Source organism: Haliotis asinina, chromosome 8, assembly GCF_037392515.1.
Source record: "Haliotis asinina isolate JCU_RB_2024 chromosome 8, JCU_Hal_asi_v2, whole genome shotgun sequence".
Classification (NCBI taxonomy): Eukaryota; Metazoa; Mollusca; class Gastropoda; order Lepetellida; family Haliotidae; genus Haliotis; species Haliotis asinina.
The window spans coordinates 29,459,521-29,531,609 of NC_090287.1; the positions used below are offsets into that span (position 1 = coordinate 29,459,521).

The 72,089-nt window shown below is 36.9% G+C and overlaps 1 protein-coding gene across 1 annotated transcript; it reads right to left on the reverse strand.

Moving 5' to 3' along the window:
- Positions 1–13,957: 13,957 nt before the first annotated feature.
- Positions 13,958–34,206, reverse strand: LOC137295202 (leukocyte tyrosine kinase receptor-like). Its single transcript, XM_067826522.1, has 9 exons — positions 34,162–34,206; positions 32,058–32,122; positions 30,088–30,217; positions 29,549–29,646; positions 25,450–25,542; positions 17,442–17,543; positions 16,740–16,874; positions 15,178–15,268; positions 13,958–14,414 (listed from the first exon to the last, which is right to left on the reverse strand). Exons 1-9 carry the CDS (start codon positions 34,204–34,206, stop codon positions 14,010–14,012), a joined length of 1,164 nt encoding a protein of 387 aa, XP_067682623.1. The 3' UTR covers positions 13,958–14,009.
- Between the last annotated feature and the right edge of the window lie 37,883 nt (positions 34,207–72,089).

The following is a 72,089-nucleotide window of genomic DNA, read 5'->3' on the forward strand; positions in this document are numbered from 1 at the left end:
GTATTTACATGAACTGACACGGTCATTGAAAAATGCATTCGTAGGTAACTCAATAAAATAACACTTGAAAACAAATTACTAAAATCACAAATTAAGTCCTAGACAAAATCATTTCAGACAATTTCTTCATGAAACTTTTGACGTTCATATTAATAACCTCCTGTTCAACTAGTTTGAATAGTATTTAACACATGCAATGTTTCCAGCAAAGCATTTGTAAAATATCAGTCAAAATGAATACAAATGGCCTGTTCTTTGTCCCCCATAAGCCTAATTTATGATTAAAAATGGTCATATTATGTATGGCATGACATGATCGCACTTGTGGCCATGTGATGGGCACCCAGAGATAAATGAATACTGAAATGTCTTGGCCGCATGCGTGTTGTGTATACTTTTCGTTGGAATCGACCATATACGTTGGCTGGTAAAATCACACGCAGTCAACTCCGTGATGTCATAATACTGTATGATGTCATCAGTGGAATGCATTAGCACGTTCAAGATTGAAGGAATAACGTAAAATTGGTTTTAATCATTTAACCACCACTGTGGTAGAGTGAACGAATGTACATTAACCAATGTCTTTTCAGGTTTTCCAAATTTACCAGTTAGATGAAAACATCAACGACTAAAAGAAATCCCTTGTGTGCAAGTGGAAAACCTTTGAGTACAATGTTGTATATCTGTCAAGCTTCCTTGATACTGCCAGATCATACCAGGTCAGAACGGGCATTGGGTCATCAACAGCGCTTATGGTGGCGCACGAGTCGCAAGTGGTAGATGTATGTCATCGTATCTCAATTACGTAGATCGATACTCCTCAATCAATCACTTTCAGATCCGATTATTTACCACCTGGATGTTGCTGTTTAATGCATTATAAATCTTTAGATGCGCACGTAAAATATCTTGCTTGGCAGTATTGGAGCCTCATCTCATTCATTTTCACGGCTCTCTTGTCGCTAGTTATCTCCCCTCTGTGTGTCATGATCTGATTATTGTTGGCGTCGAGTATCAGATTTTATATGATTATATCCATGTCCGTCCCTGATCCCAATGACATTTCCTCACAAGCGTAGCTGATTTCACAATACCTTTATTACCGGCCCTAAGGGAAACTGATCTTTAACTTGAACCCGGCTGTCTAACTATGCCAATTAGAACTCAGCTGCCGAGACGATTTGCTGGCTAACGTACCTGACCATGACTGAGCTACAGTCTGAAAATCTTTGACAATGGTCTTTGAAGATTTCTATAGATCAAAGGACACGTGTTAATCAACGTCCTCAATCTACACGACCAAACAGAACAGCGGAAGCGCGCAAGATGCCTTCATATGGAAACAGCCCCGCCAGCTATAGGCTGATTTCAGTAGGTAACCTGGCGACACTAGTGAAAGAATGTTTTGATTTCTGATGCATACGTGATAAGAAACGTATTGTCGTTTAGTTAGTTTAATTTCTGTTGTTTCTTTATAGATTGGTATTTATCATCTCATGTAATGTTGTCATGCCATGTGACATTTAATACTAAAAACACAAATTTTATGTTTTTGGACCTAAAACCACAAGTTGACACTTCCATTTTTACAATTATTTACTTTACTAATACGTGACAATGTATTCCAGTCATATTTTGAAGAGGGTAACTACCCGTCAGTTTTTCGGGCATCTAAATTGCATGCAGCACTTATTACTTTCTAGCTGATTTCCTTGTGTAGTGCTATATACCAATACCTGCTGTCATTCACTTGATGCACAATTGCAATTTAATATAGGTATACTTAGCGGTAACCCCTTTCAATGGTAAGATCTTATGTGGTGCATGTTGTTGGTTGTTTAAGGACCCATTCAGTGTTGTTGGTTGTTTAAGGACCCACTCAGCAATATTCAAGATATATAACGGTGGTCATGTAGCATAAATCGAATCTGGTCCAGACAATCCAGTGATCAACAACATGAGCACCGATCAACACCACTGGAATACGATGACATGTGTCAACCAAGTCCGCGAGCCTGGCCACACGATCCCGACAGTCGATGTGGTGAATGCATTGGCAGTTAAGATGTAGGTGGAAGGGTGGTAAGAATAAAATTATTAGTTGAGTTCTTCAAAACACAGAGGATTAACAAATTACTCGCACAGCGCGTTAATTACTGTGGATGTGTCAATTATACTAAAGCAGACGGAACATACAGTGAAAGTCCTCTAAACCGGCTTTCGCTCGCAAAAAATGCCGGTACAGAGGGTGTGTCGGTTAAGAGAACTTACACCTTTTCAACCTGAGCATGATCTTCCGTGTGCCGTCAAACACTCATATGTATACTCATATCTGGGCATAAAGTACCTATGTGGAAACAACGTACTTGTTCGAGGGATATGTCAATAATATGTTGATTGATTGTTCATTGTTATAGTTAAATAATTTTCAAAGAACCATGAATCAATGAAAAACGTTACATGTGATAATTCTCAATTGACCAATAGCACGTTACACCGGTATGAGACACGTGAAACAAGCATACTTGACAAGTTTTGAACTGATCATTACATCACGGAATGCCAACATAGTTTACAGCATTAGATTCGTAGACGGCGTTTGACAGACCATCCATATACGGCTTGTTGTTCAAAATGTGGGCAATGACCGACACACTCCACAAGCAAGATTGCATCACGATATTATAAACATAACTCTTGTCGGTTTTAATGTGCGACATATCCATTTGGTAATTGTTAATGTGTTGCAGCATGGAAAAATGTTCTACTTCGTGTGCGTTCGGTATACAAGACAGAAACCACTCAGTCTAAACCTTTTACATGTACGTGTGTGTAAATCATTCAAACATTTGATAAAATTCCTAGATATTTTGGAAACTGACCCCAAACCCTATCCCTGAACCGAATAGCTAATGTTTAAGCAGTTTTTAAGTGCGTACAGCTACACAATAGTCTATTTATGCTAGGTAGAGTACTAAAAAATATGAAATTGTATATTGACTTCAAGAAACATTAATTGAAAAATAACAGAACCTCTAGGAGGTTATTAATTCCCTAAGTGGAAATTACTTGCTGTAACATATACACACGATTTGATTGATAAGCAAGAAATATATACACACGATTTGATTGATAAGCAGTTTTCAGGTGAAGTCAGCTGAGTTCCCGTTTAAGTCTCAACAGCATACACGCAAGTCTCAGTATACCAAGTTACCATCAAAGCTTTGTCCCTCATCGTACCGACGCGACAAGCAAATACGTTTTCAGTCCATTTTCATCCCACGACGAAACTGCATTTTTATCTTCGCTGATCAATGTGAATGTGCGGATACGCATTTGTGCTGTTAAATACGCTTGCGGTATTCGTGGGATATCATCAGTGTATGTTAGTCGAAACACGCATGATCAAAAGCAGCAACCATTTCCTGCAAATTGTCGGGGATCAGTGCCCTTTAAACTGCTAAACCATCTCCCACGTTATGTTCGCCTCTCACGACAAGCACGGTGAACTAGAGATCTATTGTTTCCTTGTGTACACAATCCTGAAATAACATCTTTTTGTTCTTTATTACAGCACTGGGGGAGCTGTACAACAACTCATGTGAAATAAGTGCCACTAGTACTGTGTGGGATGATTCTTGAAATAGCAAATTGCTTCTGGTGAGCACTACGCCTTACAACAGGCTTTCAAAATAGGCATGTTTCACCATCTGGAATCTACTATAGACAGAAAAGGACAGGGTCTTGCCTGAACGCTGCTTTATAAAGTATTTACTCATGCTATGGAAGAGAAGTGCGGCGCCTCTTACCACTACACGTGGTAATTGTAAGAGAATGTGAAATTGGACACAAACTTTAACATAACGTTTGTCTTCCCCAAAACAATTAATGAACAAAAACCTTTTCCATAAAAAGTCAAAGCTTCATCTGGGGATTGAGTGTTGTCGCAAGGACACAGTTCCTTCTCCACGCAGTGATCTCTACATCTTCAAAGCAAAGCTCAATAAATCTGTTAATGCCTTATGTCTGAGCTTAGGTATCGTACTGTGAAGCGTGATGGGAAAGCCCCATAAATATGTTCACGATGGTGATAAAGAAATGAAAAGAACAGTTGTAAGATAACGATGACGTAGTAAGGATTTATTGGAGTGTGTTTGGTGTAACTCGTGCCAGGGTGCACGCTCAGCATTTTTGAGACATGATAATTGTTAAACAAAGGAAACCTATTAATAAATTAATAATTAGCATTACTTTGTGTATGGTAGAACCTCACACTAATAAACTACCACCGAAAGCAACAATCCCAGAATTTTCAAAAGGCGTGCACAACATCTTTTGATCAAAACTATCAGTGCTTGATGTGAGACAACTATGTTCATACGTGCTTTTTTTTTTAAATAATAACTGTTCTTCGTGAAATGTAAAACAGACACATTTGGTTTAAGAACCTACTTGTAAAGGATTTCATCTTTTCCATAACTTATGCCCCTTTGAAGAAAACAATCACACCAAAAAAACCACTAAGGGATGATCCTTAAAACGTGTTTAAATACCCAAGTGTTTTGTCGTCTACACTGAAAAACATATTTCACCAAAATGTGTTTTTCAGTCGACTTCACACATCCGGCATATACCTCCATGTTACTACCAGAGCGTGGATCTGAAAAAAATCTTGATAACTGAGTATTTATTGCACCATTAAGGTTGTTGCCTCTGGAGGTTGCAGGGTAATAGACACGCATGGATATGGCAGTGGTTCGATAGCACACTGACAGCAATGGACGGAATAAGTCTCTTTGAAGGAGACAAGATGATAGAGAACTTTTTCCATTTCATGCTGTTTTTAATTCCATAATTTGTTCATGTCCTGAAGGTCTTAAAAATGACGAATCACCTTTTAGTTCCTTCATGTCATCATGTGCCTAAATATGTCCAGTGATGTCTACATGTTGAATAACACCTACCTATATATATATATATATATATATACTCGTTATTGCATATATGCTCAATGATGCATGTGGTCAAGCTCGCTGACGTGGCTGGCACATGTCACCAGTTCCCAATTGCGCAGATCGATGTTCATGCTGTTAATCACTGGATTGTTGTTAGTTGTCAGTTGTCAGATTTATACTGCGGCGACAGAATGAGTGTGGGTTCAAACCCTGATAATACTCGACCCCAAACAGCTGTCATGAGTTGGCTTGCTGATTAGATATTGTTATTACAAAGACCGCCGTAAAACTAAACTCATTCACTCACTGTAAGCTCAATGTATTTAATGATGCCTGTATGCTCAGCATTGCCTACATGCACAGTGTTACGAATATGTTCAGTGTCTCGTTATTGCCGATATAATCATTGATGCCTATAGATATGTTCAATCAGTGTATGAAATAAGGCCCCTCCAACCGACCGAGAGGGGATTTCTGACGGATTTACAGCTAGCCAAACCGATGGTCTGGTACAATTCTTAGATGTTCCATTCCATAAAATTCGAATTTTGCTCGATTTTGTTCGAATTTTTTTTAGAATTTGCACGAATTTTGTTAGAATTTGCTAGATTTTGCTCGAAGTTGTTTTTAGAATTTTGCTCGAATTTTGTTAGAATTTGCTCGAAGTTTTTTTTAGAATTTGCTCGAAGTTTGCTAAACTTATGCTTAAATGCTGGACTGGCCCAGAACCCCCACCACCTATACCACTTGGTGTTTGGTCTGGCACAATGTTTTTTGGACTGGTAACATTGAAGTTACCAGCCCTCGTGTCAGGCATATCCCTACATGGGCGATGGTGTCTATGCGTTCAGCGCTGGTAATAATGCTTGATGTTGCCTTATGCTTCTGCTGATGGCAACTCGATACAAACAAGATTGATGCTGAAATGTTTTTCACAGTTTTATTTCACTGTCAAAATATGTTCAACATGAAAATGAGAGCAGGAAACATTCAACTGTCCATGAATAATGTGAATAGCAAAATACTGAAAAAAACATGACTCATTTTCTAAATAACATACTTTGTTCACAGCACCCTTCCTAAAATTTTTGTTCCTTTCAGGATTTCTATCATGGACGATATCAGAAAGGGAATAGATCGGAGTCTGTAGAAATACTGTTTGTTTACATCTTGACTTCTCAGTAAATAAAAAATATCAACAACTGGTTAGCAGGTGCTGCGTTCTGTTTCTCCGACAACAGGGATCCAACAAAGCCACAGGTACTTGCTGTCTTCCTGTTCTTAATAACGAGTTGGCTTTACCGTACTTATGTAAAGTCTTTGACATGCCCATTAAAATTTCAAATAGTCTTTACTGTACAATATGAAAACCGGAATAAGGAATACGATGAAAATGTGTACAGCATCACTTACTTCAATGACAGCGACATATCTGGGATGGCATGTGTCAGAGGGCATGAAAATCCTCAAGAAGAGTTGATTACAGACATGGCAGGACTTCCTTGAGGCATTGTTTCATAACAATTGTCATTTTGCTGTTATTTTGCTGACATGAATGAATTTTTCTGACCTCCACCAAGGAAGCTTTTCTATTTAAATTGGTCCGGGTAAAAACATGCCTTGTGATTTTGATAGCAGAAAATGGAGGTAATTTGAAATAACTGTATGCTATTCTGAATTACCATTGAAGTCAATAGTAAAATTCTTTCATATTTTGGGATAATAGTAGTGAGTGAATGGGTTAAGTTCTACGCCACTTTTAGCGATATGCAAACAATGACAAGGCGGGGGACACCAGAAATGGGTTTCAAACATTGCACCCATGTGGGGAATCGAACCTGGGTCTTTAGTGTGATGAGCAAATGCTTTAACCACTTGGCTACCCCACCGTCCCTAGGGTAATAGTAACACAGTTGGCATCAAGCCTTAGCAAAGTTAGAGATTCACAGGCACTGAGGAACAACATCAAGGGTCCAAGACAGCTGAGGCTTCACTGATAAATTTTGTACACAGGTGCGCTTATGGAAGAAAAGGGAATTTACAACATCAAAAGAGGAATGAAATCTCCTATTAGGCAATGTTTTATCTACACACACTACTCTTTAATTTACAATGACTAGAGGTACATTGATATATATTATTTTAGGAATACAAGAAAACCCTCTTAATCTGTAATCCCTTGCATTCTGGAAAATGTTATGGATGACATTAATGTTCAAGGAACAGTGCCATGTCCATTTGATTGGTTAAGCTGGTCATTTTCACGGTGAAACTGCATTGTCTTGATCACTGGAGTTTCACTGCGAAACTGCAATGTCTGGATTACAGAGGTTTCATTGTGAAACACTATTGTCTGATTTACTGGAGTTTCACTGCCAACTGTATTGTCTTGATTATGGGGGTTTCATTGTGAAACAGTATTGTCTTTATTACAAGGGTTACAGCTGTAATGTTAACAACTGTAAAGACCCAGGCCATTTGTAAGTTCAGGCCTACTAAACACACTTTACTGGGGTTTGAATTGCTGGCGTTTCACTGTAAAGCATACTGTCTTGATGACTGGGGTTACACTGTGAAACAGTACTGTATGGTTTAGAGGGGTTTCATTGTGAAACTGTCATATCTACATTACTAGGTTTCACTGTGAAACTTTAGAGACCAGATTATAAGGGTTTCAGTGTATCTCCACTATTAACAACTTTACAAACCCGTTTTGTAATATATGTTGAGGCCTACTAAAGAAATTGTGTGTATTGATCACAAATGACTGGAATTACCATGAAATATATTCCTTCATCAAAAAGTAACTATTACACAATTTTTCAGAAAGTTTCCACACCAGTGTCACTAACTGCATCAAATACCAAACAATCAGTAAATGTGATGTACACGCATCTTTTCATTAAAAAAGTCCCTAAAATATAATAGACTTCTCTGCTATATAAACACCAGCTAGGTATTTGTCTTGTAAAGGACATGATTTGGAGATTTTTGACCCATCAAGATACCAATAAACATACTGTCAAATCCTCAAATCCTGAGAATGCCAGCGTATTGAATACGTGTGTACATACTTCATATATGAATGATTTGATTTTGAAAGGTTTTTCACTTGCATATTTCAGTAAGCTGGACTGTCTACTATTTGATGCAAGTAATGTTGAAAATTCAACAGATAAAGGGTATCAGTGGAATTCTATCAGTGGAATTTCTGTAGCAGGCCTGGAATATAAGGCACAATCCCCATAGCAGCTGGATCAACAGATTCAACAAACAATACATGGCGCTGCATCTACCCTCAACTTCACCAAATAGCCTGCCTTGTTCATGCACACATTCGCCAGATATTAACGGGATGGATTTTACTCTACATGTTAACAATGAACTAAATCACATGTAAACACAATCTTAAAAAGACAATAACAAAATTCTTCAGCCGCCCCTAAAAATACTTTCTGCATAACTTTCAATACCGAAGAAACTCAACTGAGGAAGTAGGGCTACTTCCTTAGGCTTTAACGTAAATAAAATTAAAAGTTTAAATATTTAGACGTACAATTTATAATACAAACATTATGTGTTAGACATATTGAGCATGTCATTGAGTATTGAGTGTTCACCCATGTTACACCCACATATTCATGAATATACAATGTTATCAATGATATAAATATGAATTGCAGTAGTAATTCACCAGCCCTGGAAAATATCAGATCATCAACAGTAGCACTTTAATAACTCATATACATAACAATATAATATTCATATCAAGTCATGGGAAAGGATCTTGTGGATGTTTGTTTATTTACAGTGAGGAACACAAACTTTGGAGTATATCTACTTTTTCTTCTGAATACAGTGCTTTTTAGTATCTGCCTAATTCTTCATCTGAACGCGTTTCTGAGTATATGCCTACACCGTCATTGGAGCACAATGTGTCTGCGTATATGCCAACCTCTTGATCTGAACAGTGCTTCTGAGAATTTGCCAATATCTTATCTGCGCACAATGTTTCTGATTATACTTTTTCCATCTGAACAAGTGTTTCTGAATACATGCTCACCCCTTCATCAGATGAAGAAGTAGGCACATTCCCTCTAAAAGAGTTCCTCACATTCACAAAATATTTCTGCTTTATCAATATCACTAGAAATAAAGTGGCAGTTCAGATGTATCTCTCTTCAGATACTACACATGTTAACTGCATGCTCAGTCATATCCCTTTCTGTGCACCCTTGCCCCAAATTTCCAAATCCTGATTCCGCCTCCTTACATCCTTTCTAATAAACAGTTGAAATGAAAGCACAAGGCTACGCTACAGCTCCTTCCAGAATGACAGACGCCTTTGGGCACCGATTTAAAGCATGTTTATGTGCTAGTTTCACACTGTCAATAAGGATGTGAAACAAACTGTCTCAACATATATTGCTGGGGTTTAAAAAATGCAACAACAAGAATCTTATCAAACATTTTACACTGGTTCTTGTCATGGCTGAAATTTTTCTGGTGCATGTATCCTTGAGGAAAACCCAATCTGCTTCAGTGGTAACAGTTGTTTTATGGATGGAATGTACTTTGAAAATAGTATATTTAAAATTCCTGTGAAAACACTCTTAAATTTTGATATGTAAATACTGATATGTTATCTATCTTTATTTAATATTAATTCACCTGAATAAGTAAATCTACCTCATTAACAGTGACAAGAACGTGCTCAGAGAGTTGAGAAAGGGGAACACTCATCTTTGTCAGCAATGCAAATGAAATACAATGAAGTCTCGTTAATCCGACCTCCATTTATCCAACAATCGGCTTTATTCAACACTGTTGTTGGTAACAAATTGAATAAACATAACTTAGTCTCATTTATTTAGTTTGACATCCTTGTTAATCTGACAATTTGCTTTGCAGCAGATGATGTTGGATTAATGAGACTTGACTGTACGTCACAAATACTCTCATCTCACCACTTAGGCCTTAGTGGTTCATCGTTTATTAGAGAAAATAATTATTTCTAATGGAATACCTCAGAATAAATACGCTGCAAGACTAGGTGATGTCGACTACAATGTGTTAAAAAACTGAACGTCTGAAAGTATAGTACTTACAAAGAAGGTCTATATATTGGTTTGAGAATTGGTGGTGGTTAAGTAAGCAGTAAGCTTAACTGGCAAATACCATATTTCCATAAATTGCTCTTGTACTGAAATACACAAATTTTACCAATTAATCTATCTTGGAAAGTTATTTTTAATACCAACTATTAATTTCAGAGCAGAGGTGACTGATTCTACAAACAACTGTAAAAACAACCAAGCACATCTGTTTTTCTCCCGAGAATAATTTTGGAAATGAACCATTACCAATATTGGCTAATTAGCAGAAATAAAAATGGCAAATGGTCCCATACATTACAATATTACATTAACTTCAGCTGCATTTGGATAATTATAAATGAAATATTATACATTCTAACAAAATTCCCAAAGAAGCTAAATTATCATAACAATTCATTATTTACAGGCGTAATTCATCTTAAATGACTTATTGAGTCATTTAATTCTGGCGTAGAGGCCACAAAATATCCAATTCTGTCACTGTTTCACAAGTCGTCAGATAAAGAGATCATTATTCCCCTTTGTCAATCTTATGCACATCTATTTTCTTTAATATCAATTAACACAATAGATTTGATACTTTTTGGCCACAAAATAGACAACAAATCAACAATACAATGCATGGAAAGAATATTAACAATAAATATCCCAATTTCACATTCAAAATGCAAAAAAAGACATATCAGTTGGACAATGTAAACCTCTATAGACTTATAGATAGTTTTGAAAATAACGATCACAATGATATTATCTAGTGTTGAGCACTTTTCAGTATATTATACAATAATGGCAAAAGAATCAATAACATCAATAACACAGTCATCATTTATGACTAAAGGAGGAATGTAGACACATATATGGACCTCCCATGTCAAAGCAAATGTTATTTCATGCAGTCAGTGGCAATGTTATGGTTTAATCAGTATCAACATTCCATCAAAATTCCAAGAGCTGTGTCACAGTTCATCTTTCACGAGACATCAGACATTCAAACAAAGTATTATTTAAGAAGGCAGTGCTTGGAGGAATATACATATTTATATAGTTTTGTTATCATTTCTTTTAAATAAAGAATTTAAACAGTTAAGAACATTAATTTCCTGCTTTCTTTAAAACACATGCAAATGCCACCTGATGCTCAAGTGTCGGTGCAGGTTGTATCTTTGAGGAGAAAAAATACAATGCAAAAAAATGAAAAGCTGTGTCAAAAAACAAAATAATGTTTGTATTTGCAATTGGCAATAAAATAAATATATGTCAATTCTTCTGGAAAAAACCTAACAATTTCACTAGAGGCTGATGATGTTACACATATTTCGAATCTGGGGCAGAACTGTTCAAGAACCTAATAATTACTAAAAATCCAACAACAATTTGATTGTTAACAAGCCAGTATAAAATAACTGTAATGTTGCCCACTGTCGTGAAAACAATACAGTGAAACTAAAGGGACTCCTGAAAGTGACAGGTTTACACTGTCTTGAGTCATAGATGGGTGATGAGGTAATGTTACAATGACTTTAGTGATAAACTGTATTTACTGTCAAATACAAGATGAACACAGTGAAAACTTTACAAAGATAAAAAACACAATTCTCTTATTTCAGTTAACATTTTTTTAAATAAAATACAAAACTGCAAGAGTAAATATTCTTCGTCTTAAAGCAAGAATTTAAAACTGACAAAAAGTCCAGGTTAGATAAAAGTTTTTATACTTCAGAATTGATGTGAAGGTTCTGTGAAGATCCTGATTAAACACATGTAGAGTAAAACTTCACGACAATAAACCTAGACATCTATGTGTATCAAATTGTGACCACTGGTACCTGTGAGATGAATTTTGAATACATTTAACAGACATTATGAAATTCTCCTGTAAACTGTATAGTTTTTATAAATCGTTATGATTACATTATGTTTACCTAATTTTGATTACATTCTCTTCATTATGAAAATTTGAAGATTTCTTTGTCCTATATGTATTTTTAGGAGAGTGTTTTTTAGATATGTTATTTAAACTAATTTGAGTCTGTGTTTTTATGAAATATGCAACTTAATCAACTAGGGTTGGAGCAAAGAGTGAAAGGATTCACTGAAATGCTAATACATCAAGAAGTTAGGCCCTTGATACAATACACTATACATATGACCTGGGCCCAGCTTCACAAAGCTATCATTGCACTACGACTGTTGTAAGTCTGTGTTACAGTACAGGCGGTATGACAGTCATATCGCTATGATAGCTTTGAAAAACGGAGCCTTGTATCAGAAGACTTGTTAATAAATATGCATATTATCATTTCCTAAATAAAAGAGTAGCACTATCTATAAATATATTTCAGTTCATGGCCTGTTTTGTAACTGTCAAATTACATGCCCCAACTTGATCTATGCATAAAGATAAGTATTGGCCTTCCATTCTTCTTTTGGAGCCCTGTTATCTGGGAATTTAGACAATCAAAACCTGAACACTTGGAGCATAAACTTTCATACTCAATCATATCATCTGATCAGTCATATACTGAACAGCAAAAGAAACGCAAGTTTCGAAAAAATGACATCTCATAAAAGTACACATTCATTTTTAGATCTTCTATTCAAAAACCTGACAAAAAACAGAGTTGCATTTCTTTGGCTGGTCAGTATATTTATGGGATTTGACACATATTATTGTTACCATTCTTGTAACAAACCTGAACTGTCATTAAATGAAATACATGATGTGCTTGATGTGAAATATTATTTCCTAAATGAACTGAGAACCAATTCAAAAATACTTTAAGGAAGTGGAAAAATAGCTCTTTAACAATGCGAAACTGTGATATTTAATTTCGGATGACATCTTGCTGAACACAAGATCAAATATGAAAAAAACACATGAATAGTGAAATACAAGTCATATGCTAACTTCCTGGAGTCAGATGATTTGCATGGAGGGCATCAAGAAGGAACAATACATGGCTGAAACCATAATAACACTTGCTGTTCTTGAAGACATCAACTTTGCAGGATCACACCCTGAATAATATCAGACCCTAACGATACCAACAGATATGATACCTCTGAACTTTTAATAACACTGTTCCTTCATACATATTCCCAGAGCCTGATATACCAGGGCCCCGTTTCACAAAGCTCTCGTAAGCCTAAGATCTCGTAAGTTTTCTCGTAGCCATTGTGCCTCCTATACTGTAACACAGGAGCTATGGATGCTACGAGAAAAGTTACGAGATCTTAAGCTTACGAGAGCTTTGTGAAACGGGGCCCTGGGCCCTTATTCTCGAAACGTTCATAGCCCTAAGAATTTTTAACTTTGATCATAGCCAATGTGTTAAGAATGGGCTCAAGAAGTTCGTCGGGCTACGAACGTTTCGTGAATAGCTGTGGTAATGATAATATGCGCGTGATAATGGAACAGGTACAAGATTCTTGAGTCATAAAAACTTCCAGACTGTTGTCTTTAGTAAGCACTCTGGAGGTTAAGGAGCAGCAATGAGTCACACAGAACACAGAATGCATTCTGATGTGCTTCATCAGAGAGTCACAGCTGAAATAAATATTAAATAAGTGATTTACACAAACATAAGATTGAGTTGTCTCAACGAAAGTACATGTATACAGTCTCCACTATACCCTAGGACTCCGTTGAACTTGTATCACAATAGCTATGACTGGCTCGGTATCCAACCCACATTTCAACAATTCCAAGAAAGCTGCCAAGATTGAAAAGCAGATGAGTGGCAGTTGAATTGAGTAATGAATCAACAGAATTCATCATATCATCAAAATACAAGAATGACATAACCTGTGGCCCAATCTTTAGGGTCACAGACATTCATAGTCAACATTATTGATGTGTTCACACATTCGCTCATACACAAACGCAGAAGCATTCGCAAATGTACAGGAATTCCTCACATGCTTCCTTCATCACTCACATCCTGGCATCATGAGTGTGTGAGGCATCATCATCAAACAAGACCTGAAAGTCTTCAACAGACAATAAAGGAATCTCAGAACTTGGAATCCTGCATGTCCCAAGGTCTAAATTCTGATTGCTTTTTGTTCTGGGAATGTTTGAGTTATCACTGGTAGGCTTGGACTTGACTTGAGCCTCCTCGTCTGACATATCATCATCGTTGGTCAGTCTGGGATCAGCAAGTCCCTCTGTGATCCATGTGGGTAGGAGAGGTTCCAGGTAGCCTTCAGACTGACCAGTACTACGATCTCCTCCATTAGATCCCATTGTTTTTGAAGGCATTGGCAATTTGAAGCCCCGGGCAAAGGATAATTTTGGTAGGTACAGTATAGGAAGTCCTCTTGAAGTAACATCCTCATCCTTAAAAAAAGTAGACTTTGTCAGCATTGAATAATTTTGTACACAACACATTTTATGGACAACAACATTTTATGTTATGTTTCAGTGGCAATTCTTGCTCATTCATGAGGTAAATGCTGAGTCTTTGGTTTGATTTGATTGTTTAACGGCACACTCAGCAATATTCCAGCTATATGATGGCGGTCTGTAAATAATCAAGTCTGGACTAGACAGTTCACTGATGAACAGCATGAGCATCATTTTACACATGGGATATGACAGCATGTGCCAACAAAGTTACCAGAGATGACTAAAAGGATACTATGAGTCTTATGACAAGCATGGTAGCTGAAAATCAGTGCACAGAGTATATATATCCATACAGAACATACATACACATAACAAGGTGGGAGAATGTACAAGGATAACAATATAATGTTAATGTTTACATTGATTATATCCATTATAATATTCATAACAAAGTCATGGAAGACTGGGATGACCATGATGGCGGCGATGAGTGAGTGAGTGAGTGAGTGAGAATGGGTTTACACTGCTTTAAGCAATATTAACAGCTGGGGACAGAATTGGGCTTCACACATTGTGCTGAATCGAACCCAAGTCTTCAGAAAGATGAGTTGATGCTTTAACCACTAGATTACCCCATCGCCCCACAGATGATGGCTAGCTGAGGGGGTTTATCTCACCTGGACTAAGAGCACATTTCAGCATCGTCATAATACCTTTCTATCATATCTGTGGCAAGATCATTCAGAGTTCTCACCTGCAAACATTTCTCCAGACTTGTGCAAATAAGTGAAAAGGGTGGTCTCTCCTCTGCAAGGCCACTCCAACATGAAGCCATAATGTCATACCTTGAAAAACAGGTGAAAAAATATTTTCTGGGTTTCTGTTGCAAAACATCTACTGAAAATGGCTAGTTGGTGACTCATATTCTCTGGCAGAAATAGCTAAGGTAAGGTAAAAACAAGAAATTTGAATGCAAGACATCTTTAGTTATTCTGATGCAATTTCGAAACAAACCCACTTTCTGCATCAAAATATTTCCCTTCATTTCATTGTTACAAGTATTATGTACCTATAAAATATTACTGCTGTGGAATATTAAGTCTCAATTATCATTTGGGAGAATAATGGGACAATGGGACACTGAAAGTTGGTTCTGTGACAGGATATGCATACTGGTAGAACCCAAAATTCATACAGTTTTCTTTAAGAATGTGTGTGCTTTTTGTCATACTCATCAAAATGACTTGTAAACAATCTGTGCCAGGAAATCAAGGGACTGTTATTGGAAGAAATGATTCATCACCATACTATCAACAAAGTCACAGCCTCAATCACCTGATGAATTTTTATTAAATTTAATTAAGACAGAAACATACATTTCAGTTTGTTGTTCATCACCTTAGTCATCAATATTATGACTATATGTTGCCAGTATGTTAATAATCAAGTCTGGACCAGATGAACTAGGGATCAATATCAAGAGCATCATTCTGCACAACTGGGATATGATGACATGCATGAACAAAGTCAGTGACCATCCAGTCCTGGTTGTCATATCTTAAACTCTTCTCAACAATCCAACAAACATTGGTTGCTGAGTATCAATTCTAACTCTGACCTTAACAGATTTAAAATTCCACACATAGGTCATAGTATGGTATAGCACTGAGCATCATGACAAAAAGAAACAGGCACTATTAAGTATATCAGTTAATCTTAATATCTGCGATCTTTCTTGAGAAATATAGCTGCTAGCAAAATGAGTCTTTCCATGAAATTTCATTTAAATTATGTTCATAGGTAACTCAGCTGATAAATAATGACATATTAAGCCAGAACTTATGTCTGTCATAGATAAACCCTAACAGGCTACAAAATATTGTGCTTAAACATAAAAGACTTAATGCAGACATATATTCATCTTACAAGCCCATCCATTTTTGAAACCCATCATTACTTTTCATGGGGCATTGTTGCAGCCAAAAACATATATCTTCAATCACTACATTAAGTGCATCAAGAAATCCCATTTGATTTTTACCAAATGAAGTTCTCTAAGCATTCATATCCTAATGAAATCACAGCCATTTCAGATACTGTCAAGACAGATCAATAGAATACAATAGCTCAACTTCAAGACGTTCCAATTTCCATATTAAAATACTAATACAAGATTAAATGGTTGCTTTTTGACATTTTCATAGTGATGGAATAATCATGTTGGCAAGTATAACCCTATATTCCTATACAGGATTGTATTAAAATTATAACCAAAATTTATTGAGACGGGGAATAAAGAGCCACATCATCACATACACTGATGATGGACAGCTGTCGGGTGCATCCAGCCTCCCTCCCACAGTGACGTAGTGCATCACTTCCTCGTTAGAACATCCGGGGTAGGGCATGTATCCAAGAGAAAATATCTCCCACAATAATATCCCAAATGACCTGAAACAAATCCAAAGTTAAAAGCGTCAGTGGGATATCTATTTGAAAAAAGTCAAGTTCAGTGATCTTTGTGTTTTAAATTAATGTGAAAAAGGCATGTTAGAATGGAGAGAAATGTGAAAGTGTCAATTTCCCCATTTAATAGTTCCCCTGTAGATTTCCATCGTTACCATCTCAGACCATCTCATGGCAAGAAACCATGACTTTTTTTTAGCAAAAGACATGTCAGTGTTTCCAGCTATCATGGTCTTGTAATACTAATGAGGATTCCATGTGATTGATGTTTTTTATATATGTCTGGCATAAGGGGTATCAAAATGATAACCTGTTTATGTTTGACAAAACAACTGATCTCCTAATGGAAATAAAAAAATGCTGATCTCATGCCCAAATCCTCCACTGAGAAAATTCATTATCTGCACCCACAAGGCTTGTGGATCCAGTTTGAAAAGAAAAACATAACCTCTAAAGTATAATGGTTCTCAAAAGTTTGATTACATCTGTACACAGGAAACAGTCATACATGGTTAACCATTCCTGACTGTGGAATCTGTATATGAGTCTTACCATACATCTGTCTTTGTGGTGAATATTCCATCCAGGAATGCCTCTGGGGGCATCCATTTAACTGGCAGTAAGGCATTGCCAGCTTTTTTGTAATAATCAGATCTGAAAGGGCAAAGCATCAATGATAGTTTTAAATCAAGAGCAAAACAAACTGACATTAACCTTTCAGAAGACAGAGAAACATGTAAATATCTGTAAAATTCTTTTTATTCAAGCAGTGATTGGGACTGGTAACGTGTGGCTGGCATCAAGTTTTCATTCTGTGGGTTTTCAACTATCAATACACATCCACTGCTATTACAAGTTGACCAAGAGACTGCATTGTGTCAGTAACTTATAATTATAGCAACGTTAACAGTACATCTTGAAGAGATATACACAGCTGGGAATGACTGAGCGAGTTTGGTTTCATGCTGCTTTTAGCAATATACCAGCAACATCAAGGCAGGGAACACTAAAAATGGGTTTCAAATTAGAAAGAACCATGCCACAGCAGGAGATCAGTGTTCCCAAAGGTTCAACTTTCTAAAGAATGTGCTATATCAATTTCAAGATGAAAACACCTTACTGATTCCCAAGCAAGGGTATTTGAAATTTGTAAGTGAACAGCATTAAGTGTTTCTTGAAGGTTATTTTGTGTAATGACTTACTGATGCAATTCTCTGAGGAGTTCTATTTATATTGTGCCCCTATTTACAAGGAATTGACACAGAAAGCACTGTCTTTCAAGCAGTTCCCTGAAATGGCTTCAACAGGGAAAGGAGCGATTTAACAACAGATTGAAATGGGTGTTAAGAGCTTCACAGGAAAGCAACCATAAAACTCCATCAAGTGGATGTTATTATGGAATTAGAATATGATACACTGGTTTGTAGTGGAGTCGTTATCTTCATCTGCAGACCACTTCAAAGAAACCATCATTTTTCACTATATTGACTCCCATTTTCAAATACTTTCAAATGTACATTTTTTTTCGAGTGAACCTCAAAGCTGTCACATCCAGTGTGTTTAGTTGCACTGTACACAGTTAGCTACAAGATGGTATTTGTCAAACATCACACCCTAGTACATATTTACCCCCAAGCAACATCATGTAAGATTGAGTTTGAAAGTTTTACCAAACAAGGTCATTTGTTTACATGGACACCATGCAAGATAGTGTTTGTGAAATACTGGGCCATACTGGGCCATTTAGTAAGCAATTGCATATTCATTATAGGATATTTATTTTAAATACATATCCATGCAATTAGTGCTTGCTCAAGGTACTGGTCTGGTATAGTAACAAGACAGCCTTTCTGAAACTTCATACAATACTATGTCATTTTCTTCAAGCTTACAAGACAATTTCTGTGAATCTTAGAAGAGTGTAGACTGTTTGCTTGTATAGGAAAACATTATCTAAGTGAACAAGCTTTTTATTTTACTCATACTAAGAATTTGAAGTTAAAAATTTAGTCTGTAAATTTTGTTACGAATAATTAATGTGTTTGTAATCCTTAAAAATAGTGTCCAATTATATGGTGGGTCACTGTTTCATCTAACCAGCTGGACATGTGCCAGTGACACTGTAAGCACCTCAAAGATGATTAACAGGAACAGACAATTTAAAGCTAAGTCAACTCTTTCATTATGTAATTTAGACATCTGCTTGGGGAAGGTGTTTTTCACAGATGTTGGAAAACTTCATTTTCTAACTAATAAACTCTGCTTTTGTAGTACTATATTAATTCAAATTTGCAATCTTGCAAACCTCTACAAGTAATAAATAATTAAATGATGATGGGAGGTGCACATCTTAGAGTAGGTCAGACTGGTTTTATTTCTGTTCTTTAATATATATATCCATTGTCAGAATAGGAAAGAAAATTAGTAAAATAATTATCTTAACAGAATGATGAAAAAGAACGATAGACCAAAAATGTTGAAAAACATTATTTCAAATAACATAGCCTTTTTCTTACTTTTAAACAATATGTGAGCATTTTGGGTAGATCAATACAAAGACGTACATTGGTTAGATAAACAAATGTTGGAATATCTGAATCCTTACCTGACTTGTCCCACTGTAACAGTTGCAAAATTAAAGCCTTTATTACATAATGTGTAAGATCCTGTGTGTTTAGTGAAGCCAAAATCTACATCTCGTCCTTTCAGTGAACGCAAAAGCTGGTACATTAAAAAGGGAAAATTGTGATTAAACTTCATCACACACAATGATTTATATTGTGTTTATAGCTCTACTAGGGATTTTTATAATGCCTATATGTGATTACAGTGAGTAATATCTCATAACTGCGATGGAAATAGTAATGAACTGAGCCAACATTCTCCCACCATCTAAAGGTAATTCAGTAAAAAAGCACCCATCAGTGTGACGACAATGATAAGAATAATTGTATCTGAAACCATTATTCTGTCAAGAATAATATATTCAAGAGCTGAACTACTTAACTTGCAACAATTACTATCTATATTTCAGCTAATAATGATCATGTGCAATGCACCTTAGAACAAATGATTTCCGTTGCCAGATATAGTTTTACTTAAGCAACACTTTTATTGGTCACCATTAAGATCTCCCATCAAAATGTTGCTTCCAGTGAGAAAATATCAAGTTTGCACATTATAGTCAGCTAATGTTGGATGCCAGGTGATAAATGGCAAAAGAAAAACATCCTCAGCATGGCTACATTCAGGTAAATAGGACATAAATGTGTGTGTTTTGAAATGTTTCTGATTGAAATTCACTGTTCAGATCCCGAAACTGAATTTCCAGCTTAATGAAACATTTTGTGTTGCATATTTCACTTAAATATTTCATCCATATCTTGCATCCAGGTAAGTGGGATGCCAGTGTACTCTGTAAGACAATAGAATAGACTTGGTTTTAGACACAACTAAGCTCTTTAAAAACACATAAAAATAGATGCAAAGAATTCAATTTGAGTCATATTGTCAAAAACATATTTCAAATTATATTCCAGTATTGAATAATGTTTACATTCTAATTGCTCTTTATAAATGAAGACATATCACAAAATAGTCCTACTGTTTTTGAAAGAGTTAATATTGATGTCTTTAACATCTGCCTCAGGTATTTTCACGGGAATGTTTTGTTTCATGGAATTTTTCATGTCTCTTGGGGAATGTTTGACATGTAATGAATACATGATTAACTCACTTGAAGACATAAAAAATTGTCACGCCAAGATTCAATAAGAATTGAAGAAAAAAATTCCTGATTTGGTCATAGTATTGACAATATCTGACATCCATAGAGAGCATCTAAGATGAGGCTGACCATGTACCACCACACCAGTCCATGATAACTACATAAAAGTTGAAAAGTAAGCAACTGTTGGATGCGTTAGACAGGTGATTAGGGTAACTAGAATCTGCAGCATTTACATATAACTGGAACATTGTCATTCCTCAAGTAACATTCCACAGGTTTCTGTCCTCTTTATTCAGGCCAGCGTGGGCATATTCTAACTGCCATGCTATAGTTATGTAACCTTAGCACAAGCAAAGACTTCTCTGTTTAATAAATTCTTTTTCATTTTCACATCTTTCAAACATGCACACCTCTAATACAGGGCTTAAAAAGCTAAAGAAGTCACAGAATGAATCACTTGAAAAACACACATTAATTTCCTTTATGTGAGGAAGTTTACAGCAAGATGGCAATAAAGTTTCTTGGCCTCAGCCTAAGTAATATGTCATGGTGCCCTATATACAGTACACACATATTTTTGTTAAATAACATAGTCAGACATATTAAAAGGAAATATTGAATGAATGAATATTAACAGGACAATGAAACCCTGCATGTGTCTGCAATTAACAATTTGCTTGTCTACCAGTAATAGATAAAAGATGGATCTATTATTAAGTCACTGGACTGCTAAAAAAGTGCCCCACTGTAAACAGCACTTATATATGAACCATTTCCATCACCATCAAGCTTACCCTTTCATCTACAGCAAACGTCATCAATAACATCAGTGGAACATCATAACATCAGACAAAACGATGTCTAATTCCATGGCCAAGGTGATCAGGGATTAAGCTATTAGCCAAGATAATGACAAAACTAGGATTGCCTTATGTATTTATCAAGGTCTCCATGCGTCTACCGGACAACACATTCATTAATTTGTCTAGACAACAACCTCTAACTATACATGTGATCAGCGTGACATTCTATTGTCCTGAAAACTGATCTCATTTCACATCTTCAGCAACATCTTCAACACAAACATTAGCAGTCTCTGTTGGAGCTGGTTACGTACATGGCTTCAACTCCTGATGGGAAAAATGTGCAGAAACATAAACCCCAAGATATTTCAATACATGTTTATGACATGAAAGCTGCTTCCTGATTAATGAGATCCTTGATGACGATTTATCAGTTGGGTTGAGCTAATGCCCAAGGCATTTATTCAGACCTTTGGGCAGGGAACTCCATAACCGTATCCTTACAAAGGAGGGAGATGACTCTCTCATGAATACGTCACAATGTACAAAATACTATTAATTTATCTCTAATGTGGGAAACAACAATCTGATCAGAATACAAATGAAGAGAGCTTCAAAACTGCATATTGATAACACACCTACAAGCTTTAAAGCAAGGCAGGACTGAACATTCCAAAGGCCTTTCTTTAACTTAGAACAGTGAAAATGAAATAAAAAATACCTGAACTTCCTTTCATCTGATAAGCCCTCACTTTTGAAGCTATTTCAGCTATTAAGAAATGCATGGATTGAATTTAAAGTCTTAGCAACATTCTTCAAAGAAGGGCCTGATGGAATCAAATGTATTCCTCCATTGCACAGAGATGACCTACTGGTATTTCCAGTTTGCATAGAAATATTTATTTTGTGTATGAATCGTCAACATTGTTTATCTTTCTTGGATAGTTTCCGTGACTCAGAAAAACATGAAGATTAATCCAACATGAAGTTTCACATAACCTTTCATTACTGTTAAACATTCAACCTTTTATGTGAACAAAAAAAAAAACAAAACAAAAAACCCTAGAAATTGTCAAAGTTTTACTTGAACTTTTTAATCCCTGAAAAGTACAAAGTTACAGAATTTTGCAATCCTAGTCCACTTCTGTGATCGAAAAAACATTTTGTTTTTCATCTTTGTTTGATTACAATCATAGAAGTTGGTGACTCAATAATGAATAAATACAGTTTTATAGATAACAACTAATTGATTGTGTCTCTGGGGTTATTGAAGTGTGGACAGTAGCTGTCCCACAAATCTAAGAAAACTTTGCCATGTAGAGAAGTTCTTCTATTCCCTTTTTTCACCTCGAAAATATGTCAAACCTATCAATCAGTCCTTGATCTGGCACCCTTAACACGTTTGGTGAAGGTGGTAGCAAAGTTTAATGATTTGGAGTTACCCTTCTGTCAAGTTTGTATGTCTGCTGCACTATTCAGCAATTTGGACAATGTGCTCTTTGCCTAAAAAACACATGGTTTATCCAAAATTTCCCATTTTCCACTTTCCCTCAAAGATAGGTCAAACATATCAATCAGTGCCACACGGGAACTGGTATGCAAGAAAAAGATGGATGGCCTTTACTACTATGGTACCTCTGGCACTTTAGTGTTCATCTCATATTAGCCTTATTTAGTCAGTGGAGCTTTATAAATAACACATTTGATCAAGGTTGTAGCAAAGTTTAATGATTTGGAGTTACCCTTCTGTCAAGTTTATAGGTCAGCTAAGTCTTTAAAGGCCACTTCTTTTATAGGTCAGCTCTACTATTCTGCGAGTTGGACAATGTGCTCTTAACCAAAAACCACATGGCTTATCCAAAATTTCCCCAAAGGAAGAATGTAAATATATTTGCTACTAATGACTCCAAGATGAAGGCACCATACTTCATCAACAAAGCAAGTGTTAACAAGACATATTCCATATGTGGTCATTTTGAAATTTTGTGTAACAAACACTTATTATTAACTTGTTTTTGTAAATCAAATGAAAAATGAAGTTAAAATTACTATCAAAAAGAGGTTTCATCTCTTATTTCTATAATCTGTTCCATATTTGGGTCATTGCACAAAAGCCTTGTCCTATGAAATTACAGACATTATAATAAACAATAGTACTGTTCAACAATCAGATAGGCTCACAAGAAGTTGCATTTAAAAGAGTATAACTGTAAAATGTAAAATTAGCAAAGAGCAAAAGTCATGTGTAGCATTTCAACACTGTTTCATTTGTAAAGTTTGATGAGCACAAGTAAAAGTAGAATGCAATCCTATTTAAATATGATGTTTTGTTCTGATACAATAACTCCGTACAAAATGAATACAGCAGTACTACATAAATGATATTTTTACACCCTGTTGTTTTGGAACTCCATGGCAATATGTCAAAATGCAAATAATAGTGTGGCTTTTATTAAAAGCAAACCATTCCTAAATAAATATGATAAGGAAGTTAATATGGTAATGAAGTAAAACAATATCATTCAAAAATGACATGGGTTCAGAACAGACTTGTACTTCAGTTTTATTGGTCAATGTCATTCAACCGTAGTGTACATTACACAACCCTGTGCACTTAAAAGAACCCATGAATATGACCAGATGATGCCCACATGAATATGTGCAAACACATAGCTGCAGGTACTGCAACATGCAGTAAAACATTGACAAAGTACTGTGACTATGTGTCCCAGTCCACCAAGCTGTGAATGGGTACTTCGTAAGGATGGGAAAGCTACAATAAACTTGGTAGGCCTCACAGCAGCAAAAGCTGTATACTCCCAAAGGAGTTGAGATCGATCATTGACATCGAGTGATTGAGCGGCAAAATTTCAGCACCTTCAGCAAACACTAGTTGCATGGATATGTGCGCTATAATTACTGCTTGACAAGTATTAGATAAGCCAGCGCTGTGAACGCATTTGTGACAAGTTGGCGGGACAAGTAGTCTGGACAAATACACTTGGTTGCTACAGGTACATTGGTGATTAAGGACGTGCAATACATGCTGACCCCGGAGTGAAATCAATACCGCTACTGTTTAACACGTGTCTGGTAGAGCGATTTAGTTCAGCAAAACACCATCACGACAGTATTCGCACAAGGAAATTGAAAGTTTTCAATATTTAGATGACAACCCGTTTCCCTCTTGTTTCAAATGGAATGTTCTGAAAGGCATTGCCATATATGCAAATTGGGGTCATTTGTCAGGTCGTGGCTCATCTAATAATAAAACCCTGGTTCCTCTGACATGACCTTCTGTGGCAAAGTCCTTCAATATTCACACCAAGAGTTGTTGCTTCTGAGTACAAAGATCAGATTTCCTGAGTCTACAAAGGTCTCCGGCAGATGCAGCTGTCAATAATATATCATTTGAATAAATGATCTTTTGGTTTTCTTCAGTGACTATATCCCATACCATCCAGCTCAGAGAATCTAATCACATTATTCCCTGAATACCAAGACATATAATGCAGAAAGACCAAAACGAATTTCATGAGAAAATACTAAATGGTTTCACTGTTATGCTTAATGAACCCAATCATCATTTAAACACAAATTCTAACAAGTGACATAAATTTGCAAAGGAATCAAGTTGGCACTGAAAACAAACACTGTATCAGAGATGACCTAAGTTAAATGTAAATTGTCAAAATGCCTCACTGTTTAAAGCCAGCCGTTATAACATTTCATAATAATCCATACACATAAATGTTCATATTCATATACATATTGTACGCCAATATTGTAAACCTTTGTTCAAACTGTTAGCTTGGAAATGCAAATATACATTGTCAAATATTCCTCCACAACAAAAAGCACCAGTTCAACATTTGAGCATCAAGCTGGAGCTCAATCTCAAGAAAAAGAAATTTGTCCAAAAGATATACCCGTAACAGGATATTTGGGTGTGTGGGAATCTCAAATACTTATTCCTGACATCATATGTCCCAGCTATTAGTAGATATTTCTGATGCCTTTCACCTACCTGTATATATCTCGAGCCATTCCAAAATCTGCAATCTTCGCCTTTCTGTCAGGACCTTTTGTTGTCAAAAGACAGTTTCTTGCTGCAATGTCTCTGGAAAATGAAAAATAATTCTCTTCCACTTTGTGTTGTATCACCTGCTTTGACCAGTATTTCTAAACATATGTGAAGACATATCACGACATGATGTAGGATAAAAGCCAGTTGCAAGGAGTGAAGAGTATTTCAGTTATATCATGAAAAAAATAAGCTGAGCAAGTGAGTGAGTTGTTTTACACCACACTCAGCAATATTCCAGCTATGTGACAGAGGTCTGTCAATACTTTAGTATGGACTAGACAATCCAGTCATAGACAGCATGAGCATCGATCAGGGCAACTGGGAACCAATGACATATATCAACCAAGTCAGCGAACCTGACAACCTGATTCTATTAGTATCCAATTACTCCTACTACAAGCAGAGTCGACCTGTGTTCCACAATATGAAGGATGATGGTGAGCATGGGTAGTGACAAAACAACAAAACAACTGCTTCTTTCCCTACATTGCTTCAGAGCAGGAAGTGTTCACCTTGATGTTCCATTATTGAGATGATCCTTGTGTAGAGCAGTGGGAAACACTATCATGCTGTATTCCCAACAATCCATAAAATGGCAATGCAATTTTTAAATGAAGTTATTATCTATGTATCGATGAATCTTTTCATATTTTGTACATATTTTCTTTTATGTCATGAAGTTTCCTAAATGCAAGATAGTTGGTGATATGTATTGCCCTTTGATTAACTTCACTTGGTAATCGTGGGAAAAGTGAACACATTTAAAAAAGATATATTAATGGCTGATGATATATCAGACAGGACTCATCACATCTCTCCTGCCCTCAAATCGCTCCACTGGCTTCCAGTTCGTTTTAGAATTGACTATCAAATCCTGCTCTTTGTTTACAAGTGTCTAAATGTCTACAGCCAAAATACCTCTCAGATCTTCTGACACCACATCACCCAACTAGATCACTCTGATCAAGAGACCAGTCTCTCCTTGAAATATCAAAAACTAGAACTAAGTCATATGGTCACAGATCTTCTCTAGAGCATTACCCTTCCTCTGGAACAATTTACCATCCATCCTTCGTTCCGAAATAGAACTATCAAATTTTAAAAGTGGTCTCACGACGCACCTATTCAGATAACACTTTTGAAAAATTGCATTGATAACAAGTGATGTGTATGCGTGCATGCGTGCGTGCGTGCGTGCGTGCGTGCGTGCGTGCGTGCATGCATGTAGACATGATAGTAATCAAACATGCTGTCTCAGTGCTCCCTGACAAACCTTTGTAGTAGTGAGTGAGTGAGTGAGTTTGGTTTTACACCGCTTTTAGCAATATTCCAGCGATATCACTACAGGGGACACCAGAAAATGGGCCTCACACATTGTACCCATGTGGGGAATTGAACCCGGGTCTTTGGCGTGACGAGCGAACGCTTTACCCACTAGGCTACCCCACCACCCCCTAACCTCTGTAGTAACAAGATATCTCTGGCACATTTGAATCCACAGACCTTTCACCAAAGGATTATTGTGAAGCATATTGTTAACACCGTCCAAAGTGCTAAATAATACAAGGTATAATGTGAGAGGCTTGTTCTGCCTTTCTTTATGACATGGATGGAATATTGTTGAAAGCAATCTGGCTGGAGACTTGCCCTAATCTATTGTGCTGGCTTCACTAGAAGCTTCAATGATACAAATAGAAGAACGCCCTCTCAGCAGTATATCTACTTCAATGAGAAGATTTCACAATTTATCACCTAAACACCATTGAATGTTTCAAGTAGTGAGTCTGGATAGAATGTGCTATCTGGGACCTGGGATGTGATTTACTGTAACAGGAAATTTGATTGGTTGAGATGAACAGTACACTAGTGAGGTGTTCTTCATGTACTAACAATTTCCAGTAACCTGGAGCTGTGAGACTGATATTTCTGAAAGATGCATTGTTGTTCTGTGAATACTGAGGTGGAGTGAACATCCAAGTAAAGACACAGTATATCACCAGTGGCCAGCCTGTGTGTTAGATCCCAAATACTGAGCACCAGGCAGGGAAACAAAAAGTAACACAGCCTGGGAATCAAGCCACAATCTTCCATTCTCTTGGCCAGAGCTCTATCATCGTACAACATTTTCAGAAATATGAAAGGAACCAACCTTCCGGAAATATTAATCAGTAAGAAGTTATTGTATTAGATGACTTGATTGTTTTGAACTGATTCATATAAATAAAACTTAAATCAAACACTTCTATTTAGGGTCATTACAAATTATCCTTACCCTCCATCCTACCAATACATACTCATCTGCTTATAGTGATTTTATCTGTGTACAAGCATCCAGTAAATTAGTCTCTTGTGACTCTTGGGCAAAGTTTCTCCCATGTTTTGTAGGTCTTTGCTGATTATTTCCCCCAAATGACATTTTGAAGAGTTTGAAGTGAGTACGTTTAGTTGTTTGTTGCTTTCTAGCAATATTCTAAGCAATATCACAGAGTGTGACACCTGAAATAGGCTTCATACATTGTATTCATTAGAGGATCTTCAGTGTGATGATGCTTTAACCATTAGACTACCCCATCGCACAAAGAGTTTGAATACTGAGGTACTATAACAGATATAACGCACAGAGATTTTGAATACTGAGGTACTATAACAGATATATCACACAAAGATTTTGAATACTGAGGTACTATAACAGATATATCGCACAAAGAGTTTGAATACTGAGGTACTATAACAGATCTATAGCACAAAGAGTTTGAATACTGAGGTACTATAACAGATATATCGCACAGAGAGTTTGAATACTGAGGTACTACAACAGATATAACGCACAGAGATTTTGAATACTGAGGTACTATAACAGATCTATCGCACAAAGAGTTTGAATACTGAGGTACTATAACAGATCTATCGCACAAAGAGTTTGAATACTGAGGTACTATAACAGATATATCGCACAGAGAGTTTGAATACTGAGGTACTATAACAGATATATCGCACAGAGAGTTTGAATACTGAGGTACTATAACAGATATATCGCACAAAGAGTTTGAATACTGAGGTACTATAACAGATCTATTGCACAAAGAGTTTGAATACTGAGGTACTATAACAGATATATCGCACAAAGAGTTTGAATACTGAGGTACTATAACAGACATATCGCACAAAGAGTTTGAATACTGAGGTACTATAACAGACATATCGCACAAAGAGTTTGAATACTGAGGTACTATAACAGATCCATCACACAAAGAGTTTGAATTCTGAGGTACTATAACACATCTATCCAAACAACAAAGGATGTGCTATCTCTCCAACCAATAACTCTGTTTATTTTATTTTAAACTTTGTGAAGCACCACTGAGCAGCCACCAGTTATAATTGCATTAACATTATGTTTTACAGATTAAGATAGAAATGCAGCAAGGAGGGTTCGGGTGATTTTTGCACAGTCAGACTGGTAAAGCTCATCATCAGCTCACTGCTCTTGCCCCTCTACACGCAGCCCAGAGTGAATGGGACTTCTCCCAGGAAACACTGCTTAGCTGAACCCACCAAGAACTTTCCGGAGAATATGAAGGCTCCCCGGCACTGCAGCCTTCTGCATCACCCAGAAGGGCTGTGCTCTCGGTGGATAATCCGGGCACTCTCCTGATCTGCGCCAAGAGATCAGGAGGTACCAAACCACGGGCACCGAGAACAATAGGGAGACTGATGACAGTGTACTTGGGATGCAAGTGAGACGTATTTATCATGCTTTTACTGAATCTTGCGAATCACATTGCTGTCAAAAGGGACAGAAAATGCAGTTATATAAATAAATTCATTGGCTTTATCAAAAAGGGCAAGATCATTTTCTGTTGGCCAGAATTTTTCTGACGCTCTCTTATGAGCCTCTTACAGGCATAGTGCAGACGATAGTAAAAGCAGTGACCCATGCCATCATGTCTTTTAAGATATGCTTTATGTGCTAAGGAAGGTCTTCCAATGACAAGTTTGGAAAGTCTCTGTGAATTTATTATTTTATTATTATTACTACCTGTGAATGAAGTGTTTTTCCTCTAGGTGCTGGCATCCTTGTGCAATATCGACAGCAAGCCTCAGTAGGTCCATCACTGTCAAGTTTGATGGTTCACTCTGTAAACAATTATTTCAATTTAGCACAAAAACAACATTTCAGTGTCTGTAAACCTCTATCATTTCTGTCAGTGTCACGGATAAGTATGCAGCAAATTAACTATAAAACAGTAGTCTCTCTAATGGCTGTGAAGATATTAAACAATCAGTGTAGTATAAAGAAGACCTTTCACCTTTTAACACACAATATGTTACATAAATGCCTATAACAATTAGAGTATCAAAATTATAAATCTAGTTGACATCTACCTCAGATTAAAATTAAAAGTATAAATTTCCTGTATTTTAAGGCATTTATGAGATGTTGACTAGATTTTATATGCTAAGTGACATAACCATTTTTGTAACAACACACTGTATATTAAAAGTGTAGCATGTTGTAATGTGATAAAACATTATGACATAAAACACAAAAGTAAGTTTGAGCATCATGGTACATACTGGCTTTGGACGTGAATCCCGAAGAAAGGATTTAAGATCCCCTCCTTCTAGAAGTTCCAGTACTATGAAGCGAGGCCGACCATCAAAACACACTCCCAAAAACTTCACAATGTTTGGATGGTTGAACTTACTGAAAATAAAATGGTAACATTTTAGTGACATTTCTTCATGCACTCATTCAGTGGGCGCTGTTTCATCTGCCTTCTGTCCTTCACCAAGTCACTGATTTGGTATATTGCCAGTCATAATACATCAAACCAAGACTACTTCACACTTTGTTAAATTCACAGAAAAGAAATCCTACAAAAGTGATCTTAACAGTGGGATACAAACACTAACATTAAGTAGTGTAATAAGTATTGTATTGGCAAATAAATTGTATTGCAATTTATCTTGACATGCACAGCAATGTCGATTACTCATTGGTCAAAAGTGGATACATGCCGTAGGTATACTTTTCTATACTAAACTAGACCACATGCATCTTTAGTAACAACATACTAACTCCCTTGTTTGCATTGTTTGTAAACAAACACTAGTCATTGATGCAATTTGGTATCGACACATTCCTGCTGGAGTCAATACTCTCCTGAAACCCATGCCATCACTAAGTAAGAGTTGCAATCTATCCACTGTCTACAAAAAACACTCTATCTGTGCTACTGGGGCCACAGTATTGTCGATGTGTCACTGATGCACCTCAGATTATGGCCACCACTGACCACAACAGTGTAAACATAACAAAAGTATGCGTTGATTTTAATTTCAACAATATCAGATTCATATCAGATCAGATTACAATATCAAACTAAAAGCTCAAATAAATACATGCAATGCTGCATTAAATCGACTCTATACCAGACGACCATTACTTCAGGTGGACCCTATGGAGATATGTCCCATGAAGAGTTCTTCATAATTGTCCTATGCACAACCTATGATTGAAACCAGTTCAGCAAACACGGACAACACAGTTACTGGTGTACAAAAAAATTGTTTATCAATTTCTGGCAAGTGGTAAGTCTTTAATTGCATCAGTATGAAGGTAAAAAAAGTGCATATGCCTCAAAATATATAATAAAGGCCAAAATATTGTCAAAATTGAGTGACATTGAGCCTTTTATGTCATACAGTTCTAATCCCAGGACAACTTCTCTGTAACATAAGAAAAAGAATACATATGATCTAACACATTATAAAAATGCATGGCATCTGTTGACCGTATATATATTCTAAATATATAACAGTATGGTTGTGTCAAAATAACATTTTCAGTTTGAAATCTGCAATCGATAATTCAGTAAAACATTCAACACATTTACTTGTTTTTTATGTATGGTCATAATGTGCAAGGGTGGCAAGAGGAAATTACAAATGCCAAAGACAGGCAGAAATAAACATGACAAAACAAATATGATGTGACTAACACTTAGTATGTAATGCTAGACAACAAACCATAATGTCACCATTTCCAAAAACATCAGAACAGATCATTCCTCTTGAAGAAAAACATGTACAATTTCAACTCCAAAAGCCCTGTGTTATCCTGGCTTATAGCATGTCTGTCCAAGCACACACATGTCATACTAACTCTGTGTCAGTAAGAGTAATCAAGTGATGAATAGACGGCTGGAGAATGGACCCGATGTCATTACCTTCACCCCAAAAATCTATAGGCCTTCATGACAGAACTAAAGATAAGTGCCTAATTATCTACTGCATTAGACAGATCAACTTCCAGAACAAGGTTATTTATTGGCACCGCAGACTATGTTACTGTATAATACATAATGGAAAAGATCTTTTATCAAACACTTTTATGGTAATTGTCTGAGGAATAAAATGAATTATTTACAGACGGCAAATATTCAGATTACATAAACATACTTATGAGTAAAAGAGAAAATATTCATTAAAATCAACAGTGAAATCCATTTGAATAAAGCATGTCAAAATATACAAGACAATACCTCACAATAATAGCCTCCATTTGAAAGTCCAGCTCTGTCTGTTCCGTGCTAAGTGCCGGCAGTGTCTGAATCAGAGAATACATATAAAATTGATTTGTTTTCTAACTTGTAAATGTTTCGAAAATGACAGTTGGTAATGGATACGTTTTCACTGGGCGATGATTCTTAGGTCATGTATATCATTCTTATTGAGTTTTATTACATATGTATTCCTTGCTTCTGTTTAGTGCCAAGTGTCTACATGAGTTAATCTTGTGAGAGGCGAACTTTATAATCAGTCTATTCACATGGAGACAAATGAGGAAAACATTCACACAAGCCTATCAGATTGCAGATTCTTGAAAACTGATCTACACATTAGTGTCTAATGAAGACAAATTGTGGAAACTATGTACATCTCACATTTTAGCATCGTTACATCTACATACAAGGATTTACTCTTGCATGTGTACTTGTGATTTGTGGCAGTTCTTTGTTGTGGCTTAGGTGAACAAATTTAAAAAATCAAGGTGATATAGAAATGTAGCTGAATTGTTTTAGAAATCAGTATCAGTTGGTTCTTTATTTGGAAGGATTTACAGAGCATTAACATAATGCAATAGAACAGTTCTACATCAGTGTATTTATAACATAAGAAGTTGTGTGGTTGGTCTGTGGCTTAACACCACTCTCAGATATATACCAACTATATGGCAGCAGTAAGTAAATAATCAAGTCTGGACCAGACAATCCACTGATCAAAATCATGAGCATTGTTCTTAACAACAGGGATATGGTGACAAGTGACAACCAAGTCACTGAGTCTGACCATTTGATAATGTTAGTGGTCCCTTCAGACAAGCATGTTTTTTTTAAAGACAACTTCTATAACCCAGATCTTCATGTGTCTGTGACATAAGGGGGAAGTACTAGTATGTTCTTCAACGTTCTTCAGTGTAAAGTTGATGCTTTTACCAAACATACATTATATTACTTGTAAACCCTTTATTTACCGGTAATATTACAAGAACGAATTGTATTTTCCAGCTGGTTGTTATCCTATTGACATTTTTATACTAGAACTTTCTGTATTGTTTATTAATTGTTGTAAGGTGTTTTACAAAGAGTAAGATAACTATGAAATCCCTCAAAATGACTCCTGAAAAGAATAACTCGAAGGCAATTCAAGTTATGTCAGTTACTGCTTTGTTCAATAATTAGAAATTATAGTTTACCAGTTTCCTGGTACTAACAAATAACTTTGTTACAAATCAAGGAATTGTACAGAGCTAGAGATACCTTTTTGGGTCATGAATTATGTACTTGTTCGTGTTCATAACAGCTAAGATTTCAAGTTTTTGAGAGTACATCTAAGATTTTTTGAAGCAATTTTAAAACTCATGATGATCTAAACTTGATGTTCATGACTTCTCAGTGTGTTGTTCAATGTTGCATCAAACAGATGCATTTCCATTTCCTGCAAATGTGCATTTCTGTTTCCTATAATTCCTGCACTCAATCCTTCAGTCTTTTTGAACACCAGTTTTTATGAGATCCAAATATTATCATAAATAATGAAGACAGTAATTTGTTGTGATTTGTCTAAATTATTTTTATGATGAATCCACATCAGTGAAATCAGAATCATCAAATATTTTAAACCACAAGTGAACACAATGAGATATTAACGAAAATTTCAGCAGCAAGAATGGACAGGTTAAAGGATACTACAGAAAGAAGAAGCTTTCAAAACGCATCTATAGGTATGATCTGGTTTGCTGAATTTAGTCTTACATTTACTTTGAAACTATCCATTGTCTTTCTTGGTTAATTTCTGCATCTCTGTTAAAACATCCTCTGAAGATCCTATTGGCTTGATTAGAGTATGTTCTGGATGTGCTAATGATAATTCTTTAGAAATGAAAACCTGATGGCCTTGGCAGATCGTTGCCATTACCACCAAATCAACCCTCATATATGCTACAACGAAAACAAATTAGGGATGCAACAAAATATTAAAGAGATCCTGATAAAGAAAATCCTACTTGTTGATTGAAAACCGTGTTTTAATGTAAAAGCATCTATCTTTGTCTTTATCTTGAGTACAAACTAATTGATGCCATACTGGGGCAAGAGTTACTGCATCAGACTGTTCTGTGTAGAATGGCATGATGCATGCTAAAAAAACATCAAGTGATCAATGTCTGACCAGTATCAGTTTCCATGGAATTGTCTGTGATGGATAAGTTTGAACACAAAAAAGAATCTTGTTTAGGTGATTAAAGGAATTGGGTTAACACCTCTTATATCACCAAATGGAGGATGACAGTAAGAAAAAGTTCTACAACAATGGTGATGTCAAGAGGCATGGAATATAATGCACACCTATCAGGGATCCTAATTGGGTACATATGACCTATGTCTGCTGCTATGTAAAGGATGCTACTGTGTTCTACAGGGACAGAAATAGTGTTGGGAATCAGAAACCAAATCAACTATCGATTATTGGAGGACAAGATACAATGGATGCAAAATTAATTCGTAGACAGGCTACAGTAATATTTTACCATAGTGATGAATATGATACTATTAATACAATGCTTATAGCTTTATGCTGTTTGTTCGTCAAATTAATGATTAGTTAACTTAATTTCAGAGTGTTATGCTGAAACAACAAAATTCTGGTTCATCACAAATTTGTTTTTGACAATTGATAATTATTTTTAAGCCATTTTTTAAGATAAATTTTCAATTATTTTCTATCATCAGAGTACCACTTCACAGAAATGCTTATTTTTATATGTATGCATCTGTGGAAAAAAGTGCCCATTCCTTTTGATCAACATACATCAAAAACTACTAATAAACTTGAGAGCTTGACTTCCTGAACTTGACTGCAAGAAAGGTTAAGCTTCAATTGTAATAGCCTAGAACAGTATTACTGGTTTAAAGTTTTCCTGTTCAAAAAACCTCACATAGACTTTTCCCTGTCCAATAGCTGAATCTGTGCTTCCATCACACAAGACAAAGAAAGAAAATGATAGCATTTGCATGTTCCATGATTATATGGTAATATGTTCCACAAATGGTTTCGCTAATTTGTCATTACTTGTCAAATCAGAAAAAAAAATCTCAAACTGTTGCATCTTCAATGAAATTTCCAGTCCTTTCAAAGATTCTTGGCTCAAACATCAGATGAAGATATTGAGATTTAAGTTCTTTCTACAAAAGCAAATACTGCTAAAAGATAAGGATTAAAAGTGAGTGATTTGTAATGGTTTTATGATGCTTGTAGCAATATTTCAGAAATAAGGCAGTGGGCCTCAGAAATGGTTTTCACATATTGTATTCATGTGAGGAATGGAAACAGGGTGTTTGTCATGACACATGAATGTCATCGGTTTATCCCAACATTGGTGAGACTTTCAAGATTCTCTAAATGAGCAATGTTGTTGTTCAAATAAAACTTTAAGGGAGAAAGAAAAGTGAAAGGTAATGACTTTCTGAAATACGACTGACCTTGACTGCTACTTGCAGCATTCCATCAACTCTGGGAACATGGGACATCAGGCCTTTATATACCTCACCAAATGCTCCTTGTCCCAAAGGCCTAGAGATACATGTCACAGAATCAACATTTAGAAACTTTATAAACAACAGCTAGACATCACAGAGCTAACATGTAGGCAGAAGAATTAATATTGGATTGGAATGGCGTCTGATTATTCCTTGATCTGCACATAACTAGTCATGCTGACAGTCATGCACCTGTTCACAGACCCATCATCAATAGGATTTGGGTGTACCTTTAGATCCCGATGGTTTGCAGAAGCATGGCCTGTTGACATCCCTTTGACATTCAATCACAGCCCATTTACATCTTTCCTTGAATTCCTTGCAGATCGACAGATTCAGGAAGCTGGTGCCCAAAGAACAACATCCTGGCCCACCTATCAGCCAAGTACTATGGGACTGACATCATCTTTGAACGCGATGCAATGCAGCAGTGAGTCAAAGGACAAGGGCCACGTACTCTAGAGGATTTCAGGCATTTACCCAGTTCCTCATCATGTTTCATTTACTCCTACCAACTGTGAATGGACTAGTCCAACTGAACGAAGAATTTCTCATGCATTTTGTGGCTTATTGCTTCAATACTTTCTATTTGAAGTATGCCACTGTGAAAACCTATATAGCAGGCATCCGATATGAGTACAGGTCTAAAGGCATGTATTGTGTTTTTGATTGATCAGTTCTTGGTGCCACTAACAGATTGCAAACAATACTGAAGGGATACAAGAAATTACAATCATCTCCTATGCTAAGGAGACTTCCAATCATATATGGCATTCTCAAAAACATGGTAATGTCATTGAGACATTAAGGAGTGTTCCGACCATGCAATGACCTGATGACCATGTGTACAGTTGATTTCTTTGGATTTCTGAGATGTAGGGAATTCACTTGTGGATCCGTTTTTAATCCAACCATCAATATCTGACATTACACTTGATGACAGTGTGCCATGTGCTAAAGTGAAAGGTGCAGTTATCACATTGTGTAGTACAGGAACACCAGTGCTCTTAGATATTGGCTACAAGTGTGCAGCAAGAACGGTACCTTGCCATCACACCCCTTGTTTATCAATGCTGAAGAACAACATATTACTAGGAATAGATTCCTGGAGTATCTATGATGTATCCTTCAAAGAACTGATATCAATGGTGACCTGTACAATACACATAGTTTCTGCTGCAGAGCGGCTTCCTCCTGCAGTACTACCCAGATAGAAGGGCATCTCATCCAAACTCTGAGATGTTGGAGGTCAGATTGCTTTCTCCGATACATTGATGAGTCAAACACTACATTACAAGCAGCTCAACAGACCCAACCTATCCCATTCACTTTTGGGGGGGCATTCATTCATGTTCACATTCATTATATCGGGGCTCAAGGTCATTCATTCATATTCATATTCATTTTCATCTCCCACAGGAGAAACTGTTTTGGCCCCCAAAAGTGTAAGCACTCGGCATGCTAAGGGTAACCCTAGGTCACATCCGGTGTGTTACCACTTAGCCCTAGGGTGTTCTTTGGCAATCAGCCCCCAACTCTTTCCCAATGACGTTTATAAACAAAATACTTTAAGGCACTCTCTGTTATGTCATTATTTGCATACAGATAACAGGCATAACTAAATAAGCTATTCCACACCAGTAAATTAATGTCTGGGCATTAGATTACATAATTAGCACAGAGTTCACATACTTCCCAGAGTTGTATACTCCCCCAAGGGAGCTGAGATTGATAATATGATGTGATTGAGGGAACCATATGTACCAGCACCTTGAGCAAGCACTAGGTGCAAGGATATGCATGCTATATAAATATCCTGAAATAAGAACATCTAATTCTCACAGAATTAACATCTAAGTCATCATGGAAATAACACACAGGCATTACAAGATTAATAAGTAAATAAGTAAATGCTCATTCTTAGGTCAGACCAGTTCAGCTTCTTGATTTCAATTACCAGATGGTAAAGTGGTCTCAGGGTAGACTTTAAAATACCTATATTACATCACCTTTTCAGAGTATTGTATTGAAAAAAAAATACGATTCAAAATGTGACAATGTAAGAAAATAATACAACAACACAATTTAATCAAAATTATTGTAAACTCTAGCAAACTATGGGAGAAAGGCTGTCATTAAGTCAAAGCATCAGTAAAATCAATAAACGACAATGAATGAATAAATATAGCCATGAGAGATACCAATTAAAAATAAAATAAAATATTAATTAAGAATTTTTGAAATCCAAGCACCACCATGTCATGTATTCTTGCCACGGTAAAAAAATTATCCTTTTATCATATGTCAGTGGAAATTTAAACGAACAATTATGGAGAAACTCGTGGAGATGAAAGCTGGAATATTAGCATTATTAATGCCAAACCCTTTAATTGCAAACTTAATTTGATATGAGAAAAAAGCAAGCGAATTTCTAGATGCAATTAACTCTGTCAGAATAAGAAACTCACAGACATTATGACCTGATACTAATGTCATCAATATGTCATCACATGATGATATTTGACAGAATTAGTGACATCTGCATGTATATTTAGTAGTCAATCACAGCTCTGGCCTATTTTGGAACAAAGTCTGTAACACAATGGCATTTTAATATTGTGAGTCAAACTGGAAATTTATTTATTCCTCTTAGCAGTCCAGCCTGGCTAGAATTTTATCTGAATTTTAAAATCAGACTAAGATAAAGTTCATTCAATTGACTGAGGAGTGTGAAATATAGTTTGCATTCTATTGACATAATATTTATCATGTTGGCACTGTTTTCCTTAAAATCTCCCATTAAGCTTTTTAGTTGTAACAAATTTGACATTTCAGCACTAAATGCAAGAGGCAAATCGCTCCCAGAATAGCCAGAACAACATTTCCCATATCATTGGGTAACATGTTGAAAGTGGAGTCCATCATACAATCCTCATAATAGTTAAACATGTGAGTGTACCTCCATGATGGCAGCAATCAACAACACATGCAAAGGTAAGTCAATTCATTAAAATCAGAAAAATGGGGAGTGTCTTTATACAGCAGTGTATTCCATATTTACAAAGACTACACTTCCACACAGGCTAGCCTATATGAAATAGTGTCCATGCCACATCTTATCATAATTTCAACAACTACTGGTGCTTCTCTGGAGACTGTTTGTGATGAGAATGTGATGTTTCTGACACCATCAGCAATTTCTCAACTCCTTGCACCCAATAAAGAAAGAGCAAGCTCCAGCCATTTTGCCCATATGTCCAATCACGCATAATGAACAACTGTTCAACAGTCTTTAAGATAGACAGCATCGTTTTAAAATTCTGTTTGCTGATACTGCTACTTGCAACTGTACTAAAACAAATAAGTCTTGGGTGAGACCAAACTAAGTTATAGTACATAGCCAATGGGCCATTCTTCATTGATCATTTCATTGGTCTTTTGTAAATATATCAGTTAATGATAGCCTATTGTTGCCAGGTAAAACTTCAGGTAGATGGCAGACATGCTAATTATTACTTGGACAGCCTCATTAGATTATGTTAACTCTATCCTTTAAAGGGAGACTTGAATATTAAAAGTACTTAGCATCATCTGCTTGAAGTAATTCAAAGTATACTTTTTGGTCTCCTGTCTAAACATAAAGTTTGCCTGTCAAACAAAGAGTTAATTGTTAGAGTGAGGTTACAGGGACTTTCTCTCATTCTGACATATCAACACACTTGATGAGTAAATGAGTGAGTAGGTGGGTAGATCGGTGAGTGGGTGAGTATTGAAAAGTTCACAACAATAAGAGGACCACTTATGTAGCACTGAACACCATACAGTGAACATCATTACCATTGAAAACCAAAGCTGCCTTTCAGGCATTAGAAGCTTAATAGTGCTATGACTTATCCCATCAGGTACCCAGTTTCTGCTGGATCAACAGAGGCAATTTTGAATTCATTTCCCTAAGGTGAGATCATATGTAGCAAGTTTGCCTCATGCCATATCAACAAAGCTCTTTTCAAATATACACAAAATCATCAGAGACCTTCAGCAAGACATTTAGAAGCTGGGACAATAATACTGCATTTTGGTGTCAGACACTGTCTTGTTTGTTTACAGACTAAGTGAACAATATGTACTAAAATGTATGATTAGTTTCAAGGTAAAAATTCCATAAGGGAAATCCTGCTGTGTTCTGCTGACTTTACTTCCTGCTGAAGTTTGCCACCTACCTGACAAGCTGAATGTGTCTTCTGTTAATCTCTGGCAGTTGTTGTGGGTGTTTTGCACCAATGAAGTCATAGTTGGGGTTGAACTCCATCACTGCTGTTGGCCGTTGTGTTGTCTGGCGGACATGTTGGGTGCGGAGTTTCTTGAGTTTGCAATAGGACATGATCCTCTCAAATCTAATTCCCCCGCCATGACACTCCTTGGAGAAACTTCCACGTCCACCTTTGGGAGAAAAACATACTATGGGTCAGTGAGTGAGTGAGTGAGTGAGCTAGCGATCAATTGAGCAAACTCGTGTCAATATTTACAAGATATTTTACACAAATACAGCACAAACACTGAAAACACCTAACCAATTAGTCAATCCTTGCAGCGATCCCCATGTAGTCTTAGATAGAGCAGTTAGCAAAAGGACTGGTTCATATCGATGAAACACATGTAACAGAATTGTCAGTTTGGATCAAAAATAGCAATGTATTGTTACTTTTTCTATGATTATTTCCTAAGATCAAAGGCATACTCAGTACTTTATCAAACGACAAAATACATTTTTTTGCATTACTTTACAGTAAATTGATGTCACTAATCCATTCTGGTCTGCCTGATCCTAATCAATCGTATCCGACTGGTAACAGATATCACCATTCATGTAAGTTGTCCTTGCCTTGTGCATTTTCCCACATTGTTACTAAACTCAGTCGACATCTCATTTCATGGCTTGCATGTTCTTCAGTCAGCTGACACTACTGGTGGAAACACTGCCTTTACATTTTTCAAGGGAAAAAAATGCCTCAGCTTGACTCACAAATAACCAAACAATGACTGCTAACTCAATCTATGTCCAAAGTTCAACAACACATCCACAGAATGTCAAGGGACAGCTTCATCTGGATGTAATGATTTAAATTTAGAGAAGAGGAAATGTCATGATCATATTGTCCCACTTGGTTTTACGATAATCTCAAAGAAAATAGAAATAATAAAGAGAATATGTTTAACCTGATCATGAACTGCCTTGAAACTTTTTATGATTTGTTTTATTGCTAATGTGTATTAGACATATCAATAGAAGAGATGTTAGCCTTGAACGATAATTGTTCATATAGGTCACCAACATCATTTTTCTGCCTTTGATAAATCATCAGTGAGTATAAAATTTGGCATCTTAGAAACAAATACAGTTCCCTCTACAACTATGTATTGTGTAATTAGAAACAGTTTTGCTATGAACTGTATCATCACAAAAGGTACAATAGAATGCAAATGATAAAGACCAAGAGGAAAGAGATGATGAAGAGAAACTATAAGGGAATTTATTCCATTCCTTTGGAAATGATTCATTCATCTACATTACCTTTTCTCATATGCAATGGCTAAAGGTATGCTCTTAAAATGGAATATCCACTACTTTTTCAAATGGTATATCATAGTTAAAGGACAAAAACACCACCAATGCATGTATGGGATTATGTTTCCAGCTGCATGTTGCTCAAGATGGTCTGAAAACCATGGGCCCGTTTCACAAAGCGATCATAGCATTACAATTGTATCAATAGTTACCAATATATCTGCTTTCATACAGAAACAGATGTCTTTCATGAGAACATTAATACAAGGTACATTTTAAAAACACGCTATTTTAGAAAACAAGTATCAATGTATTTCATGGCATATATAACCAAATTTCAAAAACATTTATACTTCTGTATGTATGTGATCTGCATCCAAGATGATGCACTAACTATATATACCTCAATGCTCAAAATACGCACCCTATATTAATTTGTCTGAAATCAAATTCTGTACTCTTTTGTAAAATTAGCTTTCATAATGTGACATGCAATTACCATTTCAAAAACAAAAACATCATTGACATTGCCATGTACTTTAATCAGGATCATCGCCAATATTTAAAACAGGTGTATTTCTGTCCTAAAACAAGTTACCTTATTTTGAAAAGTGAAAGTAATATTTGATTTTTAGGTGACAAAATAAATCTGTTATTTATTGTGAATGCATGAAAATTTGCAAACTAACCTGTCCATGGATAAAGCTTCTTAAACTATAGGTTGATTAAAGTGATGGCTATACCCTAACTTCTCAGTAGCGTCACATTTTATTTTCAAAATAGGGTGTTGCTTAAATAATGCATGGGCGTATATGTACACTGAAACTGTATTAGAACTTACAGACACAGAAGCAGGTAGTCGCGATCATGACAAGGAAGATGACACAGGCTGCAGCAATAGCAATGATGAAACTGATATTCATCCCTTTGGAAGCTGATTGAGGTGTAGGAGTGACGATATCAACACTTGTATTTTCCACTGAAACAATACATTAGGTGAAATGTTGATCTACATGAAGCAAATCTTAAAATGAACCTAGGGTAAGGATCTGAATGAATGAATGAATGAATGAATGAATGAATGAATGAATGAATGAATGAACTGCATCATTATCACCTAAGAAACTGTGCTCGATTAATATCTGAAAATATTTTTTTTATATATAAAAACAAATAATGTAAATCTTAAAGAAAACCCAAGTGAAAAGGGAAATTCAGAGAACCTTTTGTAGACTTTCTTCAACTACAACTTTTGCATCAGAGATAGGGCTGGTTGGAACAGAACATATTGTGCATAGAACAGAACAGAACAGAACTGCCTGTGTTGCCTGAAAGGTAACAGCCAAAGTTACAACTCAATCCACTGGGTACCCATTGGCTGATGGGTGAACAGGTTTTTTTTCAAGTTAAAGCAGCCTTCCAACTGAGACACCAAACAAGCTTCATGTGCTTCACTGAAGGCCCCCAATTCACAAAGCAAGTCGTTAAACATGATGCTAGGTCCAAAGTTACACCATCAATTATAGAAACAGTGTGGGGTGGTGGGGTAGTCCAGTGGTTGAAGTGTTTGCTTATCACATATAAGGTCTGGGTTTGATTCCTCACATGAGTATAATGCATAAAGCCCATTTCTTGTGCCCCTCGCAGAGATATTGCTGGAATACTGCGCAAAACCCCACTAGAGTGAAATACATGTACTTATGTATTGCTACATAATTTATTCATTTCAAAATTGTAGTCACTTATAAGTAACAGTGAGAAAGGAAGAGTGAGAGCAGAAGTCATCAGTCCAAAATCTGTGGCCTTTAGCCTGTAGTCAGTATCTAATCAGTAAAATAACATGAGAATAGTGGGGTGTACAGAAAAAAGGTCCTGAGAAAAGAAGTACCTGGAAAAGAGTCTGAAATTATACTTGGAAAATGAGGCCTCCAGAATAAATAAAAAAGAAGGTTTTTTCCTAAAATTCTGAAATCAAAGTTGATGAATACTAATAGGTTTTATTACAAAAAGACCTTTTCCAGGGTACTTTTTTTCTGGTACCTTGTTGCCAAGGATTTCTTCCCTACATTCAATAGTGGACATGTTGTCAAGTTAAAAATGTGAAATCATATGCATAGCAAAGTAAAAAGTCAGTGTCTCTGTATAACACATATGTATGATGACGAGTCTGCTGTATGCTAAACACTGAATGGGTTCATTCTGTTAATAAATCTAGTAGGGATTACCAGAAACATTCAAGTTTTCATTTACATTTTCTGAGTAAAAGTAATCAGTCAGACAACAAAGATTAAACATATACACCAAGACTGTAATTAATTCCTTAAAAAAAAAGGATATGATCTGAAAAGACTGTCTCAGTCTCATTCAAACAATGCCAAGCTAAATTAACCACCCTACCTCATTTATCTACCTGTGTTGGAAATGAAATCAGCAGATAAACCATACTTGTGTGGATAGGTGTTAAGGTAACCTTTGTACCAAGATGAACTGGGGGACATTTTCTAATCATGAACTTCTCTTTCATTTCTGGCAAGAGTCAATAATTTCTGTATTTCTCAGTTGCTTTAAACTACATGTACTTCATAGCATGTACATGCCACAGAAATTTTATGAAAACACATTTTCCTTGAAACCAACAAAAGAATTTTCAATGCATGTTTCACCCTCAAAGTCTATCATTATATGCCTGACACAGTGACTTCAAATATTAACTTCCCTCCCTTGCTCACTCAAAGTCATTCCAGAAATAGTTTGCTGCACAAACAGATAAATTTAAGCATAGATTGTCAACGTGTGATGCTACCCCATGCTTTGTCTTTACATGGAGACCCATGAAGGCCCAGGGTAGAATAGGCCTTTAGCAACGCATGCTTGCCATAAAAGGCAACTATGCTTGTCGTAAAAGGTGACTAACAGGATCAGGTGGTCAGGCCTGCTGGCTTGGTTGTCACATGTCATCAGTTCCCAATTGTGCAGATCAAAGCTTATGCTGTTGATCACTTGATTGTCTGGTCCAGACTCAATTATTTACAGACCGCCACCATATAGCTGGAATATTGCTGAGTGCAGCAAAAACTAAATTCACTCACTCACTCTTTACATGGTGTTTTCAGACACCTAAAATGATCACTACACAATGCCATTTAGATAGTGGTCAAATGTAAATTTTGAATTACACTTTATGAGCAAAGTACAGATTTTGATACTTTTGTTGGGTTGAGTTCTGTTCAGGATTTGAAACCACTGTCAGAATAAGGCATGTAATCACAGGTAAGGGTCCAGTCTTACGTCAGTTTTAAAGTCCTACTATACATAATGTGATGCTTGATTTTCAGCAATCCATTCAAAAGGTCATCAAACACCATTCACCAAAAAGGGGCATGACAGACTCATTAAGTTTCATGACTTATTTTGTTCTGTCATTGAAGTTTTCAAATTTAAAGCAAAGAAGTTACTCTGTTTAGAATAAAATATTTTTGTCTCTGACTGTTAAAGAGGATTTCAGACAGGAGCCATCAACTCACCTGAGGCAGTACATGTAACACCGTCATCAGCAAGGACTTGATGGGGAGGACACAGACATCTATATTTAGTAGCACCCTGGTCTTCCCAGATACAGTAATAACTACAAGGGCAGTTCCTCATCTGGAGCACATCCACTAATCCATTGCCTTTTCTTCCTAGAAGGAACAGTTCTATAGATATTAATATGTTATGTACTGTCAAAACAAAGGGCAGACATTTATATACAATTTGTAAGGAAAAGTTCAAACTATACATATGGAAATTAATTAAGCAACACCAAATTCAAAGACACATAAAAACTTAACAAAGTTTAACGAAGTAATTTTGATGATTGATTATTCAATTTTGATGTATTGACATACAGCATGAGCTTTTCATGGGTTGATATGACGCGCGTGAAGCTTGCACAGCGCACGTGCATTGCTTTAACCTCAACTTTCGAAAAATGCACTTTTTCCCTGGGGTGTTTACAAGCGCAGGTTGTCGATTGCATTCGGTTTTTCATTCATTTCAATGTCATGGCACGTAGGAAATTATCAGAGGCCACTCGTTGGCAAATAATCGGCATGAGGAATGCTGGTATGTCTCTAAGACAAATCGGGACTCAAATCGGACGACATCATTCCATAATTTCAAAACTTTTGAAAAAATACCGGGCCACTAATGAAGTTAAAGACCTGCCTAGACCAGGAAGACCCAGGAAGACCACAGTCCGGGAGGACAGAGCTTTACTGAGACTTGTACGGCGCAGGTCCTTCGACTCGAGCTCTCGGTTGGGACAGGAGTGGCTTCCAGGGAGACCCATCTCGAACAGGACTGTTCGGAATCGTCTGAAAGCTGCAGGATACCGGGCAAGGAGGCCAATCAAGCGACCCAGACTGTCTCCAGCCCATAAGGCAGCCCGACTGGCCTGGTGTAATGACTGTTTGCACTGGAACATTGCCTCTTGGAGGAAGGTCCATTTCTCAGATGAGAGCCGGTTCTTGCTGCACATGGTGGACGGTCGTACTCGGGTCTGGAGGCAGAGGAACACAGCAATGGCTCCACGGAACATCCAGGAGACTGTGGCCTTTGGGGGAGGTTCCGTTATGGTATGGGGGTGCATTTCCATGAACTGCAAGTTGGATATCATTACCATCCGTGGCAACCTTAACGGTGTTCGTTACCAACAGGAGGTTCTTGACAGGGCTGTGGTACCTCATTTTGAGAACCATCCTCTGGCAACGAGACCCATATTTATGGACGACAATGCTAGACCTCACAGGGCGCATGCTGTAAATGATTTTTTGCGGCAAAATGCAATTGACAGAATTCCATGGCCTGCCATGAGCCCTGACCTCAACCCCATTGAACATTTGTGGGACTTTATTGGCCGTCGTGTGAGGCAGAGAGACCCACCAGTCCATAATCTCAACGAATTGACGGCTGCCCTGCATGAGGAGTGGAACAGGATCCCCCAGAATCAGATCCGGAGACTCATCCAAGGAATGAGGAGGCGTCTGGAATCGGTGGTGCGTGCGCAGGGAGGACACACTAGATATTGATGAGAGTCGGTGTGCAGACTCTCAGATGACTGTTCTTTCTTTCCATGTGACATTTGTGTTAATACACCTGACAACAACGTCTGTGGATGAATAGTAAATTGTGTCCATTTTTCATGAATTTAAGACAGTTTTAAGAATTTGGATTTCGTTGCAATAAAGCAAAGTCTTGATACTTTTTCCCTTTAAGTTGTTTGTCAGAGATCGTCTGTTGAATAAAAAAGTGTCAAACTATATCAACCCGGCATATTTTGATTGTCAGAACACTTCAAAGTTGCTCCAATAGAAAAAATTGGGGTGTTGCTTGATTAATTTCCAGGTGTATAAATTTTATACTGACATCACAAATAGGTCAATATTTTTAATCATTATAAAATTACCAAGTCAGTCAGCCAAACAGAAAATAATTCAATACTCAAATCAAAATGTCCTTCAAATGACCTAGGCAATGAAGTGATCTTGGCTATTAACCCTCAAAACTACATCCTACCCTAATCAGTAAAAGCCTTTACCTTTAGTAATAACTATTGTTTTTGAGCTGAAATACTTTGGAGTATAAAACTCTCGAATAAGTACGCAAGAAAACGGAAATGCTGCTTGACATCATTATCTAAGGAATGAGAAATCACAGATATGTCCTAATGGGTCAAAATTAACTCTTGTTGAATGTCAGGATATTTCCACTTAACCTTATGGGAAATAAGTGAAGAAGCTGTTAATACAGTCCCAGAGCATAGTTGTGGAGATTAAAATCACACCTTTACTCTGATGCTAAATTGACAAGTTCAGAATGTTGAAGGCTGAGTTTAGTGGGAGGGGGAGGTTTTATCTCCTTTGTGTCATGCATAACAAGGAATACCATCTGTAAACATATGTTGGTGTGATATGGTCCAGAATCAAACTACTAAACTGTACACTCTACAACACTGTGCAATCAGCCCTGAGATGGTGTTGAAGGGATTGTCACCCACTGGATCTGACCCGTGTTTGGAATTGGTTAAAATGTCATAATTGATGATTCATTCATTACAACCAATCAATCATCGAAAATAATTCATTTGCATCTTTTATCAAATTTTCCTGATGTTGTTTGTTAATCCAAAACAAATAAAGAAAAAAAACCAAAACATGTAGTTCTGTCGAGTGTTTTTGCAAACAAACAAAATGTATTGGAAAATTTTACATTTTTAAAGGATGTGAGGAAGATATATTTCCTGGAGTTTTAAGATAGATTCCATCCTGATTTGCAGTGAGTTGGCAATGCTTTTGAAATGTAACCAATAACAAATAACCTTGTAAAAATTATTGTTAAAGCAAAATTATTCCAAAATTGTTTGTGTTCCTTAATGAGAACGCATGATTGACTGCTTGGTTGTTTAGTCATTTCGGCCAATGTTCAGTTATTTCAAATAATCTGACCATGCACCTCTTGATCTGAGCAATCTTAAGTCACCTGACAGGCAGTATAATAACAAGTACCATCCGTAAACAACTGATACAGTCCAGAATCAAACCACAAAACTGTACACACTTCACAACTTTATAAAATCAGCCCTGATATTCTCTTAACTTGATTATGACCAGTTCATTGAAAGCATGAGCATAATGATCCGTCCAGATGTGAAGACTCAGTCCACAATCCTGTCTCTTCTGACAAGATCAAGGTAGCTTCATGACACCAACGAAATAAAGCCATGGAATGCTCTATCTCAAACTTCCAGAGCTGTTGAAGCAGCCATAGATGCACATGTCAGATGGTATTCAAATGAAATTATCTTTGACGTGACATTTAAAGCCCATTTCATCTTAACTGCTACCTAAAATCACTTCTCATCACCTTTTAGTTTTTCTTCAGTAAAGATGGCCCTTCTCCAAGATCAATAAGAATCACCTACTATGATGAAACATCTAAGAGTTAACATATTTGCCCGTAATACGTAATATTAATAATTCAAAATGTCACGTTTTGTGAAATGCATAAATGTTCCATCTATATATTGAAAGCTTACAGCTGATTAAAGCCTCCTCATAAGGTAAGTTTCATGCTATGATGTCTTGAACAGTATTTCAATGACATCAAGATGTATTTGCTTAATGTGGACGGAAGGACAAAACAGATGTGTCTCATACCTTTGAAGTATACCACTTAATTGAACCCATAAGATCATACATGGTACTGTCATGAACCTTTGAAGCCATATAATACGTTTCCGTCTTGCCCGCAGGATGCAGTCAGTGAAGTGCAACATAACAGACCACTCGATGTCCTAGAAGAATAGGCCGATAAACCGCAGGGACAGTACATACATGGGTCGTTATAAATCATGTTTGGAGTAATTAGCAAAATCCTGTTAGAGCTAATGACAAACATTGTTTCTACCAGTATTATTACTGGTACAGTGCCTGTAGGGCAATGGCATAGCTGTATTATATCAGTATGTTTATCATAGACGTTGATGGTGACAGTTCAAATGCTAATATTTAAGTTAAAAAAACAACCCCAGTTTCCTTTGTCTGTATTGCATGGATCCATGATTGTAAAGATGTTGTTAATGACACCATGATTTCCTTATCAGAAATGATAAGCAAAGAAGCAAGGAACTGAATGCTTCATCATACATTCTTAGAAACCTCACTGAAAGTTTTCACTTTTCCTCAATCTTGAAGATTTTCAATTTTGTTCAGGATAAGGTTCAGTGGATAGATATTGCTTAATGCTTTATAAATCCAGTATTTGTTTTTAGCAAATCACATTAAAAAAAATATCTCACTCCAACCATTTTTTATTTAATGAAAACTTCAAAGCATAGATCCAACACTTTTTGATAAATTAAAAAGCAATTTTTTTCCCCCAATATTTTCCATCAAGTTTATAATGAACAACTTTTTCAATATGTATTTTTAACTTCTTAGTGAAACTGATGGCCTACAATCATTTTGGGTGCGAAAATTGATTGGACTTAATGCCTTCTTGTTTATGAACACCATGGTTTGACTTTGAAATACAACTAAAAACTAAATTTCCAATAATTCATTTCAAGTAGGTCCTTCACACTGTTAAACATCCTTGAAGATTAAAACAAACCTGGCATGGCAATGAAATGTGACTGTGACATGCGAAATGTCATGTATTGAAAATGTAATCAAAATGTTAAAACCCCTGGGATCATCCAAAAAACAGTATAATTATTCCTCAAACTCTAAAGTCATATCTGAAACTGAAATCAACATTTCAGGTTAGTTTATTATCACTCTTTTGATGTTTATTTCGATATCCCCATGGAAACCTATCAAAGAATGCTTGTCATAACAGGCATATAATAGGATAGCTTGGCAGATTGACTTGGTTCAGTCTTGCCATCATGTCTCCATTACGTACACTGATGATGTAGATGATTGCTTTGTCTGGTCAAGACTTGTTTGCTGACCATCACCATATAGGGTGGACTATTATGCAAGCATATTTTTCCAGGTACCAGACTGGCCTAGAGACAGTCAAGTGAGTGTCCACAAAAAAGCATATTAACTCCAACCCAAGTTCGACCAAAAGTCATATTGACTTGAGTTACTAAAAATAATCTATGACATCAAGTTATGATGTCATTCTGTTGTTTACATGTCATGGTGTTGTTGATATGTCATTAACCAATAACATTATGACTTTGCTTGACTAAATAGACATGTTATGATCTTTATAAAGCTATTATTTGACAATTACATTCTAAACCAATCATGCAGTGGTTAATACCTGTTTTTATCGTCCCACGCTTTGTCCATAAAAACATTTATTGACCTCATCAGTCTATTATTTAATAATGTTGCTGACTGCCACAAAAGATATGAACAACAAAAGATCATATTCCTGAAGGCCTAAGATTACTGGCAGTGGCAAAATACTCTTCTTAAATATGTCTACTAGCGCTGATTATGTCACATGTTTTGGTGAGTGTATGACACAGTGGAAGGAGAGTACTGAAAGGTTTTCAAGTTGTGTTCCAGAAATGGGCACTACTGCCAAATTCAGTCAAAGCCAAACTTGTTGGCATGAAAACACAATAGACAAATTCCAAAACTATCAAAAGGCACCAGTGCATCACTAGATCTATCTATGTGCCAAGTTTGGTGAAGAAATATTGAATAGTTTTAAGGCTCTCCTCCAGGTAAGATGAATATGCATGAACACACACATGGACGGACAGATGGAGCACATTTTGATACCTATTGTAAAACGCATGAAGAGCAGTAGATAGGTGACTTGCTCAACTGGCTGCTTCATTATGCCCCTATAGTTCATTATTAATGGACCTGTGAAGATCCTGGGTAGAACTGATCATCCCTGCCTATGCTGGTCATAATAGGCAACTAACAGGATGGGGTGGTAAGGCTCTCTGATTTGGCTGACACAAATCATCAATTGTGTAGATCGATGCTCATGTTGTTAATCACTGGACTGTCTGGTCCAGACTAATTATTTACAGACTATTGCCAAAAAGCTGGAATATTGCTGACTTCAACTTCAGAATAAATGACAAACAAACAAACAACAATGGTCTAAGTGAATTATAACTACAAAAACAGGCATGAGTCCTGACAAGACACTACAAGAGGACACACACACACACTCATGTCAATACACATTGTTGCACAAGTGCAATAAGTGCAATAACCTTGAACTCTACTTCAGCTCACCCCAATTCAAAGAAAAGGAGGTATTTATAATTCTAACACATGCCCTGATCCAATTGAGAGAACCAGCCAAGAATTTTCTCTGCAAAAGTGACAAAACCTTTTCCATATCCATTAGAAATCGCTGCTGAAAGTCTTAACTCATCACAGCACATATAATCAATACTTGGCTTACAGCCCTGTTGTGGGACTCCCAACAGTTAGAGGTCAACTATTTTACAGGATGAAAAAGTGAAGAAAAGAAAGATCTCATTATTCCTTCAGTCACTGATCATTCAGACTGTTTCTTTTGTCCCCAATCTTAAAACTGGTTGACAAGACTTGCAAGTGACCTTTTGGTGAAATTAATTTCCCAGACTCAGTTATGTTCGGACTGCCATGATATAGTTCAGACTGCCATGATATAGTTCGGACTGCCATGATATAGTTCGGACTGCCACGAGACTGCCATGATATAGTTCGGACTGCCATGATATAGTTCGGACTGCCATGATATAGTTCGGACTGCCACGAGACTGCCATGATATAGTTCAGACTGCCATGATTTAGTTCGGACTGCCACAAGACTGCCATGATATAGTTCGGACTGCCATGATATAGTTCGGACTGCCACGAGACTGCCATGATATAGTTCAGACTGCCATGATATAGTTCAGACTGCCATGATTTAGTTCAGACTGCCATGATTTAGTTCGGACTGCCACGAGAATGCCATGATATAGTTCAGACTGCCATGATATAGTTTGGACTGCCATGATATAGTTCGGACTGCCACGAGACTGCCATGATATAGTTCAGACTGCCATGATATAGTTCAGACTGTCACGAGACTGCCATGATATAGTTCAGACTGCCATGATATAGTTCGGACTGCCATGATATAGTTCAGACTGCCATGATATAGTTCGGACTGCCACGAGACTGCCATGATATAGTTCGGACTGCCATGATATAGTTCAGACTGCCATGATATAGTTCGGACTGCCATGATATAGTTCAGACTGCCATGATATAGTGGAATATTGCTTCATTATTGTCACTTATAACCCCCCCCCCCCTTCCCCTCCAAAAAAAAAAAGAAAAAAAAAGCTTTTTTCCCTTGGGAATTGCGGGTGGGCATTTGGCCCTTGGGCATTTTTCCCATTGCGGGCATACTTTTCAATAATGTGTCATGTTATATCCTATATATAACGCCAGCCCTCTTAGTTGTGCCTACCTATTTCATGGCGGACATCACGTGCAGAGGGATGTATGTATGACGTGCCAGCTTTGCCATTGCAGTCTTCACGGTCCTCCCTGCAGGCATCACCACCTTGAAAATAAAAATAGAACGTATGAAATTTCAATAAAATCACTGGACAATATAGTAATAGTACATTTATCATGTGCACTGTTCATTGCATAATGCATGCTCAAAACCCACAAAGAATCTGATTAATATTATCCCAAATAACCCAAGCTGCCTGCTAGGTGCTAGAGGGCTATAGTCACATGACTATCCTACTGGGTACCCATTTTCTGCTGAGTGTAACACAGACAATTTTGAACAAACTCACTTGTCTAAGGCGAGACCCCATGTATAACATGTTTTGTTGTGGTACAGGGCTGAAGTCCTAGGAACTAATATTTCATGACAGAACTCTCAGGAGTCAACATGGGTATCTATCCAAGGACTCTCCCAGCATTGCCTAACTTTACCTGATTTGTGGCCTGAGCACTATGCACAGGACCATGTGCCACTACAGCAATATGGCAGCTGGGGAAAAGTCTGAAGGCTCAAAGTCATGTATAATTCCTCAATTTCTCTGTTTCAGTGACTGACTAATGTTCCATTATCAACACATTAAGCCCTGCTCCAATATATGTCCCCGACCTACTTTTCGTGCAATCTGTCAGTAACCTTATTACATGCACCAAAGATAGACTAAAATGTACAAGACAGTCTTCTTGTGTATTACAGACCTTTTTTCACTATTTAATTGCCGAGGCACTATAATAAAACACTTTTGGCATATCCTAAAATGGTGATACCATGAACAACTGATATCCTGAACTACAGACAAAATGAACTATTGATATCCTATATGTTGATGAATGATTGATATCCTGAACTAGATAGAAGGAACTACTTATACCTTAAATGTTGATATCATGAAGTATTGATATCATGAACTACAGACAGAATGAACTACTGATATCCTAAATGCTGATATCTTGAACTATCTCTGACAGGCCAGTGACTATACTCAACCAAAACTGTTCAGCACTGTACACTAAATTGTCCTTACAGTTATAATAAGTGTTCCCATTAGTCTGAACCTGCAGCTCTAAACTTGTGTCATCTGTTCAATTGTTGAGTTATGACAGAATTGAAACTCACATACATTTGTCCATGATTTTCTTGGAATTAATGTGGAAGACATTTCTCAAGTCTCATAAACCATGAAAATCATCCAGTGGCCGATACATTATTGGATATCCACTGAGACAGTCTAAGTAAACTTAGTCTCAATGTATTTCATTACACTCCACCATTGAGTCTAACAAAACCTAGTGGAAGGTCGCGTCAGGCAACCTTTGATCGACCAATGACCGCCCAATCAAACGCGAGACGGTTAAATAGATTTAACCAATCAGATAACGGCTACTATTTAGGGATCAGAGGGACTTTCAAAATATAAAGGCCACTAACAAAGATCGCTCCACAAACAAATATCCCCATATAACACAGCTATTTGACCTGAAGTATATACACTTTGGGGTTTCTGTTGACATAGTTACCATTAGCTAATATTTCCACAAGATGACATTCTTGAATATTGCCAAAAACACTATTTTCAGTGACTGTTTACTCACCGTTGTAATGGTTGTACACACGCCATGTACATCACCCGTAAGCAAGCGTATGCTGATTAGCATTCGGAATTGTTCGGGTACAAACCTTTTCAAGATAAAAAGTTCAAAAGGTAAGTGCGAATGTCCACTTTCGCGATTTGGTAAGCTGTGTTCTGATTGGTCAGTCTCAAAGGTTACCTGACGTGACCTCCCATAAGGTTTTGTTAGACTCAGTAGTGGAGTGTAACGAAAAGTACTGAGGATACATTTACTTACTCTGGCCACTAAGGCATTCTTTTGACAGGGTAAAACATTTTTAAAGTTCAATCATGGGATGCAGAAGATGCATGCCTGAAAATAAGTGACATGAAGCGATTGGGAGACTGAATGCTGGTGAAACAATTACAGATATAGCACGTCATTTCAGTGTGCGTAAGAATACAATTTCATGTCTCCAGACATGTGTACAGCAGACCGGTCATGTCAGAGATCAGCCACGATCTCATTCATGCAATGAAAGCCTGACTTTACATTTCAACATGACAATGCTAGACCACACACAGCCATCTGAACAAGAGATCTTCACAGCATTCAACCTCTACATTGGCCAGCAAGATCCCACATCTCTCTCCCATAAAGCATGTGTTGGCCATTCTCAGCAGGAGAGTCAAGGAGATCATCAACCCCATACTGATAACAGTTGTGGCCTTGGAAATGCCCTCATTCATGAGCGAGTGAGTTTAGTTTTATGCTGCACTCAGCAGTATTCCAGATATATGGCGGTGATCTGTAAATTATCGAGTCTGGACCAGACAATCCAGTAATCAACAACATGAACATTGATCTGTGCAATGGGAAACCGATGACATGTGTCAACCAAGTCAGTGAGTCTGACCATCCGATCCTGTTAGTCGCCTTTTGTGGCAAGCATGGGTTGCTGAAGACCTATTCTACCCCGGGACCTTCACAGATCCCGTCATTCATGAATGGGGTAACATTAACATTACTGAGATCAGTAGATAAAAGCAGGAGACAACTGTAATTCAGGCCAACAGAGGCCACACACAATACTGATGTTTTTGGAGCAATACCCCACTCTCAATTTTGTTGTTATAGTGGTGTTAAGGAGAACAATGAACACAAGTCTGAGTGATGTTAAAAAGGACAAATGAAATGTAAAACCAACATCACTTTGATATACAATATATTTTTGGTATCACATGATGTCTGTCATTTTTTATACCAAAGTGCTAAACATTTTTGATTGAGCATATACTGACAGAATGAGCTACTACACCAGAAGTTCATATTCATTCTACAGGCTTCATGCTCATCCTGTCTGTGACAGAGTTGGTAAGTGATGATAACATGACATTTTACAGTGCTTGACTGCCTGGAGTAAAATATTACCGCTGTTACTGCAACCAACAAAGCAAGCAAGTTTTGTTTGTGTCCTTGTTTGATCTCTATAGTGACTACTACATGGGAAAGGAGAATGTGAGAAACATCAGAGATAAGGAGTTTCACTATGGAGGTAAGAAATTAGGGACAGAAATGTCATAACACTTTGGATGGCTGTAGACATTGTGATAATGACAGTAAATGTTGGTAGTTGAATTGAGGTGGTTGGCTCGGTGCCTCACGGTGACGTATTAGAATGAATGACTCCATTAAAAAAAAACTATCTAAACATTAAGCATTCATAACTCCCATATGTCATGACAGATTTATGACCGACTTAACATTAAAATCACTTTCAGACAGACATCCTTGATACTGGGGTAAAAAACAACCTCAACACTTTGATGATTGTAGGCCTGCTATAAAGAATGGGAATTATGCTTATAGCCACAATCCCCTTTGCACAACGGCAGGCTGGTCATAAAGCATTAAATCAGCTTTCATCTAAACTTTACAGCCCATCCTCATCATACAAGGCAACAAACTGTACCAAGTGGTCAGGCTCCTGTAAATGGTTGATTCATGCCACGGGTTAGAAAGATCACGCCAGGATTAAGATGGATTATTCTCTCTAAGAAAGTCAATGTGACAAAGATGACATGGTGTGATTTTTTACTTACCTGTATATCCTCCCCCTCCTCCCCCTGAGGAACATGCTCCTCCTCCCCCTCCAAAACCCCCTGCTGCTGCAAAGCCAATCTGCACCGACTTCTGACATGGTTTTCCTCCAGCTAAGCTCTGGGCAAGTGTCCTCCCTGGTCGTGGTTGCCATCCACTGCCACCTCCTGGTGTGTATAATGGGTTTATAATGTTTCAAGTGAGTGAGTGAGTCAGTCAGTCTGTGGAAGGGTGAGTGAGTGACTGGGAGAGTGAGTAGTCACTGGGTGAGTGAGTAAGAGAGTGGATGGGTGAGTGAGAGGAAGGGTGGCTGTACGGGTGAGTCAGTGAGTGAGAGAGAGAGAGAGAGAGAGAGAGGGTGGGCGAGAGGGGATGGGTGAGTGAAAGGGGACAGGTCAGTGAGAGGCTGGGTGAGTGAGTGAGTGAGTCAGTAAGTGAGCAGGTGAGTCAGAAAGGATGGGTGAGAGGGGATGGGTAAGTGGGTGGCTGTATGAGTTAGTCAATGGGTGAGTCCGTAAGTAAGTCAGCCAGTCAGTGAGCAGGTGAGTGAGAGAGGATGGGTGAGTGAGAGGAAGGGTGAGTGAGAGGAAGGGTGAGTGAGTGAGAGGAGATTGGTGAGTGATAGGGGATGGTGAGATGGTGACTGTATGAGTGAGTCAGTCAGTGAGTCAGTGAGGGGGATGGGTGAGTGACAGACAGGGGATGGGCAAAAGCCAGACAGGGGATGGGTGAGTGACAGACAGGGGATGGGCAAATGCCAGATAGGGGATGGGTGAGTGACAGACAGGGGATGGGTCAGTCAGGGAAGGGTGAGTGTATGAGTGAGCGAGCGAGCGAGCCAGCAAGTCAGTGAGTGACAGGGGATGGGTGTGTGAGAGAGGATAGGTGAGCGAGAGGATGGTTGACTGCATGAGTGAGTCAATCAGTCAGTGAAAAAGAATGTAAGTGGCAAGCTTCACCTTGAATGTGCCATAGGAAGGAACACCAATTAAGTGTTTGTTTGGACAATCAGCAGTGTTACAACTATGGCAAGACTTTATCATTTTGAAGTGTTTTTGCAACTAGACCTGCACAATATGGCTCCCACAGATGATATTATTCCAGGAATATTATTATAAGGGTAACACTATTTTTCAGGGCATTATCATTTGCAGGAGCCATCCTTCATCGGGCAGTTAATGAAAGACCTCGGGCTTCTTCAAATGATAATGCCCTGAAAAATAGTGTTACCGTTATTATAGCTAAAATGGATGGAATTTTCAATAAAACAAGAATAAAAAAAACGGCATCGCTCTAGAAGCATTTACGGCCAACAACAAACAACGGAGGTCACTGACACACATTTTACAAATATAGACACATCATAGAACAACACAGATGACGTCACTATTGCGAGTGATGACATTCGACCTTTACCTTTGCTCATACTACCAGCTGCCATTGTTTTCGTTGATGAACGTTAGACTTTAAGTCGATATTTTCATTGCTGTATGTTGTTATTTATGGTACAATTGTTATGGTTGGCACAGGCAGGAAAGTACATAATGGCACAGGTACATGTGATGAATGTGAGCCAAATATATGGTCAAAAATGAACCCTTGTTCAAACGAGCCGTAGGTGATTGAACTTCAACAGCTGAGCTACTTATGACGTCGCTTAACATTGGCTTGATAATGGCCCGTCGTCAAGCATTTTGCGGGCATTATCAAGTTACAGTGGCCCTCTCATTTCTGATAACGTGCGGGCATTTTAATGATAATTCTATCTATTTTAGCTATAAGGCCAAGCAATCAGAAATAGCACAGAAATGTCTCAGACATAACCAAGGATCAAAAGCATACAGTGGTCCTACCCACGAGTCATCTGAAAATATCTTCATACAAAGTTTTAAAAACATTGAGCACTTTTTATATAGATTGCCATGTATTCCATTTAATGTTTGGATGAAACACTAATATTGTATAACACACAGTGGTATATTGAAATTAAAGAAATGGTTTGCAACAGTTTCACTGCAACAGTCCTTTCAACTGTTTTATCAATTACTGCCACCTAGTGCTTCCAATTAGGCACTTTTCATCCCACATAAGTCATATCTCTGACATAACTAGACCAATATCATATTTTTAAAAAAGACTAGAATGATCAGAACACATGAAAGAGAGGAATTCAGTTTGTGCATAGTGTTCATAGGCATTAATCAGACTGTAAATATACAGACACGGGCCAGTTATTGACACTTGACGTAATTTCCATAGATTCATTTATTTCAGTGTAGAATAAATAATTTTCATGAAGTGAGTTAAGGGTGTATCTTTGTAAAATTTGCCAGGCAAATGTGAAATCTTCTCTACTCTATGCACATAATTTCAGTGCAATTTCCGACCAGTATTTAAACTAATGACATCACATTTATCAACTTACATATGAAGGAAAACCATGGTCTATGGACAGTCAACTCCTTTACTGCAATGGGTATGACATTTCGGTGCAGGTACTTACACTGTTATTGAGCAAGTGATACATATAGAGTTGTAATATGGAGAATGTATTCATTGCAGGATATGCGTATATACTATTGACAGGGTTGATATACACTGGATTGCTGGTGAGTGATTTGAGCTAAGTAGGTAGATGTACAGAGTAATAGTGATTAAAACAGTATATAGAATGAGTTTATACAATAGTTAAGTTACAATTCTGTGTATCACTTGCTTGATAATGGTATTAGTACCTGCACCGAAACGCCCATTGCAATAAAGAAGTTGACTATCCATAGAACTTGGTTTTCCTTCATCTATACAACTTCTAAAATGCCTTTCAAAGAAATTTATGTATGGTTCAACAATGCACAATCCCATTGGTTGCCATGTTAAAGGAGTTCATGGCACAGTACATATATACATGTATGTTGATTAAATTGTTGACATTTGATAAATAAGCAAAGGAAAATTAAACAGAAGTTATATGATCATTGGTAAGATGATTTCTTACAAATCTACAAAATTTGACTTGGATCTTACCAAAATTAAATTAACAAAATTCATTTATGCTACACTGAATTAACATCCGCATCAATGGAAATTACGTGAAGTGTATGAATATGACTGGCACGCGTCTGTACTTTAGTTTGTAGTTTGACATTACCGGATCCATCTTTTAGAGACAACCCAGCATGTCCATCCCCAATATCCATGGTGTGCTTCACCTCAGCATCCAGGCTGATCTCAGACCTTGCTCCAAGGCCGCCTCCTCCTCCGGCAACCATCAGAAGCTGCACGTTTCCAGAACTTCGGTCTTTCTGCCACAGAACACAAAAATGGAATATATCAACAGGTTTCATCACTGCCACTTGACCTTCTAAAGATTGAAATCTAGGTCAAGCAAAGTAGACATAAATGGCACACCAGGAGGAAGAAATTATGTGAATCACTTTGGTGATATCTACAAAGACATTTTGAGGGGACAAAATGACATGTAATGATAGTAAAAAATAGAACCATGCATTTGTGTAAAGCTCTTGCCATATCTCACAATGACAAGCATATTATAACAGACGACATTGTAAGAACATGGGCAAGTTAATCTATCAAACAACTGATGTCAATCAGGCCAGAATGCCATGAAGACAGGTATGGTGAATATAAAACTAGAAACATCACCATGTAGAAGATACTTTCATCTCCATTTATGATATTATCTTGCTTGTGTTGTTACACAGAATGTGATGTTGTTTTGTGAAGTTGTATCCAAAGTTGCATATAAGTCAAATACATAAAATTTTAACAAAAATTAAGTGTATTTAAATATTTGGCTGCAAAGTTAGTCATTGAATAGTTTTGAACTGTTAAAGAATGAATAAACTCACATTTTTTAACTCTATTACCCATTACATATGAAAAGCTTGTGGTTAGACTTAAGCAGAACACCAAATGTATTTTAAAAAACAGGTGGTTACTTAATAACCAGCAATTAAAAGTTGCCAAAAAGTCATCTGCTTCACTCTCGCCCACCAATGAAACCACAAACAGATTAAGTAACTCTGTTGCCAGCGCCCTGTAGTGACATCATGTGAGGAGGGATTTTCAGCTTGTGGTATATAAAATGTGTACTAAACCTGTCAATTTGCTAATTTCTCAACTTCAGCAAAGACATGCTGAATTGTTGTGTTGCTGTCAAATGCTCCTAGGTGTCAGCTGATGGTGTCACCCTGCACAGAATCCTCCGGGGCGCCTCAGTTTGTGCTAAATATGTTGTTTGTGAGTGCAAAGTGAGCACTGTGGAAGCCTGTATGTATTAAATTGTTTGGTTCGTTACCTACCTCGCTTCCAAGAGAAGAGAATGCTGTTTAGATTTGTTTTCCTCGAGGTACAAAAATTCAAACTACTTGCTAGTTGTAGTAAATGATTGATGACCAAAAGGATTTTGCATGACACGACTTGTAAGGTTATGATTTTTTCCTCGGAAGTGAAGTTTGTGGTTGAAGTAGTGTTACATTGACACCCATCTCTCTTTCAAGAATGAAATTGTTATGTTATAAGCAGTGTCATGCAAAATCCTGTTGTCCATCAATCAAATATATATTTTACTACCGATAGAAAGTAGATAAGACTTTGTAACTAGGTGAAAAAAAATCTAAATAGCATTTATACTCAGACTTTCTTAAATCGTGGCATCACTGCCTAAAATCAGTCTGAGAATCAGACTATGGTTTGTTTTCATCAAGTTAAAAGATCAAAAGTACTTCTGACTCATAGTTAAATATGCTTTTGAATCATGACCAAAAGGATTCTGCATAACACAGTTTGTAACAGAACTACAAGAATGATTTATAACATTATGAAGTGATTTGAAAAGTGTCTATGAAAACAGGATGTATCTCGGAAAATAAGCAAAGCAGGTGACAAGATTAAATGACAGTAGATTGTGAAAACAGAGCTTTCATTTTTCAAAACAGTTGTCACAATTGCAGGTTTAGACAAACCTATAAACACGATAATCTACTCTGGGAAATGTAGATGAATACTTCAGCAACCCACATAACGTATACCTTACATTACGTCAGAGAAGCGCAATCCCCTGAGTGGTTGAAACACTGTTCACAAGAAAGAATTGTGCTCTGTTGTCAAAAAGGTTGATTTAAGGAAATTAATGTCGAAATGAGTAGTTTTAATGACAAGATTTCATTTGATAAGAATGTCAAAAAATGATTTATGCATTTGTACCCTCTAGAGTATATGTGATCTTTAAGCATTTTAAATTGTTCAACTATCTGCACTGAAACAGAAACAACTCAAACAATTCATTTTTAAAATTTCAACACATTTGGATGAAAAGTTCAGGTAGTGCCCCAATAAAGACAGCAAGGTTGAACAACCAACAAATCTTTCATTATTAATTAAACAAGAAGTTACATAAAAAGTTACGTAAGACTTTGAACTATTGTTGAAGATAATAAAATATGAAAGTGTCAGGTAACTTCAAGTGAAATATTTACACAGATTTAAGTATTATCTGCATGCTACAAGTGTATGCTACAAAGACATATGTATGGTTTTCACAGATGATCAGACCCCCAGATAAGATTTAGCTCATGTGGGTTCTGTACCAACTACAGAAGATTTAGCTCATGTAGGTACTGTATCCACTAGATAAGGTTTAGATCATGTGGGTTCTGTACCCACTAGATAAGATTTAGCTCATGTGGGTTCTGTACCCACTACAGAAGATTTGGCTCATGTGGGTTCTGTACCCACTAGATAAGATATAGCTCATGTGGGTTCTGTACCCACTACAGAAGATTTAGCTCATGTAGGTACTGTACCCACTAGATAAGGTTTAGCTCATGTGGGTTTGGTACCCACTAGAGAAGATTTAGCTCATGTGGGTTCTGTACCCACTGTATATTCGGGGGTATTATGAACATTAAGTGGGGATTTCATTCTCGATTACCCACTGCTTTCAAATACTTGAGTATTTCAGTGATTTTACTCAGCTATGTCATTGAGTAGGTTTATTAAGCAGGTATGTACTGCCTTTCGTCACACCTAATAACAAACAGCATAAATATAATGGAAATGATTTTATAAACATCACTCATCCTGTACTGACAGGACAAGACTGGTTCTATGTTAACAGTACAACTTAATAACAATCAGTGTTTTTTGCATTATGTAAACATTTGTTATAAATATATTTAGTATGCATATGTATCAAACTGTTTGTGTATCTAATATATTATTAAATGCGCATGCAACAATTATTTTTCAATGAATAATTGGAAATTTTGTATGTATATTTTGCCCAGATACGCAGCTTAGCTGAGCCTCTGGATGATAAATCCTTTTGAATTGATGGCACCTCCATATTATTCCATCAAAGTTGAGGAGCAATAGGAATTACAGCATTCAATATTGGTAAAACAACAGTTCTCTTATACTTATTTACCCAGTGTAAAGAATAAGAGATTGATGAAACTGCCTTGTGTGTTTCATATTAAGACCTTCATATAAAGAAACAGACAAAATTCTATCTAGTGTTAAATGCCAAAGATATGACTTCAACTCTCCACCTGTCAACTTTATTTTGAGCAATGTACAAGCATAACCTTATGATATGGTGAAATCATTCAACTGACTTTGTCTTGGCTGAGTTTTCTCATGACCCAATACTCCTTCCCCAAAACTGATATCAGCAACATTATTGTCCTGACCTTAGCTGAAAGAAAATCAAGTCTTAAAGCTCTCCTGATGAGTTTTAGACAGATGAAGGTGTAGAAATCTGACGTCAAACATGTCTTAGATTTACGCGATCCATTACCTCACAGGTCCGTTTTCAATGAACAGCATCAGCCTACTTGACACCAGTAATTCAGTTTCCTCACAGTGAACTTGAGACATCACTCATGACTCCTTACACATCTGATTTTCCATGTGCAGAAGTAAAGGTCACAGAGATAAGGACATGGAAGGATAAGAGCCATTCTTGACCAGCTAGATCTGTAGTATTTAGAAGGCAAGGGTATTTTGTCTCTTGTTCAGGGATGATTTATTCCACATTCTTAGTGGATGGAGGATTTGATTTTTAAACTTAATTTGTTCTAGCAGTTTAACATTGTAACATTTAATTTTCCCACAGGTTTTCCCTCACAAAGAGACAATGAATGTCGTGAACAATATGTGTTTGGCGCCATCTTTCTTGGGAAAACCACTGTTGTATATAACTATATATCTGTTCATGTTTATATTATCCGGTATTGAGACTACCTCTGTGAGCAGGATAATGCTGTTTAGGAAACACCCTGATGTCAGCTTAGAACTCTGGTCACCTCCCTTTAGCTTGAGCTGGCAACTCACCCACTAGGTGTCTTGTGTTTAGCATGTATTGTATAGATAGCTGAAGAAGGTTGAACTTTCCCTTGTCTTCATCAACATACAATAATGAGCTAGTTCCCCTGGCTACAGTACTTCATCTTTGAAAGTATTAAACTATAGATGGATTTGTGTTCAGCACTAACTGGCATCAAGTGAATTTATGGGCTAATTAAAGGACCATTTTGAGAAAACTGAGAGCAGGGAGTACTCAGTAAAATGTCCATATAATTTGAAGGAGGGTAAAAAGATCTTTAGTATGAGAGCTAGATTTTCTTCATTTCAACAACTGCATTTGGGAGGTCTTATGAAAACTGTAATACTCTGCTGAAGATGTAAGGTATTAAAAAGGCTGGATTTAAGAAGTTTTAGTTATTACTAAAATACTTAACAAAATTAACGTTTGTTCACAGACTTTGAAGTTAAAACAATGGGCCTATTTCAATAAATACAAGTGCATTGAGGAACATAGCGTAGATATCAGTCATAAGTGTATGTCTGATAATTTTCAAACAAAAAATGAACAAATATATAATATTTTTGGGAATTTAGTTACTTGAAATTTCCACTGCACCAAAAAGGGCCAATAATCTGTCTTGACATATCTGGTGGTCACAAATCTAAAAGTGTTTCTTATGGATTTTTTTCTCGTCTACCCATGAAGATGTGATTTCTGGTGATTCAGTTGCTTTGTCACCTGGAAACATTGGCCTTGAAATAGTTACCTTCAAAACAAATGTCCCTCCACCTCCTCCTCCTCCGCCGCCCATCAGGGAGCCGTCCTCATCAACATCTGCACTGGACCTTGGGTTACAGACATGACCAAGGCTATATTCCTTCTGGAACAAAATTATGCTCATTATCACTGCATGTGCCATATATTACCGTGTATAAGCCGACTTTATAGATATATAGATAAGACGACACCTAATTTGACCGCTTAAACCAGTGTCAAAATGGTATGTTTTGTGCATCAGCCAACCTCCCCACCAATGATGGGTCAAGTTAAGCTCCCACCACAAGACTTCTGGTTGTTGTCACAACATACAAGAAGTCCACATCTACAAAGGTAATGTTCTGTCTACAAACATCTTACATGTATTGATTTGTAAAGGAACGTAATCAAGTTGTATGTAGTAATTCATTGGGGTTTGTGTCCGCTGAACATCTAAATGAGACATTACTGACTGGGCATGTAATAAATGACGAGAACAACCAATTTTTCCTGCAAGAAGAAACACAGACTGCATTTGTCACAAATATATCTCTCCTGTTCAGGATCCAGTCTTTGATAGGCTAGTTACAATATTTACTGATTACTGTAAAACATGAAATTAATGCGTCACGAAGTTAAAGTGAGTGTGAGGGTCTTATCTAAAATGTGCCACGAAATTAATGCAAGCTCAGGAATCTGTGTTGATGATAAAATATGACACCCTGAGTCTTTGATGTTGTTCACTTTCTTTTCACACTTGTTATTTACCAAATAAAAATACTAGATACTAGACATGGTCAGACTGAAATGCTTCAATATAATAGTGCAAGAAGAGTACAGGCACATTTTTTTGCATGAATAAAATGTTCACAGTAATTTCATGATTTACAGTATTTGTCATCAGATCTTTTAGAAAATGTTGCTCATACTATCAGTCACATGTTTCTGATTCATTATATTGCGGTCTGTTGCTTTGGCTTGAAAACTGCAGACAGAAGCATAAGACAAATATTTCCACTAATTGACTCATTCTGTCCCTCATAATGGCCAAGACAAACAAACAATCATATAGTATTTCTGTCTCTCATATAGAGGAATGATCCTAATACCTGTTGTCTGCATGCATGTTCTCCTTCTTGACCGATGAAGAATATGAGTTTGTCTCCCCTTGACAAGTTGAACTTAGCATAAACAAGATCGCCGTACGCCACATCTATTGTACTGCGTGCACCTAGGCCACCACTTCCTCCTAAGGCTGAAATGCTGAGACACAAAATATTTCATGAGATTCATTAAATAATTCATAAAATTTAAAAGATTGAAAGTTTAAAGCGTTTAATATCTGTTATGGTAAAGCGATCATCATACAGATTTTCTAAGAACAATAATTAGTTCTTCTTATTTCAGTTATTAATGACTGGCCAATGAAGCTAAACGGCTTTCACTCTACCTATATTAATCAGGAATCAATTAGTAAGTCTGACTAATTGCAGTGTAAAACTATTTGAGAACTTGAGAGAAGTTAGTCAAGGTTCAAGACTGCTAAAAATATATTTTGAATCACCATACATTGTGACGTGGAAGATTATTTCACGTAACGTTTACATCATTGCTTGCATGAAACATATCAACAAATGTAAGCCAGTAGTGTTTGTGGTGGGCGAAACATTGAAAGTTGGCAAGTGTGGGTGTGTGGAATGCTATGTACCATTTAAAAAAGGAAGGGGACATGCCATTTTATGAGTATACTACTAGCAAATGCCAATGCATATGAGAAAAAGTAATGTATATCCTTACAGAAGAAACAAAGGAATGGAATAAATTATCACATTTTCCCTTAATTTCTCTTCATCATCTGTTTCCTCTTTGGCTTTATCATTTGCATTTCATCAAACTTCTAAATCCAATATTCCTACTTTTTGTGAATGGTATATTTTTCAGCCCATTATCAACTTAGAGCTACACATGGGCAACTGGACATGCTATATTTGGGATCACACATTCTCATAAAGTACAGACCATTTGTCTGAAAGGGTTCTAAAGATGACTGTTCTGGCTGTGCTAGCAAATAGGTGCATGGGTGTGGGTTCGAATCCAGGATGGGACTGAACCCAACAGAAGTACTAGAATCTGTACTTTACTGAGAAAACGTAATCCCAAATATAACATTTGTTACATTTAACCACCTTCTCAATGGTATCATGTATTATTCTTGAACAGTTGATGCCCTAAATGAGTTAAAAACAGTGAAATTTGACATATCAACTTCAACTGATCTGTGGAAAAATCTCAGATGAGTTCAAGACAACATGAAATGTGACACATCCATGTTTGACACAAATGAAGATTGACTGGAGACAAGGAGGACTAAAAATGTCCACGAATACTGATAGTTATGTTTTTCAGCATGAGTAATGTTCCCTGACTTACCTATAGGTGGCAGTGTTTGGCACCTCCCACTCTTGAGCACCAGCATACTCCCCTTGCAACACCTCAACTTTCTTCTCGCCCCGATATGACAGATTACACTTACTCTGCAATGGTGCCTTGGACCCCGTCCGTCCACAACTGTCAAACACATAACCTGCAAAATCAATGCATTCTGATCATAATCCCTGAAAAGTTTGATGTCCATTTGTCCCCATCCAGGGGAGATTGCTGCTCAAAGCTGAGCAAATCATAGGCTTCCAGCTATGCCATGAATTTATAAATCTCCATCAAAAGGTGACAAAATGAGGGGCAACCCAAACATATTGAGAATACTCTGCCCAATTGATCATTCCTCTTTACCTACACAACACAATACACACTATTTCTCATAGCCTTTTGACACATGTACATCACTTTGTTGTCACGCAAAAAAGGGGCACATCATTGTCTTGCCATGTTATCAAGCACCTTACAAACTTGTCAGCTGACCTGGCCAGTATTGGCATGGAGTGACCATAGTTTACCATGTTCCACAGACCATGGTACTCATGATATACCATATTTGATAATTAGTTCCACAGAACACCATTGCCAAGTGTGACATCAGAAGACCATAGTATCCCATGGTCAGGGATGTTAAGATTATATCTATGATGCCAGGTACTTATCATGGTATAGCATGTCTATTCTAGGTGATTGTCAGTGATGGAGTTTCCATGCTTGTAGCATAATATACCATGGCCAGCAGTAGTGTCTGAAAACTTGCAGGGTCTACTATGATGCCAGTTATCAAAGATAGTGTACCATGTTTACTTACACTGTGTTACACGTAGAAATCTAAAGCATCCACGAAGCATCCATCCAAAGAATACAATTTTATTTACTTATTGTTTAACAGGCTCAGCAATATAAAAGCTATATGACAGTTCCATTACTTTTTATCACAATGCAAATTTTGCAAGTTTGTTTGTTTGCCTCTTCCCCTGCGATATGTTAGCTACATGATTAAGTTTTTAATAATCAACCAGATATTGTCAAGTGATTGACATCATAAGCATTCATCTACACAACTAACTGAGATAGGATGAGCTGTACCATTCAATCTCCTGGGCAGAGGCCCGTTTCACTAAACGCTCGTAGCCTAAGATCTCGTAAGTTTTCTCGTAGCCATTGTACCTCCTATGCTGTAACACAGGAGCTATGGATGCTACGAGAAAGGTTACGAGATCTTAGGCTTACGAGAGTTTCGTGAAACGGGCCCCTGCCTCCTAAGACAAGCAAGAGATCAGTCCTGACCCTGATATTCACGTGTCAATATTTTAATTAACATGAAACATGTTGATGATAAACAGAATGCCATCATGCCATTTCTTTCTATATACTTTAAATCGAGAAATTTTTGTGTCACGAAATTTTTGCGAGTGGCGACCAAGAGACGTTCTTGCGTCAAGATATTTTTGCGACTTGCCTAATTCTCAAAACATAGTTTAAAGTTTTATGTGGAGTAAATTCAATCACATATTAAAGTTTGTCGCTAATTATAAACACCATTCAGTGGAGTACTTCCGCATGTATGCAATCAGTGATGTTTTCCTAAAAACAGCACTTGCTGCTAAGACAGATAAGCTTAAAACAGTTCAAAGGGATTAAATTAAATGGAATGACTCTAATAAATTGGCACTGATGAAGGACCAGTTTAGTCAGTGTGGGCGAAGCTGTTGATCTCCAAATAAGTGTCATGAAACCTATCCACGCTCGCTGGATGGTCTCGGCCTTTCAAACAGTCTCTAAGAAATGTGTGTTGTGTGGATGGCGCCTGTCTGGACTATTGGACGTACTGACTGACTAACTTTTGTTCAGGTATCCATTGTTTGACATGTGACAAGTGACTACGAGTAATGCTAGCAGTTAGTCATTCTTCGCGTTGTCATCGTTGCTTAATATGTGTATTGTCTAGAGCTAATGTTAATTCATATGAAGTGGTGAATAATAAAGCGAAGACAGGACAGGTTGTTTGCTGATTATTCATTGCATTCTACCAGCAAATTGTGTCATGATATTTTTGCGAGCTCAAGTCATTCGCAATTTTTGCAAAAATATCATGTTCGCAAAAATTTAATGATTTACAGTACCGGAATATGGCCAAAATGGCTTACAGCAATGGCAGTCATACTGACTCATCCAATGCTCAATGTTTAACTTTAGTCGGATGATTAATGTTGTTCAATGTTACCAAAGACAGGTTGAAATTTAATAAAACTCATGGAGTTTATAGATGCACATAAGGATACAACCGTTGGCAAAATCATAAGAAAAATATCTTCCCTGTTATCTATACACAGTCTAACCCCATCCAGTCATTGGGGCCAAAGACATTTTCCAGCTAGATATTGAACTTTATATTAAACCTATTAAATACCCACAGCGCATGGCTTTCACCTTACAAATAACTTCTTTTTTGACATTTTAACACACTGAATGTTTTCCCCAAGAAAGATGGAGCCAAACATATATTGTTCATGACATTCATTGTCTTTTTGCGTTTGTAAAATCTGAGGGAAAAATAAATGTTACAAGTAACTGCTAGAACAAATTAAGTTTACAAAACAAATCCTCCGTCCACTGAGAACATGAAATACATCATCCCTGAACAAGACACAAATTGTCAACAGTTATTCCGTACTTCCACCATGATTAAAAATGATGTAGAAATGACATGGAGAAAATATGTATAGTGTGCTGAGGGATGCACAATAATATTTAATGTAGCAAACTCAAGAAGTTTGCTATTACTCCAGGAGGAGAATCTCGAAAGGGACCTAGGAATAGGATTTCGTAGCCTCCCACGAACTGACTTTGTTTGACACAAAATAAAAAATATGTCAAATAATTTCTACATCCTTAAACAGAAGTCAACATGAAAGTGATCATTCTGATAGTAATAAGACTATCCATCATTAACTTTGAGGTGTTGTCAGGAAACAAACAAAATGTGGTGAACATGCTCACAGAAGTCCACCACATATAAAGGCCTGTCAAAAACCCTGATACCACAATCTGAGAGAAATGTAGGCCTTTTCAAGAGCCGCCCCAAGACACCATACGAACTGACAATGAAGAGTCAAACAAAATCAGTACTGGGGAGGCTATGAAATCCTATTCCAGGTAGTAGGCCCCTAGCTGCCACCACCAGGACCATAATATAAACATAATATTTATGGCTAAAAGTACAGTTAATTACACAGCTTCAGTACTTGACCTTGTAATTAGAAACTGGAAGCTTTGAGACTGTACTAAATTTGTGGGTCATAAATTTCTGGGTGCTGTTGTACAGAGCAGTCTTAATGCAAAGGTCAGCTTAACTCCCATACCTTAACATAGACTTAAGGCAGTCTTAGTGCTAAGGTTACCTCAACTCCATACCTTAACATAGACTTAAGGCAGTCTTAGTGCTAAGGTCAGCTTAACTCCTATACCTTAACATAGTCTTGATGCAAATGTTCTTTTGTACAATGGCACCCAGGACTACACTGAGCTATATTCACTCTCCACAGTGGCTATTGAATATGACCTATCATATCACATTACACACTGACCTGCAAAGAATAATAAATCATACACAACAACCATGAGTCTGATATTAAGATCACTGTCTGTACACACAATACACACTGAAATCAACACGAGTCATGGGATACTCATTAAACTCGAATCAAAAGTCCCACAACCGTTAAATTTAATAATCCGCAGTGGTCACAGATGTCCAAACTTTAACATCTGTAATTCCTTTAAAACCATAAAATAACAGTCAAATTTACTTTCATAAGAATTTAAGTAATGCTACCAGTACATGATGCGTTTAACATCTGGGACACCATATAACATAAAATAGAAATGTCTCACACATTCTAAACTCTTCAACTTTAAAAACAATACAAGCTATTATTCACATCTGTTACAGAGAAAATATAAAACAATGATGTCTGGCAGTTACTAGGAACACTACACATGTAATTGTAAGAGTTATGTAACCATTAATTTTGACCGAGAAACACATTTTGACAGATTGTAGCACGACTGACACATATGAATATTCATGTTCAGTGTTAATACTGAATATGCACAATCACATTTGGTTAATGTTGAATGCACAATCATATTCAGGCTCTTATCAAATTAAGGTCTAATATAATGTAGGATCACATTTGGGTTTATACGAATGTGAAATAATATTTGGCATCATCATCGAATGTACAATAGTAATTAAGGTTTATCTGAATGTACCATAAATTTAGGATACATATTGAATATATGGTGTGTTTTAGCATCCTTGTTTTCACTGTTTTTGATATTGTTTCTCTTCGCCCAAACTCAACAAATATCAAATCAGTTGCTTCATTACATGTTCTGTGTCGTTTAAGGTGCCCATAAAGCACACAAAGAGTTGCATTTACCTTAGATATAGAGTACATGTGACATCAACCTGTTTAAGTTTATATATGACTATCAAATATTAGGGTGTTCCCATACTTTTTGTTTGTAGCATAAGACATGTTTCTTCACTGTACCATTTAACTTGAACAAGATTAAAGGCTAAGAAAATTTATGGATTTTTCAAGATTTATGGATGTCAGCATGTGAATAACATGACGTTTCGGGGCATATGCTTGCTCCTTATGCAGTCCACTTCTTAATGTCCTTCTAAGATTTAAGATTTAGGTCGGTTTGCAAGAACTATTTTCTCTTGTCAATCATTGCTTTTAAACATGTTTGTTATCATTTCAACAAGTCTCTGATGTAACTTAAAGTACATGAACATTTGGATGTGGTAACGAAAAAATGGAGTGTCACACCTCACTGTATACTACGTAAAACTTACTCATACATGTATGATAAATGTTGTCAATATGATCTTTCTGAAACATAATAGCATCACATAAATGATCTGTCATTATGTTTTATATCACAATTACCATATATGTTATGAATAATTACTTGAACAACTTTATCTGTAAATGATTGCAACAGCTTTCCTCAATCCTGTTTTCATGATTGCTGATGAATATACAAGGATGATGACACTGACACGATCTAGCATCATGAATTAATTCATTTATAGAATTATGGGAACATTTGAATGTAAATATATCCAGAAATCAGAATCATCTCAGATTTTTTCCCAGCTGTTCATCTTAGATGTTTACAACAATGTAGAACACACCATTTCAGAGGATAAAGAAAGCCCAATGGATGCAAAAGGAAAAGAAGTGATGAAAACTAATGGGCTTCTGAAAATCAGTGATGACATAAGGTGTTCCTAAATCAGTATACCTGTTCTGTTCAAATGCCAGTATCCATTACCAACTGATTTTGCAGAAACAACAAGAGTCATCAGAACATGACATATCCGCCCACCCCTACATATTTGAAAGGACAAACAGCATCTGACAGTTACTTAATGTCTTTTTAGACTAAGTTTGAATTGTTTCCATGGAATTCATCAAAAATATTAATGCCATATATCTGTAAACAGCAAAAGGCACCACTTCAACATCTGCCTCATATATCTGCCAAGATCTGTTGAAAGATATCAAATGCTTTCCAAGTTGTGCTCTAGAAACAAACCCATCGGTCCATTTTGAGACTAAGTTCGAATTGTTTTCATGGAAACCCAGAAATGATAAATCACAAACACCTGTAAATAGCAAAAGGCACCACTTTGTTTTTGC

Bases quoted from the DNA above. Each gene is read 5' to 3' on its own strand.
- LOC137295202 (XM_067826522.1), bottom strand. From the start codon at position 34,206: ATGCCATTCTACACAGAACAGTCTGATGCAGTAACTCTTGCCCCA. The intron at 29,647-30,087 runs GTATGTACCATG...AATTGTTTACAG, and splicing joins GGGATTCACGTCCAAAGCCA to AGTGAACCATCAAACTTGAC. The intron at 17,544-25,449 runs GTAGGTGAAAGG...TTGCCCTTTCAG, and splicing joins ATGGCTCGAGATATATACAG to ATCTGATTATTACAAAAAAG.